The sequence below is a fragment of the Eutrigla gurnardus genome, assembly GCF_963514095.1.
Source record: "Eutrigla gurnardus genome assembly, chromosome: 16".
Classification (NCBI taxonomy): Eukaryota; Metazoa; Chordata; class Actinopteri; order Perciformes; family Triglidae; genus Eutrigla; species Eutrigla gurnardus.
The window spans coordinates 16,407,158-16,470,388 of record NC_139927.1 but is presented as its reverse complement, the minus strand read 5'-3'; the positions used below and the strand labels follow the sequence as shown (position 1 = coordinate 16,470,388).

Sequence of the window (63,231 nt, the reverse complement as noted above, 5' to 3'; positions counted from 1 at the left end):
TTGTCCAACTGTTTGTTTTATTTTATTTTTTGATTGTTTTGAAACCAGTTTGCTATGGGATGACCTTTTTCAAACACTGACTAAAATCATATTTTTATTTTATTTATTTTTTTATTTTCACTTTCTCTTCCTCCTGTGACTCTCCTCCCAGAGGAAGGGAGAGTGGAAATAACCTCCCCCGGGTCAGAGAGGGCGCTATCGCAGGATGTACTGAAGGAGAAACTTTGCTGTTCTAGTTCTTTCTTTTGCTGTTCTTTGGATGGTCAAGATGTGCTAAATATATCTGTGCTACGAGCTTGATGCTTCAATAAAAGATACCTATCTGTGCAACTGCAGTGTTCTTTATTGGCTGGAGCATTTGGGGGGGGGGATGGTGAATAATATGGCCGCACCATCTCGTCACTGCAGACACCGACACACACCATCAATACATGCATAAAACAAATATATCGTTATAATGCTGTAAATGATAGAGAAAGCTTTTATGTTAATAAACATCCTGCACAATGATTCCTCCTAAAGGGGCTGTGCAGAGATGAATGTATTTATGATTTACTGCTGAAGGAGATGTGAGATGCATCAATGTTCAAAAATCTAAGCAGCAGATTCTGAAAAATACTTAAGGCTACTAAGAAATATTTTAACAATGATATATGCAGTAACATAAAAGAGACAACAGGCATTGTTAAACTGTACAAAAGACAAAATACAAATGATTACAAATCAACTTTCCAATTGTTGAAGTCTTGATGGCTTTTTCATTGTTCTTTTAGAAACCACATCAAAGAAAAAGTGAAGCTCGCCCCAAAACGTACAGAAATTAGATCTGAAGCACTTGTGTGTGCTGAGGTGTGAAGTAACAAAGTACATACTTAGTTACTGTACTAAAGTAGAATTTTCAGGTATCTGTACATTTTTTAGTATTTATTTTTATGACGTTATACTTTTACTCTCTACACTCTAAAATATCTATGCTTTCTACTGGATTCTGTAGAAATATCCTTCATAGAGATACTTTTTACTTAATACTTAAAGTACATTTCAGAGCCTATACTTTTCACTTTTACTCGAGTAAAGAAGTTGAAGTAGTACTTCTACTTTTCCTGTACTTTTACTTGAGTACAGGATGTATGTACTTCTGACACCTTTGATCACAATCAACGTATTGAGTGTTTTTATCCCGACACCCAATAAAACCCTGTGGAATGAGGGAAGATAAAGTTAGACTTGAACGTTAACGGAAGCAAAATCACAAAGTTAGAAAAAGGGGAAACATTTTCTAAAAATTACAATAACTCGACATCGTTTGGAAACTGTTTTATTTCCCTTAATGTGAGCGCTGCCAATGAAATTCTATTTTTACAACTTATGAAAGAAAAAACAGTCCATTGCTGGACTGTTTTTTGCCACATGATGCTCGTGTGGTTTTACCAGAGAACTGAGCCAACACGCTTGTGATCAAGACAAAAGGAAAGGTCACATGGAAAAAGGCGGGAACACCAGCAGGGCGGAAATATCAGATCTGTATCTGAGCACATGGACATATATTAACTTATATTAACTTTTTTTACTTATACTACCTACATTAAAAAAAAAATATCTGTACATTCTACTCCACTTTTTCAAGACAGGCTTGTTACTTTAGTTTCAATGCATTTGAGGGGAATGTAGAGCAGAACTCGGCCAAAGAGCAAATTTGATCAACACCTAAAAGTTAGTGACGCCTGGACCTACCATCACCCTGAGCTGCCAAGAGCTGAAGCCAGAGAAAAGTCCCCTCAACAAGCTGGTCCAAAGGCTCCACCCACATCACATGACCAGGCCAGAACCGTGATAGACTGGTTACCTGTCTGTCTCTATATGTCTCCCTGTGATAGACTGGTTACCTGTCTGTCTCTACATGTCAGCCCTGTGATGGACTGGTTACCTGTCTGTCTCTACATGTCAGCCCTGTGATAGACTGGTTACCTGTCTGTCTCTACATGTCTCCCTGTGATAGACTGGTTACCTGTCTGTCTCTACATGTCAGCCCTGTGATAGACTGGTTACCTGTCTGTCTCTACATGTCAGCCCTGTGATAGACTGGTTACCTGTCTGTCTCTACATGTCAGCCCTGTGATAGACTGGTTACCTGTCTGTCTCTACATGTCAGCCCTGTGATAGACTGGTTACCTGTCTGTCTCTACATGTCTACCTGTGATAGAATGGTTACCTGTCTGTCTCTACATGTCAGCCCTGTGATAGACTGGTTACCTGTCTGTCTCTACATGTCGGCCCTGTGATAGACTGGTTACCTGTCTGTCTCTACATGTCAGCCCTGTGATAGACTGGTTCTGATGATCACCACCACCACCCCCCTGCAAATGTTATTTGTATATATTTTTATTTAATGATCTATATTATTCTGTTACACTGTATAGTTATTCATCTTATTGCATTGTATGTAATTGTGCTTTGGCAACACAATTTAAATGTCATGTCAATAAAGGCTTGTGAATTTTATTGAATTGAATGTGTTTACTTTTGACACCTCGTGTGTGTGAAAGAGATAATCTCAGACATAAAAATAACATCAGAGCGCCGTTCATAGCTTCCTGATTGGGCTCTGTGGTTATTTCGGTCTGTAGCTCCCCCTAGAGGACAGTGTGCGCTGCGCAGTAGCTCGACATAGCGGCCGGAAGTCGACCACTTTTCAACCAGCGAAGAAGAAAGACGCCAATGTTGTCTTCCGCCGTCGTAGTTCACGTGGAGGAGCTCCGTTTTAGCCGACAGTGGGACGAAGAAAGATACACACACACAAAATGACGCAGTTAGATGGCGTAATGTAAGTTTGACTGTGTTTTATTTGGGACTCGGCGTGTTTAAGCGGATGTTTGAAACTTCTCGCTCGGTACTCGTTAAGCTAACTGGCTAGTGTTGGCCTAGCATGGTGGACTGTTAGCTAACACGAGCCGTTGATCACGTGTACCTGCTGTAACAAGCGTGTGACTGTTTAACTAAAACATTAACGCTACATAGGTTAACTTGTTCGTGTAGCACTTAGCCTTCTTAACAACATTGCACGTTATATGTAATTTATTAAGTTCAACTTTCCTCTCTGAGTGAGTAGGCTGTCAAACTGGTGAGATTGTCAATGTGTGTGGTACATCCTTTAAACAGCAACCAGCAATGCTGCCTTCACGTGCTAGTTGGAAGATCCTACTTCCCACTTGTGATGTCGGAATTACATTCAAGTGCTTTCATGTTTCCCACTTGATGTCAAGTGCTAAATTCCTTAACTGTTTCCCGACTTCCACTGACTAAAAAGCTGAATTTCCAAACTTGTTACAAACAAAATGCCCTCATCCCAAAAAATGATCAAATGGCCTGACAGTCCAGAAATGTCCTGATATTCCGAAATTCCCTGACCCATGGGAACCCTGTGCTTTGTTTGTTAGGATGATTTGGGGAAAATGACGCATGTAAGGTTACCTGAGTATTGGGTTAAACTCCTTGTTTAGATTCCATTATGCACATGCCAGCAGACTACAGTCCATTTGTTATGGATAGAATGATAAATGGCATTGACCTATACCTCAAGTTAAGTGTACATAATTATTTTACAGAATAAAACTATGTACACATGCAACAGCTAATACTTGTTGCACTGTACTTGCCATCCATTCCTGAATCTGTCCTCTTCGTCATGTTGAAAGGTTCTGGTCACCCCAACTTGTGAACTCTGTCATCTCAAATTATCTGAATTTCCCCTTGTTATTACGACTTGGGGTGGTGTTCATGTGCAATTTTAGAGTCGGCAACTCATATTTACCATAATTCTGATACTACGCGAAGGCAGCATTAATACTTGTATGTTCCCAAGAAAAACTGCCTCTTTAATTTTAAAGGTTGTGTGTCGTTGAATTCTGTTTGTGTTTGTGTCCGTCCTCAGAAAACCCAAGACAAAGCGCTCTAAGCGTTTCTTGGACAGCCGAGGGCCCAAACTGACCGAGGATGTGAAGACCGCCATGATTATGAGAGGGGGGAACACCAATCAAACCGTCACCCAGGCGCTCAAGGACATAGTGAGTAACCTGATAATGCACAGATGCATCACACTGTCGTCTTCTTCTGTCACAGCTTTTATCAACCGATCTTTGTTCCAATAGGGTACGATTTTAAAAAGAGAGTTCTCTCAATCAGTCAAATAATTTGACTGTCTAAAGGAGAACCCGCTCTAGGCAATCCGTTCCGTGCCAAAGCACATTTGACCCCCAAAGTCCGGTTTGTTTGACTAGTGTGAGTGCTCCGTACCGTGCTCAAGCGTAATATGAGGACTGACATTGTAATTTCTAGCATTTTAAACGAGGACTCTTCTTACATTATCAGTAGTCAATTGTTTAAGTGGTGGATTTATTGTTCATGTGTGTCCATCAGTATGTCCTGCCAAGAATTCATCATCAAATCTGTTGATTTGTAATAATTATTCATGTCAAGTCCTAATATAACCCACAATAAATGGGTAATAATGAATGATTTGAATAAATAAATTGAATCCTTTTTGCTCAAGCACGGTACAGTTGCTCATGCACTGGAGCAATGTTAGTGCAGGATTATGGGGGACTGAGGAGGGGGGACAAGCGTGCTAATGAAAATTCACTGCTATCAGCTTATTGTGAGTGTTTGTTGTCCCTGGTGCTGGCCCACCAGTGGAACTGAATTCAAACAGAAACCCTTTTTTCCACTGCAGTATTCCCTGAAGAAGCCAAATGCTATTCTATACAAGAAGTAAGTGGAATGACTGATGTGTCGCATGAAATTAGTTATGTAAAAATATTTGACTTGACGTAGAACTTGACAAAACTTGATTTATTTTCCTTTTCAAATAAACTTTCAGTTGCATTTTTAAGTGGAAATAAAAACTGAGCATTTTTAAATAACTATTTCATCTTATGTGAATGCTGCTTTTGTACTCATTTCATAGTTTTCCCCCATTTATAATTTAATATGGCTTAAACATTTCAGGTGCTGGTTTCCACTGAGAATGAAACATTCACAGTGGATGTTGACAGCAATATATTATCTATCTTAGCATTTAAATATGGGTCTGAACATAACTGAATCATTACTGAATTTGTCTGGGCAAGTTGGATTTTCTAATGAAAGAAAAAATTAACCTGTTTAGCAAATTGCTGTGTTGTTTATCAGGAAGAACATAGCGCGGCCGTTTGAAGATGCAACATCGCTGGTGAGTGTGCCTGAAAAAGGGAACACCCTGACTGCTTTAATGCAGTTACATCTGTCAACACAAGTTTTACAAGTCTTATCGTTAATTGTTCTTCTCTTAATCAGGAATTCTTCTCCAAGAAGTCCGACTGCTCTTTGTTTCTGTTTGGTTCCCACAACAAGAAACGGCCCAACAACCTCATATTTGGTAAAAAAAAATCTCTTTTCTCTCCAGATCACTCGGTTGTAGATATACATCGAAAGACCAGATGGCCTTTTTAAATACAAATTCTAACTCGATGTACAATAGAACAATTCTAATAATGCCCCATTTTTGATCGTCTTTCACACCACTTGAATAGTTTCCTAATTGTAGCGAGGACAAGAATTCTGGCAGACGCCTTTTTTAAAATGTATTTTAGCAGTGGATGTGACATGCAACAAAGGACCTCCGGCCGGGATTCAAACCGGGGTCAGCTGCCTACATGCGTACATGCCATGCGCTCTAACCACCTGCCGCCGAGGACATTCCTTTTAACCCACAATTCTCCATGTGCTTTATTTTTTTATGTTTGCCTCGAGCCTTTATTTATTTTATGTAACAAAGAATCGGCATCAGCTGCTGCAGGTTGTCCCATATCAGGCTCCTACTGTCATCCAGAGGTCACCAAATATTTTTCTGTTTGTTTTATATTGATATTTATTGTTTTTTTAATTTATTTATATATATATATATATATATAAAAAATGCATAAAAAGTTATGTAATCTTGTAGGTTGAAGGAACCTTGTTAACTTAATCATGCTTTCTTTCCAAAGCCACCGGGCCAAACAATGTGTCACTGTTTCCTTTGCTTTCATTTGCAGGTCGTCTGTTTGACTTCCATTTACTGGATATGATTGAACTTGGGATTGATAAGTTTGTCTCACTGAGTGACATCAAGGTAATAGTTCTGTGACTTAGGTTCAGGGGAAAATTGGCTTTTCTGTCTTGTAGTCCACCGAACAAACAAACAAACCCAGGCATCTGTGTTTTTGCCATGGTTACGAGCAGTTAGATATACCTGAGTCGTTGATTTAGATCGTTGGTTCAACTTGCGTTTGAAGTGTCTGAGAGATTTGTCTTTAGAAAGGTAATGCAAAAGCAGCTACAATGTTAGCATAGTCTACCTCTGATCGATCCGAACTCCATTCAGAAAACAAGCATCTTAAAGTTCTTAGCGTGTCGTCTTACAGACAGACCTAACAAAGCATGACTTCAGACTTTTTACAAATCGTTATCATTATGGAGTTATTTCGGCATCCTTTTAATACATTTGTTACAATTTAATCTCACGCGTGATCACGTCTCTCGTCAACAAGGCTTTTTCAGGTCTCGTGTTCAATGAACAAAGCACACACTGTTGCCTACGATAAAGGATATAACACAAGATCAGAAAACAAAACCTCAAGTTTGCATACACGAAACCAAGATGACAATCTGAACTAGGGTGTAACCATGACAACCAAACCTGTCTGACCAGGAAAGGCCACACTTGTTTGTGTCTTGTGTACCTTTTCTTTCTGCTGTCTTGTTGCATACCACACATGGACAATACTCTTTAGACACCACAAAAATCTAAATCTGGGGGGTGGTGTTTCTGTTGCAGACCAGCAAATGTCCCGAGGGGACCAAACCAATGCTCGTGTTCGCAGGGGAGGCTTTTGATTCAGACAATGAACACAAACGACTGAAGAGTCTGCTCATAGGTAAACACCAATTACACTCCATGAATCTGCATTATTGTTTGTTTTTGTCCCGCTGCTGATAATCCATCCATTTCTTTGACCCCCCGTTCAGACTTCTTCAGAGGTCCCACTGTGTCCGCGGTGCGTCTGGCAGGTTTAGAGCACGTTCTGCACTTCACGGCCCTGGAAGGGAAAATCTACATGCGCAGCTACAGGTCAGTTACATTTGGTAAAAACTGTGCAGTTTAATAAGGTTTTGGGTACCATTCACATTTGAACAGATACCAGTACATGGAGTTCAGTACCAGTACCCAATGCTACCTATTGTTGGGACTTGAATCTCTGTATTGATGTAATACCCCTCGCTGTTGGCCATCAGGGGGCGACTCCTCTCTGATTGCATGGAAGTCTGAGAAAATGACCCTGCTTTTATGGTCTCAATCTCTAGTTTCAAGTCTTCTTCACCACAACATGATGTTCATTTAGTAAATGATAGTCTATTTAGAGTCAAAAAAGCAGGGGATGCTTTAGGGCGGGGCTACCTTGTGACTGATTGCTACCACACTACCAATGCAGTTAGCTACTAAGATGACTTTAACACACAGCGGTTAGATTGACCTTGAATTATGAAGGTAACTTTGTTAGCAGCTTCACACCAGATTCCAGATGGATCCAGATCCAGCGATTCATAATATTATCCCCATAATATGTTTACAACTCTTAAAATTGCACTAAAACATACTGGAATCACTTAACATTTTGTTGAGAAACAAATCTATTGCATCACAGAGAGAGCTCTTGTTTTTAGTGAAAAACTATGTTAAATTAGGTAATGATACATTATAAATAAATGATGAATACATTTTTAATAGAGCAACATGTGAGTGTGGTTTTTAAATTACATGATACTTCCTCCTCTAACATGGCAGCGAACTACACAGCTAGCACAATATTCAATATTATCTCATTAATGAAAATTCACCATTATTAACTTATTTTTTTCCCTGATTTGCAAAGAAATCTTCCATTGTCCCCAGACTGTACCCTGTAGTACTGACATAATTCGGTCGCTACCCTTAAAGTAACGACTAGATATATAAAGTCAGAAATAATGGACGATTTGTCTGTCAGCTAAGCCAGCAACCAACTCATGTTTTCCTACTCACACCATCCACACTCACGTTTTCTCTACTCTCTCAACAGACGATGATGAACGGTGGTTGTTGTTTAAATGCGCTATACAAATAAAGTTTGATGCGACGCGTCGTTACAGGTGCCTGTTGAAGAAGTCTGGGTGCCGCACGCCGCGTATAGAGCTCGAGGAGATCGGGCCGTCGTTTGACCTGGTCCTAAGGAGAACACACCTGGCTTCAGATGACTTGTTCAAGTTTGCTCACCGACGGCCCAAAGCTCTGAAGGTAAAAATCACCTGGATAGAATTCCTTTTTTCATTTGAATGAATTAAAATGAGGTGTTGATACCACAAACATTTAAGATAACTGAACTCAACAGGAGACTTCTTCACACTATTTTCAATCATCTATGCATATGGCCATGTTATTGATTCCAAAACCCCATAAATTAAGTGATAATGTTCATTACACACACACACACACACAGCGTGGCTTGGTAAAAAATGTACAGGCCACATAGCTGTTCTTAGACCGTGGCCATCAGTGCATTGAAAATGTAAAGTTGGTCCTGAAGATGGTGCCAGAGGAAAGACCACATTCTTGCCTAAATGTTCAGGTGTAACTTCTGCACGGTTCCCACTTTAGGTGAGGTTAAACGTTGAGGTGTGTTCACACCAAACGTGAAGCAAATTTTGGCCTTGCGTTACTAGACGTAGAGGTAGGAGGTGGGGCTTACCTCCATGTAGACGCCACAAAAAAACAACATATAAGAGTTATCTGACATTTTTGTTGACGCGTTGTTGAGTAATTCATTAAAATCTCCCCCAAAAATGACCAGTTTGTCAAAACATCTGGCATGCAAGTTAAATTCTCAAACCGTTACAGGCAAGGAAGAAGAAGAACGTTTCCCATGACGTCTTTGGTACCAAGTTCGGCCGGGTGCACATGCAGAAGCAGGACCTGACCAAGCTGCAGACGCGTAAGATGAAGGGTCTGAGGAAGAGGAAGGTGGTCGCAGAAGTGGTCGCAGAAGACCAGGACATACAGGAACCCAAAGTGATCAAAGTGGAGAGCTGAGGTGGTTATTATCGCTCTGCGTTCAGACGGATGTCCCGGGGGAGTCGGCTCGTTTATAAGACTGTCCATGTGCTCAGATACAGATCTGATATTTCCGCCCTGCTGGTGTTCCCGCCTTTTTCCATGTGACCTTTCCTTTTGTCTTGATCACAAGCGTGTTGGCTCAGTTCTCTGGTAAAACCACACGAGCATCATGTGCCAATACCCAGTCCAGCAATGGACTGGTTTTTCTTTCATAAGTTGTAAAAATAGAATTTCATTGGCAGCGCTCACATTAAGGGAAATAAAACAGTTTCCAAATTATGTCGAGTTATTGTAATTTTTAAAAAATGTTTCCCCTTTTTATAACTTTGTGATTTTGCTTCCGTTAACGTTCAAGTTGAACTTTATCTTCCCTCATTCCACAGGGTTTTATTGGAGGTTGGGATAAAAACACTCAATACGTTGATTGCGGTCAAAGTTGTCAAAAGTACATACATCCTGTACTCAAGTAAAAGTACAGATACTCTGGTATAAGTCGAAGTACTAATTCAACTTTTTTACTCGAGTAAAAGTGAAAAAATGTATAGGCTCTGAAATGTACTTTAAGTTTTAAGTAAAAAGTATCTATGAAGGATATTTCTACTAGGTGTTTTTTTTTGCAAAGCTAACAGAATCTAGTAGAAATCAAGTGTAGGGAGTAAAAGTATAACGTCATAGAAATAAATACTCAAGTTAAAGTACAGATACCTAAAATTCCACTTAAGTACAGTAACAAAGTATTTGTACATTACTAGTATGTGACGTCACTTCCCACCTCTGATTATTGCACAGTAAAAATGTACTTTCTTTCCGTCTGAGATGTAGTGGAATACAATTATTAACTAGAAGAAAGTAGCTTATCAAGTACAAGTACCTCAATGTTGTACTTAAATACAGTAATAAATCTCCTTTACACACTTTAATTTTTCCTGTCTTAGATATTTACCAAACAATTTAAACGAGTGTCCTCTTTTAATTCACCAATAGCAAAGCCTTAAAAAGTCCAATATCCAATCATTTGACTTTTAGGCCTAAAAATGTCTGAAATGTGAAAACCATGTGATCATGTATTTGTTCTGGTGCACCGTCTCCTCACCTGTTCACTCTGTGATTGATGCTCCTTGGTTGAACCTCTTGTTGTGACTTTATGAAGGATTTGTGTCTCTGTGTCATTTTAATATCACATGTTTTGCTCAGATAAGATTCAAGTTAAATGTATTAAGGTGCTGGTGATTTCAGTCATCAGTTAAGATGCCTGGTTGGACTGTAAAACATCAGTAACCATGCTGAGTAGAGACAACATACAGTATATTTACATAATCTTAAAGAGCAGGCATCACAGTGACCAATCAATCCATTGATTTCCTCCAGGAGAATGGGTTGTTATCACTGACTGAGGTTTTTCAATCCCCCACTGGGTCCTGCATACAACACATCTTCAAAGCATCACCTTCTGTTCCAGCTTCCTGGCTCTCCTCATTCACACTGAGGTCGTTTCTCCTGGGTTAGGGTGTCAGAGGAAGAACCCCTCTGACACTATTCTGTCTCTGGAAAACGTGGTGGAATAAAGAAGTGATGATTTTGCAATGAAAAGGCAGTGTAAGAGAGGACAAAGAAACATGACGCTGCCGTTAAAAGCTGACAACAGAACGCCTGTGTCGCCCAGTATTCAGTAAATCAGTGTGAAAATACATTCACAAAGGTCTTAAAAAGGTTTCAAATTTAACTTGTTGAAACCTGCAGGAAAAAAATCTCATGTAATTCTCCACCCCCCCCCCCCCCCCCCCCTTTTTTTTTTAAACACATGGCTTTATTTGCTTTGTAATTGTAAAGTGATTTATATGGGATATAGTGGGTTTTGTTTCAAATTAGGCATTTTTCATATGAAATATCAGTTGTGTTGGTTTCTGGCTTCATATAACGTTTCTTTTTTCCTGTAATTTTCTGCTCACATCCTGCTGCTTGCTTTGCAGTTATGTCTATTTTTAGCAGCTAGAAAGCGGAAGTGAGACCTTTTTTTTCATAACTGCAGTTGTCGAAGGAGGAAACATTCATTTGTGTTCATGAAGCCTATCGGTTTTTGTTTTTTGTTTTTTTTTGTGTATTATATTTTGTGCAGGACGGTGGAGCGATTGTTTCCACTATGTTTTAAATCCTTGGTCGTCACGGTTGTATGACGGCGTCCAATCAGCAGCAGAGTTCCCCGGAGCCCCGCCCCCTCCGCGCCGTCTATTTATAATAAGGCAACAGCAGCTTTTTGACAGCTACAGTAGGAGCAGATGCTGCACAGCCGGCGGCAGCTCCATGGATGCACCTTCACCCTGAACCCGAAACCCTGAAGCTCGGAGACGACCTGTCTGACGTCACGCACCTCCAGCCGTTTAAATAGCGCTTCCTTTTGCTTATCTGCACGCGCGCTTGCACACAGTAAGAAGCGATGACGGAAGGAGGGAACCACACGGCCGAAGGTGACATGGATGAGGTGGGCGCCGGCGTGCCCGCGGAGGAGAAGGAGCAGGAGAAGAAGGAGAACGGGGACAGCAGAGTCACCGTCCCGTCGCAAACCGCGGCTCCGGGAGCCGAGGAGGTCGAGTTTGTGCACCCGGAGGGAGGCTGGGGTTGGGTGGTCATGCTGGCTGCCATGTGGTGTAACGGCTCCGTGTTCGGGATCCAGAACGCCTTCGGGATCCTCTTCCTGTCCCTCCTTAGGGAGTTCGGCTCCGAGGACGACGACGACCTCCGCTTCAAGACCGGTGAGTGATTAAGGGGAGGGGAGGGGGGGTTACTCACACACCTCAAACCCCCGAAAAATCTGCACGTGACGTAAGTGGTTGATCATTCAGTGATGGGACGTCAGAAGAAACTAATGTTAAAAGTTAACGTCATAGATATGAAATGTGAGGTAATACAACGTGGTTTCCTGGTGAGAGAGAAATGCCACCCAGAATAAACTGCCTGTGCCTGTTCAGTATGCACGGCTATGTGTTATATATGTGTTATATACGTGTTATATATGTGGTGTAAAGTTTCTTGGTAGTGTCACCAATGTGGTATGTTTATGTTTCTGTCCTACAGGTGTGAAAGTTGTTAGCACGAGTTGTGGTTGTTGCATGCTTTCAGAGAGGCGTCCCTTAAACTGACCCCAGAGACTAGACCGGTCCAAAATCTGTGTGTTTTGTGTTCATGCCAATTTGCAGGGGGGGGGGGGGGAGCATTCCCAGACTTGCACAAGATTTCGTGGGACACTTTGGTTGGATGCATGTGTGTCACTACTAGAACACGGTATACAGGAAACGTTCGAATCCCAGTGTAATGGAAGTGAAAGTGCACAGAAAGTTTATTACAGGTGACTGCTGTTACAGTGACGTCACCCATTGGCTTGTGGACAGCCGCTTTGACGCCTCAAGTTTGATGTTTTTGCCTTCCCCGTCTTGGGGTTTTCTTTTTGCACCCAGATGTCACACAAATGGGTGGAGTTAGTTGACGATTCAATTCATGAACTGAAAAACACACGGTGAAGACTTTAGACTTTTTCAGACTTTAGACTTTATTGTCCCCCAAGGAGGACTCACCTGAGACCATAAACTCATGTTAACAATGTTAATGTGATAAATCAAGTGAGAAGTAGGGTCATTTTCTCATCGACTTTTAAACAATCAGTGAGGAGTCGCCCCCTGATGGCCAGCAGAGGGAATGCAGTTTTAAGGCACTCCAGCACTGGCTTCACTTTTAAGAACCGGAAGTCTTGCCTGTTAAGGTCGTTCACAGCAAACATGAAGTGAATTTTCTCGAATTTTCATTCCAGCCCCAGTAGTCCTGCAATTATATTTTTCATATAAAATCCCCTTTCCTTTATCTCTCTGTATTTTCCCGTCACCCGTCTGCTACGCGAATACCCCGTTGCATGTATTTCTGTTCTTCATGCTCTTACTCTGTAATCCGATGCGAGCGCTGCGTCATCTCCAGCTGTCATCCAGCTGTCATCCAAACCTCACAGTGCTTCATCCAATCACAACTGCTGTTCATCACGGCTGAATGGCTGGCAAGGATTTCTAGTCGTTGGTGTTGTAGAGTTGCAGTTTCCCCGGTTGTCGTGCTGCTGTGTCATGGTTGAGTTTCATACCTTTTCATAGGCCTGTCAGGTCAAGTTCTTCATCACCTCGGTGCAAATCTTGGTTGGGACACCAGGTTGTTTCTCATTGTAACCTCGACAACGGGCAATAATATAATAGAGAACTAAACCGAGCGAACACTGCTGACGCTGCAGATGTGGCGTTTAGGGATGTGATCATATCGGATTCATGACATGCTGACATGCTGTCTAGCTGGCTGTCATGGTAGCGAAGTAAAAATAAAGCCAAAGTCTTTCTTACAATTAAAAAAAATACATAGGAAAATGTATTTAGGGGTCGACAGATTATCGGTGCCGATATTCAGCATTTTTATGGTCATCGATATCCATTTTTAAAGCCAATTTTGAATAAAATAATTTCATTTTAAAATGCGCAACTTTGGCTCTGATGAAGTTGCAGTCACTGCACACAGTTTTATCTACTTTTTAGAAAACTTTGTATTTATTTGTTTGTTTGTGGATTGGTCCAACTTTATAATAATGCAGCTGATCGCTCCCTGCACTTTTTGTGTTCAGCTCATGTTGAAAGCTTCTGTGAATTAAATGTATGGTTTCAGGAATTTCAACAAAGTTTTGGGTTAAGAATTTGTGTTATTCTAAATTTGGAAACCTTTTATTTATTGCAGTCAAATATCTGTTTCAAATATCAGTTATCGGTCTCCTCGATTAGTAATAATCGGTAGCGGCCCTGAAAAAGCCAAGTCACCCCCTAGTATGTATCCTTTGTTTATGCAGAGAGACCTTATCATTTATGAAGATTATTTGATTATTGTTCTCTTAAAAAAATATGTCTTATCTGTTCCTGCCCTGTTCTTCCTGCACTCCACCTGCTGACGTGAGCTCACATTCATTTGCATGATTTTTTAAAATGAAATATCTTTTACTCCAAGCCTGTTTTTCTGCTCCCAGAGAGGGACCACAAAGTGTTGCTTCCACCTTCCTGTTGTGAAAGGAGGGGTGACGGGCATTAATCAGCTCGTTGAGAGGTTTGAAGTTGGACACCGGTGTCGGGGAAGTGCAGGGGATGCTGGGAAAGGGGTCCCACGCCTTGACAGGCAGGACGAGACGCCAGGAAGACCTGATAAATATCATGAATCCTTGAACCAGGTTTCCTTTCCTCCCATCGCTGCTATTTTTACCTCTGTGTGTTCAGGATGCGGATTGCTATGAGTTAATGGTGGTGAATTTTCATTATTGGGAAAATCATAAATATGATAGAGCCAGGAAGTAGCATGTAATCAAATAAAATCATCCCACACAGTGTTGCTTTTTTTTTTTTAATTGTTTATTTATCCTGGGAGATGTTATGATTTATATTACCTTATTTTAAGTTTGTTTGATTACTTTTGTTTTACTAAAAAGAATGCTCAATAAAATAAAATGCGCTTACCTGAGACGCAATAAATATATTTGTTTCTTAACAAAAATGTCAATTCCATAATGTTTTAGTGTCTTTTTTAGGGTTTTAAGCATATTTTGATCACACTTATATTGGCCAGGGCAACAGTGACATGATATTTTCATATCATTCCATGCCAAAAAAAAATACCAGACAGACTGCTTAGCTGCTGCTCTAAAGAGGTTAACTGAATATCAAATCAACTTTAAAAGGATCCTTGTAGCGCTACACTACTCTCATCCAGTACTTCCCCTCCAGATGTGTGTGTCTTCCAGACAGAGGCAGCTCGCACTGAGGACATGACCACACTTTATCTTCAGGCAGCAGTTACAGCAGTAAATATAGATGACCAGTGGAAGATTCGTGCATGTGGCTTTTACTCCAGCAGTTTAGCATGATTTCCTTACATCCATGACATAACAATACATTCAATATTAGGCGGTTTGTTTTTGATACAAGTGTGAGTTTATCTCAGACATGCAAGCGACTGTCTGAGCTAAAGATATGATGCCACTTTGACCTTAACTGGTAGTACCATATTTAAAATGCTACGCTAGCTTGTGCTAATTGGTTATTTTCATTATATATATACATTATTATATATTTACATATAAAAATATAGTATATATATATATATATATATATATATATATGTATATATACACATATGTATATATATAATATGTATGTATACATATACATATATATTATATATATACATATGTGTATATTGGCCTACCAATATGGGACGGACCATTAGAGTTGTGATTCAGTGAGATGTAGCATTGCAGTGGCCCACATATTCATGTTACCTCTTGTCTTGTTATGATGAGTGGGTTTATTTTGGGGACGATTCCATCCTGTTTAATTTGACTTGATTTGTTGTTTATGGAGACAGCAGAAACCAGAACAACCACTACTGGATGTCTGACTAATACAGGCAGTTACACCATGAAAACCCATCGGAGCTCTCTGAGTTGTGAGACCCGACAGAGGATTCGTTGCAACATGTGTGTTCTTATATTCTGACCCGCTAACACGTGAAACCACGTTGCTGTGTTTGAAATGCAACAGGCTATTTAATGCTGAACCAAACATGATTAAACCATAAATGGATAGTTTAGGTTTTGGGGGTACAGTTGGTCTTGCTTTTTCAGGGTCAGACCAATTTGTTTGTAGTTGGGTTTTTTACATTAAATTTCTGGTGTATACTTATATTTCAGGTTCCTACTAGAACATGCTTTAATGCTCTATTAACACTTCATTTTCCCATCAGGCTCTGAACTCTGAAACACACTGTTTAGCCTGCTGCCCCTCCTTCCCAAAAAGCCCAATTTGCTCTGATTTGTCATTGGTCAATCTCATAGTGTGTTTGTCAGAAATGTCCCGCCCCCTTACCATAACCAGATAACAGGAGTTGCTCTGTTGAGGAATAGTGATGAAAATTAATTGCAGCCACTTGTTCTTCAGCTCCTCTTCCTCTAGAAGTCCATACGAAGGGCATTTACGTTTCTCAACATGGAGACTCCACGCTCAGCTCCACTCTTACTAGCTTTGTTTGAGGGTGTGACAAACTAGCGGCTGGGCAGATAATATGCTAATTTGTTACTTGGTGACATCACCACTTCATGGAAGAAAAGATTCACATTTGCATTTGAATCAGTTCCGGAGCAGGAGAGTCACTTCTGTTGGTCATGGACTTTAGGCTTCGAGGCTGGCGATGTTTTATATGAACAAAAATGATTAACACACTAGAGAAGAAGTAGAAAAGCATATAGGTCCTCTTTAATCTGCAAACCGTATTCACGTATTGTATTCACACCTAGCTTGTTCTAAAACCTGCAGCGTTACCAGGTCTTTACAGCCTATATTTCATACAATCACTGACAGTGTCGCTGGCTAGCTAAGCAACATTCGTTAGCGAATGAAAAAACACGAATGACCAATCTGTGTACGAGAACATGGCTCAATTTGACTGTAAATGTATTTATAAAGATATTGTGGATGTGTCTTCTTTTTTTTTTTAGCCAAACAGCTGCAGCAGCTATGTCTTCCACTAACGATCTGGCCATGCTCAGCCTGGATTGGGTGGGGTGGTTCTATGGGCGGGACCTCTATGGGATATTTTGGCTTCATTTTTTTTTCGTGGAGGTGCTTAACTTTTGTATGTTGGAGGAAGTGGTCGCTTCCTTCATTTATGTATACAGTCTTTTTTTCTTTTCTTTTGTTCACCTTCTGAGCCAGTTAGATGACATTATCTAAACTGAAAAAAAGAATTGTTCAGCTTCTCTACAATAAAATCTTGTTCACAGTTTGCTGAGACAACCCTTCTTGTGGCAGGAAGGTCCAAGTGGGACATTGTCTATTTTAGATAAGATCATCATGACGAGCTGATTGAGGTCCTCGGCTCCCACATGGCCGCTGTTGTCTTTTTTAGTGTACAAACCTGGGAAATTGGAAATAGAATTAAACCAATCGGAGTGCGTTAGTGGCGGGGCGGGGAGGTCCAGCCCATCGATTTCCCTGAACTATCAGTTAGTGGCCTTCACGGCTGTGTTTCTGGCTTTGGTTCGCTCACTGTGGGAACGCCACATGGAGTTATTCCTGGGCACCGTGCCAGAAAAAGCCACTTGCCCGTCATCTAATGTTCAAGCTGCCAAAGTCCTCTGGACCAAACGGAAGGTTTAGAGTCCTTGATTGTGCCGTTTTCATGAATCTTAAACCTAAACCAAAATGTGCTTAAAATGCTTAATCAAATAACCAAATAATGCATGTAAAAAACGAAACTAAATAGCTGTAGTATGCATGCCAGGCCAGTAGGTGTAATAGATCCCATTTCCAGAGCATGTTAATAATCTGTCTCTGCAAACTGCCAGAACAGCCCTTAAACTTGCATTCTGTCTACTGGCCATTAGGGGGCGACTCCTCTCTCATTATATTGAAGTCAATGAGAAAATGACCCTTCATTTCACTTGATTTATTATCTCAATTAACATTGTGAACATGAGTCTATGTTCTCAATCTCTAGTTTCAAGTCTTCTTCAATACAACATGATGTTAATTTAGTAAATGATGGTCCATTTAGAGTCATTGACTTGAATGAAACAGCTGCGTTTGGTGTGAACACACCTTTAGCCTCAGACACGGGGGTGAAGTTACACTAAGCAGTAACCTGACCTCGTGTGGTCGACTGACGACCACGGTCAATAACAAGAGGTCATCCGACCGTGTTTTGGCTGAACGGTATTTTCACGACACATGAAGCTGATGTTTTGTCCCAGGATGTGAAGTTGACCCACTGACTTCGCAGTTTAAAAAATATTGTTTTAGTATCGCTGGGCCCGTCAGACTGAGTGTGAGGGAGCCAGGATGTGTTTCACCATAACTTGCTCATGCTTCAACAAGGCAGCTGACGGGCAGGTGAGATAGCTGTAAATCCAACAACAACAAATGACCCTGACCCAGGTATCTTTGTGCAGCTCTACATTTTCTATATATTTAACAAGAGAGTCGTCCTCTTGTTGCTGCTGGTTAATTCTTTACTTGTCAAGTAGGATCATAAATCATTCTTTGCAATAATGCAACAACCTCATATCGTCTTCATCCCTTTGAGGCAGCAAAACCCGTTGAAGATGATTCATGATATTAGAGGCGATTTTTGTATTGTGCTCGTTCATATTGTTATCTCAATAACAATATTCATGAATTGGTCAGCCCTGAGGTCAATACCAGTCTCAATTTTCATAACAAAGCTACAGGCAGGTTATCTTAGCACAAAGTGATTACAAGCTAGCCTGGCTTGTTTGTTTAATCTGTACAGAAACTGAAGTGAATAAAATGACAATTCACCATTTGCTGGGAGACTCCGGAAGTTGCCAAGAATTAGAGCATGTGAGTTCATGTAAATGCAGTCCCACATATGTCCATCAATTAAAAACATAAATAATTAAGTCTTGCATCACAGCAGCGGCAAAAGTGTCAACTACAGAATAAATCCTTACAGGACAACAGGGTAGTCACAACGTTTGGCAGCTAAATCACTGAGTGAAATTGAGTAAGAAAGTGTCTTATGGTCAATGAATTAAGATTTTCATCTGTAGAAGGAGGAATGTGCTTGCAGGACCTTCTCTGTGGAGAAACATGTTTTCCCCGTGTCTGCAGGGATCGCATATAGTTGTGAATTTGAGCATGAATAGTTGTCTGTCTCTACGTATCAGCCAGGCGCCAACCTCCGGTTCTGAAAAGTGAAGCCATTCTCTCTGCTGGCCATCAGGGGGCGACTCTATTGTAAACATGAGTTTATGGTCTCAATCTCTAGTTTCAAGTCTTCTTCAATCCAGCATGATGTTCATTTAGTACATTATGGTCCATTTAGAGTCAAATAGACCATAAAGCAGGGGATGGTTTAGGGCGGGGCTACATTGTGATTGACAGGTCGCTACCAATGCAGTTAGCTACTAAGATGACTTTAACACTTAACTGTAAAGTTGACCTTGAATTATGAAGCCGACTTTGTGAACAGCTTCACACCAGAATCCAGATGGATCCAGATCCAGTAAGGTTGCTGCTCGCGGTGCCAAAATATATGCTTAGTTCTGTTCGATGGTTGCAAAATTCAAGAAGGCGTGGCCTAAACGTTGAACTCAAGGCTTCAAAACCGTCGTCCACCAACCAATGGGTGACGTCACCATGACTATGTCCACTCCCTATGTACAGTCTATGTGTCAGTCCTGTAAGGCGACCCGTCCAGGCAGAACCTTCCTTTGCCCAATGTCAGCTGGGATCGGCTCCTGCCACTCCTGAATAGGATAAGCGGTTACAGATACTGAATGGATGTAATGTGAATTTTCTTGTTTCAAAAGTTCCATAGTCTTGCTTTAAGTTTTCTTTTGGAGGATTATTATGAAGCTTGAAGATCGAACTGTCTTCAACCTTTAAAGTAGCTTCACTTTCCCAGCAGCATCTCACCCAGAAATCGCACACCCTGTTATGAAAGTAGATGTTCACGTCTCTTATTGAATATCTGTATGGTCATTGGATTAAAATGTAATACGCCTGTTTCTGTATATCCAAAAAGACTGAATTCAGGAGCTCTAACAGCTGGCCTGCATGGGCAGCTTAAAGGTTGTATCAGCGATTCTGGACCGAAACATAAATGATCACATTCATCTGTTTTTACCTCACGATCCGCTAGCTGCCCGCCCCATAAGCAGGCCGTCAAAAAAACGCGTCTCTCTAGGCAGCCTAGGCTCCGAGATCGCACACAAAAACAAATGGTACTACCAACACCTCAAAAGCAAAATAAACAGTGTTCCAACCAATCACAGACAAGGGGTGGGTGGCACGTTCATGAAAATGCGCGTCCATGATCATTTTCAAAACACGGGAGGGAGGGGTTAGCTGGCTCTGTTTGTTTTGGATCTCGCAACGGAAGTGAGGGCAACCAGAATCGTTGATACAACCTTTAAGTTTAACATAATAATAATTATTAAAATTATGGATCGAATGGCTCCAATAAACCTTGACAAGTTTTGAGCGTACACAGGTTAATGTTTGACAGGCCGTTTGATCTTGGGTCTGTGTGTGTGCTCGGGCCTGAGTTTAGGTGAAGGTTGTCAAGAGATAAAGCCGAGAGCAGGTAAACATGCTGGAAGGAGAGCAGCACTTCAATGGCAGCAGGACGACCAATTGTTTGGCCCGTTGCACATGACATGCATCTGAGGGGAAGGCCTCCCTGCCGGACCCCTTATAGTCTGTGATGCCGATGTTGTTTAGAGGTTTAATCTCTGCCGCATCCATTGAACACACTCTCCTGGAGGTAATTAGGTTTGCAAAGAGAAACTCCGAGCTCATCATACATCACATGCACCATATGGAGCCGCATAACGGGAAGATCAGTCTGGCGTTTTTATGGGACCAATGCGTTATCTGGTTATGAAACAGTCTGGATGTAATACTGATCCTGTTATATGACCCACATAAGGAAACAGAGCCAAAGAAAACCACATTATTATTATTGCTCTGTATTAGGATCTAGTTTATATCCAACTTTTTGTTTTTTATAGACAAATACTTCCATATGTTTAAATGATTTGTATTAGTGAATGGGGGTGTGCTAGTTTACATTACTTTCAGTATTTTGTGTGTGGACGCCTCCAGCTCAGTATTTTGGCCGTTGCGCTCTTGGATTTTTTTACAACCAGTGAAGGAAGTGACCATATTTGGACTGTGGAAAAGTGACGGGTGAATCTGATGAACACAAGTGGCAGAGGAGCAACCTTACTGGATCTGGATCCATCTGGATTCTGGTGTGAAGTTAGTTTCATAATTCAAGGTCAACTTTACAGTTAAGTGTTAAAGTCATCTTTAGGGGTGAGTATTGGCAAGAACCTCGCGATACGATACGTATCACGATACTTCGGTCACGATACGATGTGTATCACGATGTGTATCACGATGTGTATCACGATGTGTATCACGATATTACGATATTGCGATATAAATAAAGATGAAAACACAAGTACCTGTATATGTACATCAGATGATATTGATCAGAGGACAAATTGAGTCAAAACTATTTCATTTAAAACAGCCTCTCCATTTTGAAAGTATATAAAGTACTGCATTCACAACGCTTCTAAACATGAATCTTTTTTTTTCTTTCAAATTGACCTTTGGAGTTGAAAAATCAATATTGTATTGGGCGGCAAAGTATCGCGATATATTGCCGTATCGATATTTTTACCTACCGCTAGTCATCTTAGTAGCTAACTGCATTGGCCACCTTTTGTCTGCAGTTCAGTACATTAGTACAGCGTTGATGCAGACAGCCAAGTAATTCTGGAGACACTGCGTAAAGACCCAATGAGAGCCGCATCCAAACTGTGGCCTAGAGCCATCTCTATACTGTGCACTTCAAAAGGGGGTGGCTGGAACGCTCCCCCAATCACCAACCAGCCCTGACACACCACCCCATTCCCTTTCCACAATTCCCATTTCACAGTTTTCATGTGGACTGGTTGTATCCATTGCAGAGAGAAGTCGCTCCATACATGCACATGTTTTCTCTCTCCATAAATGCCGTCCAGCTTTAGTGCTGTGTCATGTTTCACTTCCTGTGCTGCAAGGCCAGAAAACACATAAAGGGCATAACTTGGGACGCAAGCACAAAAAAAAGAAGGTGTTTCTCACCGCTTCTTCCCCCTTCAGAGCCTCCATTGGAGCAGCCCCAGCATAAATGGCTTCCAGCTGCTGTGAGCAGGACATGGAGTAGTGGTTGTGGTTCTATATGGTCCACGCATGCCTAGAAGTCTATCTGCGAACACCGCGAGGCCCTGATTAAGGTTATGACTAGTGTCTTTGTGATTGAACGGCAACAGCTGTAAAGTCATACTTTAACGGTACTGGCTGATGCAATGTGAGGCCACTTTAAGTCTACAGTTTGTCAAGTTGAGAATAGTAACAAGAATTTCCTCGGGTGCTTCCATGCTGAGAAAAAGTCAGGCTTCACCTGCAGGAATCTGTTTTATAACATCAGGGTTTCCTTTATTTACTTAGTCCAGGAGAAATGATTGCAGTCAAAGATGCTTAAAGCTTATCAGACCTGACAGATGTGGATGGGACAGAAGCCGTGGACCAGTGCCAGTAACGATTTTACCACCCTACACTGTAAAAGTCTTAAAGGGGAACGCTGTCAGTATTATATGAGGACATTTGTTCAATAAATACTGCTGTATATTGTGTGGCTCTTGGGATCTTTGTTTCTTTGTGCCTCTGGAATATTTTGTTTGTCTGTTTTTTGGAAGAGCCCTTCCTTTAAATAATGCGTGATTTAAAGGGCCAGTGTGGCGAGGCGGTTGCAGACTATACCTAACCATTCAATGCTACTTCATTGTTAACCTACTGTTTGTTGATGCCTGTGAGCTCGTTATTGGATATCCGGTCCATCCTTAATGCAGTTAATGCTTTGCCTTTGTTGTGACAATGACAATCGGGATCCGGAAGCAGAGACAGCTCACCTTAAAAGTTATGGGTTTCGAAATGTGTTTGCTACTTCGGCCAATGTAAGGAGCACTAATCCTATAGCAACTTTGGCTAAACTCAATAAATTGATCAACAGCTGAAATAATGGACATAATTCATAACTTCTTTTACACCTGCTGGAGATGAAACTATGTGAAAAAGAGGCACAGCAGCTACTGTGGTCTGCCTTTGTCTCTTCTTTACACGTTCACAAACATAATACTAAAATAATAAGCTCCACTGCACTGCGACTTGAACTTTCACGTTTGAACTGCTTCCAAGCACGTATGGATGAGGCACGTCAGAGTCCAGGTAACATTTTGTGTTAAAGCGTATTTTAGCAAATACACAGGAATTTATCAACTGTGGCCTTGAGAAAAGCACGTCGTCGATAATGTTTTTGTGAATGTGTGACGATTTGGCAGCTGTTGTGACAAATCACACCCGTACCCGTACTGCTGTCAGACTTATTATTTTAATTCTGCATAATGTTTGTTGTATTTCAATCTGAATGGCTGGTCTACTGTTTGAATGGCTGTTCTGTAACCTGGCTATACTTGTGTTGGACAAATGATTGCTCTCAATGATCTTGTGGCCTCTATCCACTGTAGTGCAACATTACTGCCAGTATTTCTCCTGCGTAAACATAGTTTTTCCGTTTTACATATCATCACCAAGTCTCCCTAACACAAGACCTTCGGCATTTCCACTTCTCCTAAATTCTTTTTCAATTCCCTGGACAATGCTTATGGGCTGAGACCAGATGGGAAACCTCCGGTTCTGAAAAGTGCCTTAAACTTGCATTCTCAGTGATGGCCATCAGAGGGCCTCTCCTCTCTGATTGCATGGAAGTCTATGAGAAAATGACTGTCTTGATTTATCATCTCAGTAAATATTGTAAACATGATGGTTTCAATATAGTTTCAAGTCTTGATGGTCCATTTAGAATCAAATAGACCATAAAGCCAAACACTGTATATAAGAAATGGACGTAGTCATCGTGATGTCACCCATTGGTTTGTTCAGCATTTTGACTGTGGCCAACTCTGACTTTTACATACTTTTTATAAGTTTATTGTGGTCAAATCAGAGCAAATTTGTTTATTTAGGGTTCATTCAGCTGTAGTAAACCAGCCGATGTGTGTCTTGCTCTTCACAGTGAATACAACTCAATGAAATTCACAGAGCATCTCTGATGATGTCATGGATTTGTTTGGTTTCCCGGCATATCTGGGACTTCACAACAAAGCAGCAATAGTGGTTATTTCAGCCATTATTGGTGAAATGTTGTCGGTATCGAGGCACGTCTGTGTCTACCCTGCATTGACCTGCATGTCAAAATGGCCAATACAAGAGTTTTTGTTGTTGCTTCTTTGGCTTTAAAAATGCTTGCTCTTCAGCCCCATTTCCAGACAACACAAAGAACAAATCCATTTTTGGCAAGTGATGCAAAAAAAAAGAAGTCAGTCATGGAGACGTTCCTTCTTATTACTGCAGCTCCCCTCAGGAGGGACATTAATAATGAGTCTCAGTAATGTGTCAAACATGTTCAGTGTAAAATAGACCCGCAGCTTGTAAACCCGTTAACCCCGCTGCTCGCTCGGTTCTGATTTTTCTTCTAGAAGGAGAGTGGGGGGTTTTATGAAACAAACACCTTTACTTTCCGCCATCTCTCTCTGGAGGAAAATATGCTCTGCCTTGTGGGAGTTCAGTACAGCACAGTCCACTTCCTGACTCCAGGTCAGTGGGTCTGAAACTCTGATTGTAATGTGAGCTGGCTGGTGAGGCTGCTACGTGGAGGTTCAGCCCAGTGCGCTGCTCCGTCATTACTTCTGCACGGATACGAATGTGTTTCCAGTACAGGATGGGCCAGATGTGTCCGTTGTCCTGCAGGTAACACCGTAGATGGTCACTGATCCCGTACATCACTATAAAAGCTGCAGTTTGACAGAGGTAATCCCTTTGCTGTTTGGAGATTTCAGACATTTGTCATGTTATGTAATTTATTGTTTTTGGGGGGGGGGGCTACTTGGAAAGTCAAGCTGTCCAATGCAGTATGTGATGTGTTCAACTTGGAGTGGCCGTCAAGTTGGAAACAAGTTAAAATGGACGACAGATCTCTTGTTGTGTTGTATGATGTCAGAATAGGAACGCAACAAAAAAGGTGGTAATTTTTTATAGAATACCGTGTTAGCAAAAGTAGCATTTAACTAGCTAATATTAGAACACCACTGATCAACCTTAGCAACATTAGCGTGTTAGCAGAAGTAGCATGTTAACAGTTTAACAGCATTCATACGCTAATATCCTCTCTGTGACGTAGGGCTGGGCGATATGGACCAAAAATCATATCTCAATATTTTTTCAGGGGAAACTCAAATTAACATGTGCCAAATGTAACACAGGCACTTTTATTAAACAGGCTATACAACATGTACTTGCTTTTTAAATAACAATACATAATAATATTAAATTAAAATGTTCCTTAAACTTTGACCTTCTCCTTTCTTGGCCATTTGATGAGCTGACTGCTGGCTATGTTCAACTCAAACATTGAAAACCCAATTTTTAGAGGAAAAATCCAAGCACCTGAATATTTGACAGATGGTTTAAGGGTGCACACAAGGGTAAATGGCCTCATTTATATAGCGCTTTTCTCCAATGCGCTTTACAGTAATGACTGACATTCACCCATTCACTCACCGACGGCAGAGTCAACAGCCAGCTCGTCAGGAGCAATTAGGGTGAGGTGTCTTGCTCAGGGAGCACTCAGCCGGGGATCGAACCGGCAATCTTGCGGTTGCCAGCCAAATGCTCTACCTCCTGAGCTAAACCCCCCTCTTGTGTGCACACAAGGGTGCGCACAATTTCCAGATTGCAGATTCCAGATCCAGTCCAGATTGTTTGATGACTGAACACGAACAGCCTCAGAGGGGTATTCCACCAAACTCGCTAATTAAGGCGGCGCTTACCTAGATAAGCCTGGTTAGAACTAACGCCAACTTCCACTTGCGGCTAAACCCGTTCCATTAACGCATTTCAGCCGCGCCTTGTTGAGGCTAATTCAAGCCAGGTTAAAGTTGTCTTGTGTTACGCCGTTCACGGGATATGAAGCCAGACCAGAACCGTGAACCGTCGAATCATCGAGAAAATGGCAGGAAAGACCAGAGCAAAAATTATTGATGGAACTGTACGAGGAGTACAAACCCATCATAACCAAAAAAGGGAATACTGTAGTGATAAATAAAAATCGCGAGGCTGCTTGGGCAAGAATTGCCGAGCGATTTAATACGGAAGTACCGTTAAGAGTAACATGTTCTAATATAACACTGACAACAATTTCTCTAACGTGAGGATAGTATAGAGGTAACGTGCCGGCTTTGCACGCGGTCGGCCAGGGTTCAACTCCCGACTGTGGGAGTTAGAGAAACTTATTTCTTTGGCCTGAACTCTCTCTCTTTTTTTTAGATAGGCCTAGTAAATGCATCTATATTGACCAACTCATTTATCTCAACAATTCAATGAACACATTCAATGAACCTATTAATGAACTCACCTGAAATGAATTTATGTGGCTGACAATTGCATGCAGCAATGCCTTTGTCATTGGGATCTATAACATGCTATTAATAATAACATATTTATGCCTATCATGTTTTTGCAAGTTATATTTGGGTTCTGGGGAAATTGTATGACATATTTATCATAGTTAAGGTAAAATGTTGGTCTAATTCTCTGATCTAAAGACAATTATACAGGCAAAAAAAAAAACACACATGAGATGTCCTCGCTGGGATGTGAACCTGAGATGCCCACGTTCGGGGACAGGTGCATCACCACTCACCCAACAGGGGGCTTTAGGTAATGATATGGCCAGTCGGTCTTAAACAAAATAAACGATTTATTCATATTTTTTTAATTGCAAGCATGTATTTTTAGATGCTTGATGAAAATATAGTCTGTTTGTACTTCATATATGTAATTTTGGTAATTTTTGGTCTTTCACGTGACGAAATCACGAGGACTAGGCTTGGCGGAACCTTCTGCTGGTACAGTTGTTTCCGACAGACGGACTTCTCTGAAACCCCCGCTAAAGTAAGCCTGATGGTTAGCCTGCCCCGGGGCAGGCTAGTTTAGTCGGATAAATTCCCATGGTTACTTAGCGGAGAGTGCCTCAAGTCACGTTGTTGGAACGCTTGCTAAAGGTAGCGAGGCTTATCGAAATTAGCCCGGCTTTGCGCTTAGCGAGTTTGATGGAATACCCCTCTGGACACGTAATTTAATTGCTGTTACAATGTGATGACTGAGGACGTCCTCAGGTCCTGAGTGTAGTGGAAATTAAAATACCATTAAAATAATAATAACATTAAAATACAACATTTTAAGTGTCAAGAGATTTAGTCTTGAGTTTTTCTTTTGTATAGATTCTGGGTGTTTCCACCAGATATAGAAGATGTTCGTCGACTGCATCCGAGACCATTTAGTTTGATCCGCACAGTGAGTATGGATCAGGGAACTCACCTCAATGCTTCTTGGATTCATTAGATAAAAATGTGCCAGTGGGTCAAGAAGAAAGAAGATGAATCACTACAGATAGCATGCCTCTGCTTCTACATAATATTTAATCTCTATATTGAGTTAAACACTTATCTCTTACGTAACCTGGCCTGTTAAATCAATCAATCTCTCTGGCAAACGGGCAGTTAATCTGACTTTGTTGTTACACTAAATAGATTTTAACTTAATTAAAGGTTGTATCTAGGGGTGGGTAAAAATATCGATTCAGCAATGCATTGCGATTCTTTTCCCCGCAATTCAATATCGATTCAGCAATCTTCTGAATCGATTCAAGCCCCTGGCCAGTGGGGGCGCTGTGACCGACACCCTCGTGTGATTCGCGCTGTACGGACGGGGGCCGCACTAGACCAAACCATTACAATATGGCGACCGGAGTGAGTACACACCGGCCGTGGAAGCGCCGCGAATAGGCGCGTAGCGGAGCCCGCTTCCTTTCGGCGCCCCTGTTAAGCTATGGTGTCGTTCACACCAGACACGGAGCGCCGCGAATAGGCGCGGCCGTCCCGCGCCGTGAAGCGATCGTTCCGGCGTCTGCTCTATTTTTTGCGCGTCCCGCGAGCGAACGCGTCAGTTCTGGCAGTAAATCACACAGTAGCTGTGACCCAATTCAGGGTCTGCAGCCACAGCTAAAGAAACACGAGACAATCTGGCCAATTTTCAAAATAAAAGCAATTTTCAAAATAAAATACCGCGATTGACAAATGCGATCATAGTTGTGTATCTCAACTCGCACTGGGAAACAGGAAGAGAAAATACATTTAATAAATGAGTGAAGAGTAGATAAACAAATATGTGCATTTCAACGGTATATCTGCACTACTACTGTCTACTACCATAGCTTCCGCGGCGGTTACATGCACTGTAGTTCAGTGTTTAAGTAGTGTCCTGTTTTATCATGCTATGAGTTATACCACGGCTGTTCATAAGGCATGAAACTAAATAAATTATTTGAAAAAATGATCTGGTACTCTTACTTGTGTATTTCTACTTGAAACTGAATCGATATCAAAGCATTTCAATCAATATTGAATCGAATCGATATTGAATCGAATCGTGACCCAACGAATCGAAATCGAATCGAATCGTGAGATTCTAAACAATACCCAGCCCTAGTTGTATCAGCGATTCTGGTTGCCCTCACTTCCGTTGCGAGATCCAAAACAAACAGAGCCAGCTAGCCCCTCCCTCCCGTGTTTTGAAAATGATCATGGACGCGCATTTTCATGAACGTGCCACCCACCCCTGAGGGGTATTCCACCAAACTCGCTAATTAAGGCGGCGCTTACCTGGTTAAGCCTGGTTAGAACTAACGCCAACTTCCACTTGCGGCTAAACCCGTTCCATTAACGCATTTCAGCCGCGCCTTGTTGAGGCTAATTCAAGCCAGGTTAACGTTGTCGTGTGTTACGCCGTTCACGGGATATGAAGCCAGACTAGAACCGTGAATGTCGAATCATCGAGAAAATGGCAGAAAAGACCAGAGCAAAAATTATTGATGGAACTGTATGAGGAGTACAAACCCATCATAACCAAAAAAGGGAACACTGTAGTGATAAATAAAAATCGCGAGGCTGCTTGGGCAAGAATTGCCGAGCGATTAAATACGGAAGTACCGTTAAGAGTAACATGTTCTAATATAATACTGACAATAACTTCACCAACGTGAGGATAGTGTAGAGGTAAAGTGCCGGCTTCGTACGCGGTCGGCCACGGTTCAATTCCCGACTGTGGAAGTTTGTGAAACTTCTTTCTTTGGCCGGAACTCTCTCTTTCTCTCTTTTTTTATAAATAGGCCTAGTAAATGCATCTACATTGACCAACACATTTATCTCAACAATTCAATGAACACATTCAATGAACCTATTAATGAACTCACCTGAAAGGAATTTATGTGGCTGAAAATTGCATGCAGCAATGCCTTTGTCATTGGGATCTATAACATGCTATTAATAATAACATCTTTATGCCTATCATGTTTTTGCAAGTTATATTTGGGTTCTGGGGAAATTGTATGACATATTTATCATAGTTAAGGTAAAATGTTGGTCTAATTCTCTGATCTAAAGACAATTATACAGGCAAAAAAACAAAAAAAACACATATATGAGATGTCCTCGCCAGGATGTGAACCTGGGATGCCTACATTCGGGGGCAGGTGCATCACCGCTCACCCAACCTGGGGCTTTAGATAATGATATGGCCAGTCGGTCTTAAACAAAATAAACGATTTATTCATATTTTTTTAATTGCAAGCATGTATTTTTAGATGCTTGATGAAAATATAGTCTGTTTGTACTTCATATATGTAATTTTGGTAATTTTTGGTCTTTCACGTGACGAAATCACGAGGACTAGGCTTGGCGGAACCTTCTGCTGGTACAGTTGTTTCCGACAGACGGACTTCTCTGAAACCCCCGCTAAAGTAAGCCTGATGGTTAGCCTGCCCCGGGGCAGGCTAGTTTAGTCGGATAAATTCCCATGGTTACTTAGCGGAGAGTGCCTCAAGTCACGTTGTTGGAACGCTTGCTAAAGGTAGCGAGGCTTATCGAAATTAGCCCGGCTTTGCGCTTAGCGAGTTTGATGGAATACCCCTCTGGACACGTAATTTAATTGCTGTTACAATGTGATGACTGAGGACGTCCTCAGGTCCTGAGTGTAGTGGAAATTAAAATACCATTAAAATAATAATAACATTAAAATACAACATTTTAAGTGTCAAGAGATTTAGTCTTGAGTTTTTCTTTTGTATAGATTCTGGGTGTTTCCACCAGATATAGAAGATGTTCGTCGACTGCATCCGAGACCATTTAGTTTGATCCGCACAGTGAGTATGGATCAGGGAACTCACCTCAATGCTTCTTGGATTCATTAGATAAAAATGTGCCAGTGGGTCAAGAAGAAAGAAGATGAATCACTACAGATAGCATGCCTCTGCTTCTACATAATATTTAATCTCTATATTGAGTTAAACACTTATCTCTTACGTAACCTGGCCTGTTAAATCAATCAATCTCTCTGGCAAACGGGCAGTTAATCTGACTTTGTTGTTACACTAAATAGATTTTAACTTAATTAAAGGTTGTATCTAGGGGTGGGTAAAAATATCGATTCAGCAATGCATTGCGATTCTTTTCCCCGCAATTCAATATCGATTCAGCAATCTTCTGAATCGATTCAAGCCCCTGGCCAGTGGGGGCGCTGTGACCGACACCCTCGTGTGATTCGCGCTGTACGGACGGGGGCCGCACTAGACCAAACCATTACAATATGGCGACCGGAGTGAGTACACACCGGCCGCGGTCGGCCAGGGTTCAACTCCCGACTGTGGGAGTTAGAGAAACTTATTTCTTTGGCCTGAACTCTCTCTCTTTTTTTTAGATAGGCCTAGTAAATGCATCTATATTGACCAACTCATTTATCTCAACAATTCAATGAACACATTCAATGAACCTATTAATGAACTCACCTGAAAGGAATTTATGTGGCTGAAAATTGCATGCAGCAATGCCTTTGTCATTGGGATCTATAACATGCTATTAATAATAACATCTTTATGCCTATCATGTTTTTGCAAGTTATATTTGGGTTCTGGGGAAATTGTATGACATATTTATCATAGTTAAGGTAAAATGTTGGTCTAATTCTCTGATCTAAAGACAATTATACAGGCAAAAAAACAAAAAAAACACATATATGAGATGTCCTCGCCAGGATGTGAACCTGGGATGCCTACATTCGGGGGCAGGTGCATCACCGCTCACCCAACCTGGGGCTTTAGATAATGATATGGCCAGTCGGTCTTAAACAAAATAAACGATTTATTCATATTTTTTTAATTGCAAGCATGTATTTTTAGATGCTTGATGAAAATATAGTCTGTTTGTACTTCATATATGTAATTTTGGTAATTTTTGGTCTTTCACGTGACGAAATCACGAGGACTAGGCTTGGCGGAACCTTCTGCTGGTACAGTTGTTTCCGACAGACGGACTTCTCTGAAACCCCCGCTAAAGTAAGCCTGATGGTTAGCCTGCCCCGGGGCAGGCTAGTTTAGTCGGATAAATTCCCATGGTTACTTAGCGGAGAGTGCCTTGCGTTGATGGAACACAACTCTCGCTAAAGGTAGCGAGGCTTATCGAAATTAGCCCGGCTTTGCGCTTAGCGAGTTCGATGGAATACCCCTCTTGTCTGTGATTGGTTGGAACACTGTTTATTTTGCTTTTGAGGTGTTGGTAGTACCATTTGTTTTTGTGTGCGATCCCGGAGCCTAGGCTGCCTACAGAGACGCGTGTTTTTGACGGCCTGCTTATGGGGCGGGCAGCTAGCGGATCGTGAGGTAAAAACAGATGAATGTGATCGTTTATGTTTCGGCCCAGAATTGCTGATACAACCTTTAAGATAAAAAAAAAACATTTGTTTTAAATTATTTTAAAACAAAAAGAAAGAGGGAAGCCGAGGGCTAGTGAGCGTCAAGGCCACGGTCCAGGATGAAACATGGAAAATTCAAGATTACATCGAAAAAATGGCCCAGAAGGATGAACTGCTAAGTGAATGTCTGAGGCAGCAGAACCCTGATGAGAGTGCGGAAGAGGAGGAGCAGACAACCTGGAGGGACAAGCCCCTACATGGCATGTACCACCGTCAGATAGAGGAAGTGGCTGATATCAAGAAATCCTACCAGTGGCTGGAAAATGCAGGACTGACAGACAGCACAGAGGCACTAATCATGGCAGCATAAGAACAGGCCATACGCACAAGAGCCATAGAGGCCAGGATCTACCAGAGCAGATCAGACCCAAGGTGCAGGCTGTGCAAAGAAGCCCCCTGAGACACTCCAGCACATAGTAGCAGGGTGCAAGATGCTAGCTGGATCAGCGTACATGGAGAGGCATAACCAAGTGGCTGGGATAGTACACAGGAACATCTGCAACCAGTATGGAATAGAAGTACCCAAATCCCAATGGGCCATACCACAGAAGGTGACTGAGAACAACAGGGCCAAGGTTCTGTGGGACTTCAGCTTCCAGACTGACAAGCAGCTCCTGGCTAACCAACCGGACATAGTGGTGGTGGACAAAGAGCAGAAGACAGTGGTGGTGATAGATGTGGCGATCCCAGCTGACGCCAACATCAGGAAGAAGGAACACGAGAAAATTGACAAGTACCAAGGGTTGAAAGAGCAGCTGGAACAGATGTGGAAGGTCAAGGCTAGCGTGGTCCCCGTGGTAGTGGGGGCACTCGGGGCAGTAACCCCCAAACTGGGAGAGTGGCTCCAACAGATCCCAGGAATAACATCTGAAGCCTCAGTCCAGAAGAGTGCTGTCCTAGGAACAGCAATTGGCAAAAAAAAACAAAACATAGAATGTCTGTAATTTAAATGTAACTACCCCACTTCAGCTAACACGCAGTTTTGTGGTCCATTTAGCCTGATTAAACCGGCTAACTGAGCTTAACCAACAAACATGCTACAACTAACAACAACTGGTCACTACCAAAACTTTGTGGGTAAAACTACAGAATTTCAGTCCCGGGTGTGTGAGTAGTAAAAAACAAACAGCTGTTTGGGTGACACGTACCAAAAGGATGTTGCATACTCCCTACAGCATACCCTGCTTTATGGTCTATTTGACTCTTCCATTAATAATATGGCTACATCCTGTTAAAACACCCAGACAGAAATGATGAAGCCCAGCTGTTCAATGTTAATGTGCTGGTGATACACAGTGACATCTGGTCCGGTTTCTGCTTTGTTTGTTGTTGCTGTTTTTTTGGCAATGAGAGCGGTTGATTTATTGACACCTTTTCCTCCTCAATTTGTGTTAATCTTCTATTGCGACAGCAACATTTTAAAGTGGTCTCTGTTGTGGAACCAGATTTTCGGTCTGAGCATGTTCAGTCAACTGATTCCTAGAATGTGCTACAGGGACAAGTTGTTTATTTGACCAAGCCAGGAAAATGGTCTGTCACATCACTGCAATAGCGGCCAAGTATGCATGTCCATTAGCTGTTTCCATTAGCTTTGGTTAATAGATAACTCCTCAACCAGCGGCTTAAGTGCAGGCTTTCTTTTATTCACAAATTGAAGTCATCAGGGATCCATGAAGGCCCTTCTGTGGTTTACACACGTGGTCTAATATGAAGTTCCCTACCAGTGGTTTCCAACTTTTGTGAGTCAAAAAATAATGAATTAACAGTTTAAATAGTTTGCTAAATGTAATGGATTAACAGATGATGAACCGTTGAGACAAGTCAGGCTTTGCCCTTGAATCCGCTTTGTTTGGTTTCAAGAGGCAGAGATTTGGCATTTTTCACGGCTGTCTGTTCAGTCATTGAGGGGTGACCGGGTTCAGAGCAGAAGGGTTTCCAGCAAGGAGTCTGAAACAATGCAGACAGATGATTTAGGACTACTCTCCCTGGTCTGTCAGTGTCCAAGCGCGGCCTGCGGCTAACGGTGGATGTCACTGGGACAGAGGGAATCCTGATATTACATTTTTTAATCTAGAATTCCTCTTTGTCTGAAGCATAAATGCTTTTAAATCGAGAGAGCCAGCAGATGAAACCTCAACAACAATTTCCTGTTGTCCTTGAGGGATTCTTTGCCTTTCTTCTTCACTGACATTTATTACATTATGTTGCTTTAAGCGGGCTGATATCCCCACAAATATGAGACCAGGCAGAGTGGACCCCATTGAATTTGGGGCATCAAATCTGACTGCAGCATCTGGAATCGGCCCTAAGAAGCTTTGACTGTCCGTTGGCTCACACAGGGAAACCAGAGCAGGGCACTGAGTCAGAGAACGGTAACTAAATATAGGTTACATGTCAGTATTTATAAATGTGGAAATATAAATATGGACAGATTTTGATGGAGAGATACTGCTGCTCTGTATCCAGTAAACATCCATTGATCTTGTTAGTTTTGGTTTAACTCACTCAAGGATAGAGAGTAAGCAAGTTTGGCAAACTTTTTTCAGCATCTGTACATTGTATAAAACCCATATCAATGAATAAGTAAAGAAGACCCCAAAATGCCCAAAATAATGTAAAAAAAATCAGACTCTTCCTTGTGTTGGCCTGATTTGCATCTACAAACAGATTCTGTATAAAATGGTACCTAAGACAAATTGTGTTACCTTTTGAATTTCTTTGGCCCGATGCTCATGTCGGTCAATTGGTTTGTCTGCCAATTTTGGGTTGGACTGAAATATTAAATGGATTGCTATGAAATTTTTGTACAGACATTCAAGGTCCCCAGATGATGTACCCCAATGTGATAAGCTGACTTTTCCTCTAGCGCCACCAGCAGCCTGACACTGAGACACGGAGGTTTACTTTACTACACTTTTCAGAGCCGGAGGTTGCTGCTTGATAACAGTTGAAACTAAAATGGGGAACACTGACAAACATGCTCCTGTACCGTTTCATGTCCTCTATCTAATGGGCTAACCTGAGAGTTTAAGAAACTCTGACCACATGGTGTGAGATGAGGATTCAGGGAGAATAAAGACCCAGCAGTGAAAGCAGTAATTACCCTGAAACTTGACCCGGTGGTGTCCCATTACTCAGGTTAAAAACAGGTAACAAAAACACTCAAACTCCAGCTGCCTCTATATTTTCCCACAAGTTTCCTCTGGCTTCGTTTCAGAATTGAGAAAAACAACTTTGTGTCACATGTGCTCGTTTTTAACCCTCCCGTTGCTGTTACAGTATCTAGTTTAGATGTGTGATTTCATTGGAGACCTAATAGTGCTCCAGGCAGTCGCTCCTGCCAAAACATGTCTCTCACTCCCGGCTTCCCCATCCTCCTTTCAGTCTAAGGACATTGCACATGGTCTTGCACAATTGGTGTGCTTCGTCAGGGTTGTTGCTTGTTTTTCCACTCCCCATCTTGCTGTTAATTTCAAGTATATGAGCTGGAAAAAATATATCTAAAAGCTTGATATTAACAAAGTGTTTCTAAACATTTCAAGACATTTATTGTTCCCAACATGTCGGCAGAATGGTGAAAAATAAATATAACAAAGTATATAAAATGTCTACTTTCCTCAAGAAGCATCAGTATACTTGAAGTATGTTACTGATTAGTTAACTTGTTATTTTGGATCTACACATTTTTTACTCCGTGTATTTTAGTTGAATTTAAATCATAGAATCGCACAATTTGAAGTGTATTTAATGTGCTTTTATGTGCTAAAATGGAAGAACTTCAAATATACTCAGTACACTTAAGTACATGTATGTGTATATACTAATATGCATGCTTGATTTACATAAAAATGTACTAAGTTACTTGGTTATATAAAAGCAATATAACATTAAAATATTCCACTTAAGCTAAATTTTACAACATTAAAGACAAAGCTGACATAAGTACACTTTAGTTAATTACTCAGAACTTAAAGTATATTTCCCATAATTCATATATAAAATATCTAATATAAAATATCCATCTACCGCTTATCACGTATTCAGGGTCGCGGGGGGGCTGGAGCCGATCCCAGCTGTCATTGGGCGAAGGCAGGGTACACCCTGGACAGGACACCAGTCTATCACAGGGCCGACATGTGGAGACAGACAACCATTCACTCTCACATTCACACCTACGGGACATTTAGAGTCACCAATGAACCTATCCCCATCCTGCATGTCTTTGGACTGTGGGAGGAAGCCGTAGAACCCGGAGAGAACCCACGCTTACATGGGGAGAACATGCAAACTCCACACAGAAGGAACCCGCGCCCGACCCGGGAATCGAACCCGGGACCCTCTTGCTGTGAGGCGAGAGTGCTATCCACTACACCACCGTGCAGCCCATAATATAAAATAACGGTGTCTGTACTATATTTAGAATTTTCATAAAGTGTCTTATTATGGAAAAATAGTTAAAAGTGAGTTGGTACATTTTCAATATATTTCCAGATAGTACTTTCTTGTATTTTGTTGATATTATACTGGAAATGTAAATATATAAGGCATGTCTGCTCATTTGCCCTAGAGTAAATAAAAACAACCCTTTGATAAGATCTTGACCTTGATAAGAACCCTATTTTACTCAGTGATGAATCTGTCAAAGCCCTGCTGTACTGTTGCTATCGCTATCCTAGGATTTCCTATCTGCTGTAAGTGTGTCCTACGTTTCTGAACATATATTAGTTAGAAGTCTGCTGCAGCATGTGACTGTGGTATTTAACCTTACACTCACAGAAGACTGCTGACCAAGCATTGAGCAACAGTTTCCTCTGGTTGCCCTGATGGTCAGAGTTTGCACATTTTTAAGGGCTTAAAATGGCCTCTGCCTGAGGAAATCCAATCTAGTCTCACAGTGATTAAAAGAAGTTCTGAGCGATTTTATGCAAACCTGAATCTAAGGGTTGGCATTATGACAACATGAATGGGTTCCATAGTCATTTAGATTCAATCTATTCATAGAAAGGAGGAACTTAAAAAACAATGTAAAAACCAGCAGATATCCTGATTTTAAGTCCCAAGTATATCGGTCGAGCTCCAAAAACACTTATTTCCCATGAAATATGGTTGAAAAGGTAAACATCCATGTATTTCAAAGTCCACACCTTAATTTGTAACTGAGTGTAATGTCCAAGCACAGGCTGAGATAACCCCCATGACATCATCAGGGTTTTCACAATTATTTCCAGATGGCCATTTACCTCAAGTTTGGCATTTGGCCATAGTCATCTTGGATTTTGACTTTGGCCATCTTGGAATTTTTGCAACCAGTGAAAGAAAGTGAGCATATTCAGACTATGGAGGACACCAAAGCAGCAACCTTACTGGATCTGGATCCATCTGGATTCTGGTGTGAAGCTGTTCACAAAGTTAGCTTCATAATTCAAGGTCAACTTTACAGCCAAGTGCTAAAGCCTTCTTAGTATTGAACTGCATTGGTAGCAACCTGTCAATCACAAAATAGCCCCGCCCCAAAGCATCCTCTGCTTTATGGTCTATTTGACTCTAAATGGACCATAATTTACTAAATGAACATCATGCTGGATTGAAGAAGACTTGAAACTAGAGATTGAGACCATAAACTCATGTTTACAATGTTTACTGAGATAATAAATCAAGTCATTTTCTCATTGACTAACATACAATCGTACTTCTTTTTTGAAAGTCACCCCCTGATGGCCAGTAGGGAGAATGCAAGTATAAGGCACTTAAGGGTTGGCTTCACTTCTCAGTACTGAAGGTTTCCTCCTGGTTGCGGGATAACCAGCCTGAATGTGCTGAGGAAGTTAAGTGAGATGTTACAGTATGCTCTACCCAGGAGATAGATCATTTCTCCATGGTATCTATGGTTATATACATATACTGTATATACTGTATATTTATACACAGAGTTGAGACCACGCCTAAGTCTTTTTCTGATCACTACTTCCTGTCCACTCTGTCACTCCCGTGTCCTGTCAACATGTGTTCCTGCTGTTGCCGGTCTTGGTCGTTGCACTCCCTCTTACCGAACATGTTTCTTCAAGGTCACGAAAGAAATGGATGCAAATGCAAACAATGTGCAGAATGAGTAATGAACAAGCTCTTAAAAAGGGGGAAACTGTGTGTGTGAGAGAGTTTTCTATTATTGCATTACAAGGTTTTGTTTTGTGGTCGGGATCTGTTGGTTTGATATTAAATGACAGCGTCTTCCTGGTGACGCTTTCTGTTTTTGCTGCGTAACGATGATCACTTCTCATTCTCTCCTGCTTTCTCTTCTCGTATTTCCTGCAGCATGGGTGGGCTCCCTCTCCATGGGGATGATCTTCTTCTGCTCTCCCATCGTCAGCGTCTTCACCGACATCCTGGGCTGCAGAGTTACGGCGGTGGGCGGCGCCGCCGTCGGCCTGGTCGGCCTGCTGGCGAGCTCCTTCGTCACGTAAGGAAGAGAATAAGCCGTCCAGTTCAACGTGACGGCATGTCGTCACTGCATGCACAACGTGATACCTTCTCCAACAAGGGTTACGTAACATGTTAGGATTATAAACATAATCGTGACTCAGGATATTATCATCAAAATATGCTTAAAACTCTTAAATCTTTCTTAAACATATTGGAGTCACTTAATAAAATATGTTTAGTGTGTCATACATGACACACTTCTTTTTTAATGTTTTTTAATGACGATGCAGAGTTACCATGTGACACCAACGTCATTATACTACTGGCTCACTAGTCTCGTTAAAAGCGGAAACAAAACGTGACAAATCAAAAAAAAAAATGTTTTGAGGCGCAACATTAAGATTAAAAATTCACGCTAGTAATTAGTTCTGAATGAATACAGCTTTTAAAAAAACGTTCCGATGAGATCAGTCTGAACCCGAATACGACCATCAGGTACAATGTTTTGGAAAGTGTTAGACTTTTGTCCGTTAAGCGGTTCAACCACAGCGAACTACATCAAACTGCAAATTCAACTCGGTGGTGAAGGTCCAGATGAGAACAGGACGGTGCTTCCAAGTGGTTTCAAAGTCCTGTGTGGTAAATAAATCTTAACAGTGAAATCACATGACTTAGAAATGTTGCACCTTGCTCCGTCCACTGCATGCCATGTGAAGTGTGTGTGTGTGTGTCTGTGTGTGTGTGAAATCCTCTTGATAAGCGGTGATTCAATCATTTTATTGGTTATTTATTGCACTTGTGATGAAGCGACGGTTGTAAGCTCGCCACTGTGTCTGGATCAAACATTTCTGTGAGCTTGCGTGCGTTTGTGTGAGCGTTTTCCACATGGGGACGTATCGAATTCCAGGAAATGATTAACAACGCAGTGCTAAGTGCAGAGCCTCTTACACCACAGAGTCTTGATGAAAGCTAAAAGGAGCTAGCTAGCTGTCTGTCGCTCAGCAGCAAACAAAGCAGACAGAGTTCGAGACTAGCCGGTGAACAAAGTGGAGCATTCAGCAGCTTGAAGGGCCAGATAGTCAACACGAGTCTCAATGAATCATCATGTTGCTCCGTGTGTCTGTGGATTTGCAAATTAGCCACTGTTGTCACTACGAGTTTGCCACGTCAACGTGAAAAAGGCGATTATGTGTCAACATAACAACTCCAAGGAAGTTATTGCAGGTTTAAGAAACACATGTCCAAATGTAAGGAGAGGCTAAAGGTGAATTCACACCAGATGCAAAGTGATTTTTTAAAAATTGCATACACAGTCGATGCAAAAACACAATTCTGTGAAGCGAAAGTAAATTTGTTTTTATTTCTGTGAGCCTTATGAGCACATTTCTTGTGATTCTTTGTGGAGAAACGTATCTGAGCCAACAAGTCGACGTAGAGCTTCTGTGATCGAGGGCAGTACGTCAAGACTCCATGAGAACACGTGACCAGATGATAAGCAGTCGTTGGTTCAAGTTTGTGACTATTAACCGGTTTATAACTACTCTTATCTGGAAAAATGTCATGATCGACAGAATATAAAACACTTTGACACGTTTGCTACACGCTGCCAAACCATGATCCCCTGAACGTCTTCAGTTGGCAGCATAGTTAAAGTTTTATTTCCTGTTAAATAATAATGTGTGCAGCCTTTGAAAGGGGCAAAAAAACAAGGAAAACTGTAAATAAAACATTTACTTGCTTAATCCCGTTGATGGAGCCAAAACACTGCATAATGAGTGGTATACAAACAGCTCACACCTTGACCTTTCAACTTACAACTTGAGAAGACTGCTTCTTCATTCCTGCAGATTCCTGGAAACACATTAATGAGTCTTGCTGTCCGCCCTCACAGGTCCCTGACCCCCCTGTATTTCACCTATGGCATTGTGTTTGCCTGCGGCTGCTCCTTCGCCTACCAGCCCAGCCTGGTGATCCTGGGCCACTACTTCAAGAAGCGCCTGGGTCTGGTGAACGGCATTGTGACGGCTGGCAGCAGCATCTTCACCATCACCTTGCCCTTCGTGTTGTCAGGCCTGCTGGATAAAGTGGGCCTCCAGAACACCATGCGCGTCCTCTGCATCCTCATGTTTGTGCTGATGCTGGCCGGCTTCACCTACAGGCCCCTGCTGCCAGTCAAAGCTGGCAACACCCGCACCGGCGGCCGGTGCCCACCCTTGAGCCAGATCTTCAACATCAATATCTGGAAGTCGTTGGGATATCGCATTTGGGCCTTCGGCATCCCCGCAGCCCTCTATGGCTACTTTGTGCCTTATGTCCACCTGGTGAGTTTGTGTTTTCTACATGCTTTTTTATTCATCTGGTCTCTCAGTCAAAAATTGATTTATTTGACCTTCACGCGCACCGTGTGTGGGCGTTGTTTGTGTTGCTGGGTATCAAGGGTCAGTCTGATGATGAACAACAGCACATGAATGGCAACAGAGAAATTCCTTGCTGTGATTTCCCAGTATCCCAATCCCATGTTTTGGATGTGTTCGTTGGCAAGATGGAGGAAAGAGGGTGAGGTCAACGAGGGAGCTTCAACAACACACATATCAAAACACATGCTAGCAATGTGAGATTTATTAATGTGGGAGGTGAGAGGAGCCCCGGCCTGAAAGGGTGGCGGCCCAGTCTTATGGGAATGACGAGCAGGAGCTTCAGAGAGGCCAAGCTGAAACAAATTCCCATCTTTTATAAAAGGAATACTGTTTGTGCTGTTTGCAAAGGTGCATGCATTGTGTAATGGTGACGCCTACGGTTTCTCATTATTTTCTAAAGCCTGGCGCCAATACAAATGAGGCGTACAGGTTTATTGTTGCTGAAAGTTGGCAAGATGAATATTTGACCGCTTGATGGCTTTAGGCCGTTTGACTTTACCTGTAAAACAATACCTCACCAGGCATTTCTTCCTGCACACATTTTTAAAATGTTTGTTTTCTGAATGGAGTCTGGTTGATGGGTGCTATGCTATGCTAACAGTGTAGCTGCTCCATCAACACTCCAAATAAGGTCATCTAGACATAAATACAGCAGTGACCTTGTTGTTTGGACCATAGACTCTGCTTCTACACATAGTCTGGTCTGGTCTCTGGACTAATGTGAGGTTCTATATTGTAGAGCTCTGGAAGACCGGTTATTTCCAATTCACCAATGAACACCAACTCTGAATAAGTGCCTCATACAACCCCACTTGAAAGCACCTGAACTGTCAGCAGGATGTATTCATCACAGCTGTCGAACACAGATGTACTTAATAACATTAACGATGGGGCAGATATTCATAACGTTAAAGGAGTCATCACCTGGAAATCGCAATTTCTCTTGTTAAAACATGCATATCTGTGTTTGACCTCAGTTGAAACTTGCCTGAAAGGCTGGAGTTTGAAAGTGGCGCCGTTTTTTCGCTTCTGCTCTTTTTCCGAACAGGAATAGCACACAAGGGTGTGCATTCCTAAAGCACGAGATTTTGATTCTGCGCCTTCGGTGACGTCACCGTGGCGGCTACTTGCATAAGCCCACCCCTCTTTCACCACCCAACCCCGCCCCGTCCGCTACCTGAAATCGCCGAAGCGCCGCCATTATGTTTTGGAGTCTGCATGCAGGCAAGCCCCCCCGGCTCTGTCCTTCCTGCGGCGAATCAACGCGCGCCTCATTACATATTATACAATGCACATCCGGACCAGTCAAAACCTCGCGCGTAATCTCGCGTGATAAAATCGCGGTACGAAAAAGGGTCAGAACAAGCTCAATGTTTGATTAAATTTATTTTTTTTTTTTCTAATAAGTTTTACGAATTGATCCAAAGCGATCCAAGGGGGGCTGGATACGTATAAAACCAGGTGATGACTCCTTTAATAGAATCACCTGTTCTTCATCTGAGAGATAAATTGTGTGCCGGAGTTAACATTCTGCAAGTTCTGTTAAACATACCAATTAAATCACGTAAATCACTACTTTGCTCTAAAGCAGCTTTAATGGTGTTTTGAGGTGAGTTGCCCCACTGTGCACCAACCCACATGCTCCCCGCTCTGTCTTCTTGGCTGTTTAGTGGTCATTAAACCTCCAGCCCACACACCGCAGCCCTGTAGGTGCTCCTCATTAAACGCACTGGGAAAAACCTCTTTCCTTTCTTCTTTAAAGTAGAGGCAGCTTTCTAAAGACAAAATATGTTTCTACCTTATGCTAATGTTCAGCAGATGTCGGGAGGACAGGCAGTTATCTGTGTGACGGATACGTTCAAACTTTCTTATGTGCTGTTCTTAAATATTTGCAAAGTCAGCGGAAAGACACGACCACACCTTTTAAACAGCCGGCGGACAGAGCAAACACAGCCGTACCTGAAGGCCAACACCTTATCTCAAAATAGCAGTACTTGGAAAATGCCTGTGTCAAACTACGTCCACTGGACTTTATACTTTTACAGTCTTCAGATATGTGCAGATAGATTTGGAAAGAGGATAAAACACACACAGAGAAGGCGGCGTGTACAAACACGCCAGAGGAAGAACAGCGTAGAGAGGTTAGGAGGGTCTGATAAGGCTCCCTTCCTGAAAAGCTGAACAATATGCTGCTTGACCCCTGTCCTTTCCTCCGACTTCTTCCCATGCGGAGTCACAAGGCCGGGGGCTTTAAGGGCAGGGAGGGGCGCTCTGTGTGTCCGGGGCTATCAGGCCGGCGGTGGCGCCGAGGCTGCAGTCAGTGCCCCCCGTGGCGTCCCAGTCTGAGTAGCAGACACGGGAGAAGTGTTGGGAAAAAACATCCTCGGGACGGGCTGATCTCCCTCCAATAACAGAGTCACCGTGTCCAAATAAACAGTCACCTCCTGAGTCCATCCGGCTGATCCAGGCTCGGCTCCCCAGCCCTCCCATCAAGACGTTTTCTCCAATATCATATTTTCCCTTCTAGCCGGGATAAAGGAACACCTGTTTACAGAACTGTGTCCCGACTGAAACGAGAGCTGAAGATGGAGGCTTTCTGTCATATTTGGTTACTTTCATCAGGACCTCACAGCCGAAGTATCTCATTTGGCAACGCGCTGCAGTAAGGGAGCCGTGACGTGCACTCGCGTTAAAACGGCCGCTGGCTTTAGTCAATAAACAGCGAGACTCTGCATGAGAGTCTATGCTTCTGGCAGAGGGTCTGCCTGCAGACCAGCAGGCTGTTGTGTCAATGGTTCACCCAAATATTAGTGTGAGTGACAACTGAGCCAACGGTCAAACTGGGGCGAGTAACTCGAAAAAAAAGAATATGAATGTCTTTTGAAGGTGAGCATTTCCTACAGTGCATAAAAGATGTGTCATATTTTAAGTAAAAGCTGAAGCTCCCCTGCGTCGCTGGCGGCGATCTGTGTGAAGTCGGTGAAAATGCACCAATTCGTGTCAACTGTCACCAATGGTCCATTGCATATTTCTGAAGGTAGTAAAAGTATGATTTCTACAAGTAATAGCAAACCTGTTGTAATTGAGCTGAAGGATGTGATGTTTGAATGACGTTACGGTGTGGAATGGGGAAGGAGTTGGATGATGAAATGTAAGAAGAATAAACAGAAATGGAATGTTCTTCAAGCATTCACACCAATTAGACCAGCTCCCATTATAATTACTGTTTTATTTCTGTGGTGTGAGCTTAGATAATGACTGTAAAGTTGTCTCACTGCAAGGTAAGCCGACAAAGACATTCTAAATATAGTGTTTCACTTGCACCCACCTAGCTTTTACGTTCAGGCATGTTCTGTTGGTCTCGGGCCCTGACGATGTAGGAAGTGGTTGAGATCTAAGGGAACGAGGTGGAGCTCAGAAGAGTTGAACCGCCGTGCCGGCATGTGCCGGCATGTGCCGGCATGTGCCGGCATGTGTGTGCATGTGAACGTGTGTTCCTGCCCTTTTGAATGTGTGTGTTTATCTTGTAGGGTTACGCTCTCTGCCAGGAGGCCGGCTGCCAGGCTGCGAGTTGCATTACACAAAAGTGAACTTGTGGTTGTGTAAAATATGATCAAACACACACAAAGCAAATAAAAATCAAACTACATCCCGCTGCAATTATTTGGCACACTCAAGTGCTCAATCAATCAATTTGAATGGAATAACCTTTTTTCCATAAATGGATGTGTCAAATTGTTTGCTGGTCGCTCAAGAGTAATTGTTGGAAAATTTCCCCCGTTTGATCTTTTTTTTTTTTTGTGTGTACAGTAATGTGTGGCTGGCCGGAGACTGATTGTTAGCACGAATGAATCTGTTTGTGTTTAAATGCTACGTGGTAAATCCTAACAGGATACGAGCTGTAAGATAACCACTGCTGATCTATAGGAGCATCTAATCTGTCCGACGATAGCAAACACATGACACAGCACCGTCCTGCCACCTCGCAGGAAGCCTCCAATCCATTACAGACATTATTGATGCAGAGTGTGAATGAGTCAGAGTCGTCTCTGCCCCGAACATTTACGCAGAGATGACAGAGGCGCCCAGTTAGGTGCTATGGATTTCCTTCTCATGCCTGTACAGTAGTGGGACAGTGTGAGAGTCCGTCTCCAGGAACTGACCAGGAACATCTTGTGAGGGGTTTTGTTGCATTCTTTATCTTGTGCCTTGGCTTCATGATTCACTTGATCTGATCATTGTCCACTGTGGGTGGCCGACAGAGTTATATTATCACACATCGCACCACAGTGGATGCCTATGTCTCCTCTTCTTGTCAGTCCACAAATATTCAGTCTGATATGATAAAATTGGAGAAATGTCTACCTGAGCAAAGAATGAGGTCACCCTTCGGTGCCCCCTCAGGGAAGCACTGTTAGCGCTGTTAGCTGCTAGCCATGCTGAGGGCTGTGTGCAGCCAATCCCTCAATGGGATCTGAATTTGGATTATAGCCCCCGCAGCGATTTATCATTGCAGCTCCAATAAATATAAGTCGGAGTAACAGTTTGCAGTGTGAGCAGCAGTTCATGACAGTAAAACGTCTATTATTATAAAGGGTTCTGCTCTTAAATTGCTAAAAACGAACACAGCAGTCCATTTCCATTACCAGAGGGAGATCAGGAGCCTCAAGTGACCTTCTTTATGAATTTGCCACCCACTGCTCAGCGTGCAAATGATAAACTTAGAGGGAGTAGTCATTTTAGCGTTTGCCGAGCCTCCAGTTGTTTGCCTGCAGAATCGTGGTTGGCGGGAATCCCCTCCAACCAACGCTCCTGAGCACAGAGCATGCCCTTGTGGCGTATTGACAATGATGATTAATCATCGGGTGATATTTGTAGATGGATGTGGGACCTGGGGGTTCATGGGAGTCAAAAAGGCAGCAGACAGACTGAACCATTGAGCAGGACTGCTGCGCCTGCCTGGAGGTAGACGTCGCTGGCAGGAGTCCACACAGCAGGCCTCTCTTTTCTCACTGGCTCTCGAACTCTGGGCCTCACAGATTGGTGCTTTTGGGGGGTAAGAGGAGGAGGGACACATGTCAGCAAATAATGTGGAAAAAGAACATCTGGGCTAACAGCCTGGAGTGGAATCTAACGTTCCCTCACAGCTACAACAGAAGATAAAAGAGATGTTGAAATATGGGGGGGTTGGATAAGGGTGCTGATGAGTACTAGGCTGTGGCATGGTAGCAATAACAACCTGATACCGTACAGAGCAGTGGAATAACTACACATATGGTCACTTCCTTCACTGGACGCAAACATTCCAAGATGACGGCGGCCAAAATCCAGAACCGTAGTCCACAAATCAATGGGTGACGTTACCATGACTACGTCCACTTCTCATATACGGTCCAAGTTCCCAGTCTTCGCTGAAAATGTACTATTTAGAACTTTCATTTCTTTTTTCTTCAGAATTCATGGTGACGCCGGTTGAGTGAGGAAAAGTAATCCTTTAAAGCCCCTGTGATTTATAATATTGGGCTATATAGATCAAATTGACTTGACTTTTAGTCATTTAAAGCATTTGACAAAAACACAAAGCTTTGACGTCGCTACTCTCAATGAAGAACATTATAAATACTGAGGAATTTGGTTGGATGGCTGGATTACTAAACAGGAACAGCTTTTTCTCCTTTCAAAACACTTTACTTCCTACACTGTGGATTCATACTACATACTCACCTCAACCACTGGGTTGCCATGTTCCAAAGACCAGCTGTCACACTTCATTTCAAGAGACTTCTTGAATATATGAAGCCGAACTAATCTCCAGCCCCTCTCCTGCATTTTCACATTCCTTTTTTCCGTTTTTCCAGTTTGTTACGCTGGTTTAGAGGAGTGAGACAGCTGCGTTCATCTGTTTCCTTAACTCTCCCCCAGATGAAACACGTGGAGGAGCGTTTTGGAAAAGACGCCAACAAAGAAGTTCTGCTGATGTGCATCGGCATCACGTCCGGTGTGGGCCGCCTCATCTTCGGCAGGGTGGCGGACTACGTTCAGGGAGTCAACAAGGTCTACCTGCAGGTCAGTGCCAGGCCTTCCACTGAGCTGAACCTCGGTGCTTTAACCACTATGGTTATCCCGATAATCATCATGCTGTTATCCCTTTACGTTTTAAGAAAACAAATACTTATATTGCATCACAGATAAGACACATTGTTTTTTAGTGAACATCTGAAATGAAACAAATAATCAAACAATCTTAAATAAATTATTTGTGCATAAATTGGCACATATTGAAAATGGAAAGATTGTGTGAGCCTTTTAAAAAATATTTTGTCTGGAGAACCCACATATTTTGATGTGGTTTTTCACTTCTCTAAAAGGACAGTGTGCTAGACAGCTTTTTTAAGTCACTCGTGACGATATTTATGATTATCCTGATAATAAAAATGCATCACAATCCATTTATTGTGAGTGTTTTTTCATCAGGATTCTCCCATCCCTCAGTACGACCATACCTTTTAAGCCTTTGAAAGCTAATTTGGTCATATTAAAGCTGCTTGTCGTCACCAATTAATGCCAATATTCAAAATATTTCAACTGAAATTGCATTTTTGTTGTCCTCCACGGATAAAATCATTGATATTATTTTACACTACAAAGAGGGAGTACTGAATGTGATTTCAGTTGTTCCTCTGAAACAGCATGGAGATGATCATGTAATACTAAAACGCTGGACTAGGCGTGTTTTTTATGACTACAAACCTCCATATTGTCCTTCTAGGTGACGTCCTTCCTCGTCATCGGCCTCATGTCCATGATGATCCCTCTGTGCAACATCTTCGGCGGGCTGATCGCCGTGTGCCTGCTGATGGGGCTGTTCGACGGCTGCTTCATCTGCATCATGGCCCCCATCGCCTTCGAGCTGGTCGGCGACAAGGACGTTTCCCAGGCCATCGGCTTCCTGCTGGGCCTGATGTCCGTGCCCATGACTGTGGGGCCGCCCATCGCAGGTAATGCAGTCTGTGTGAATGTCCAGCATCATCACATCGGAGTCTGGCTCAGTACATTTGAAGGCTTTTCATAGGCCATTGAGAGATCTCTGACCTCTGACCTCTCTGTGGAGGAAAAGCCAGAAAAGGATGAGATCAATTGAATATTACACTGTGTTGTTTATTCCACCACGTCTACGCAACAACAGGAAATGCTTATGTACACAGCACCAGCATGAATATTACTCCTCTTGAGAAAGGGAGGTAGTGAGGTGGAGCAGCTCTCAATATTCATTATATATTTTGTCCATCTTTAAATAAATAAATCATGTATCTGTCTCTGTTGTAAAGGCTTTCCAGAATGATCAATTATCATATCATTCTCATTCATAATTTACCAGAAGGCCAAATATCAGTGTCAGGTTGCAGAAAAACATATTTTATTTTATAAGATCTTCTATTAAAAAAAATATAGATTTTGTTAAAGAAAAAAGGGAATAATGCTAAAAATATATTTTAAGATACATAAGTCATAAAACAAGTATTGGGAAATATTGACAGTAAAAGTGTCACTAAACAACAAAAACATATAAAGAGATGTTGCTTGTGTGATATGTGCTGTCATTATAGTTCAGTATAGTGAAAATGCACATTTAATAAAGCTCTTAGTGAGAGTAAAGCGTCTTTGAGTACTAAGAAATATAAAATCAATTTTATTATGATTATTAGTTAAAGATTATCACACTTACAGGTCTTTAGCTCCACCTAGTGTTTATTTGGTCCTCTTTGTTGCTGTATTTGTATCAGTTATGAATTCTTTTTTTCACCACAAGAGAAAAAGAAGGATGTATTGTGGCAAAACGTCTGCTAGCTGTGGCAATCTTTTTCTTTTTTTCCAGCGGTTAATAGACCAGGTTCTTTAGCCATCATTTGACTTAATAATCAGTCTTTCTTATAAACATTCTGTCACCTCTATCTTAACAATATCAATATTAATATTAATAGTAATATTAACAGTAAACCTATTTTAGTTTGTTGACAACTAATTACAACACCCTCTATATTGATTAATGAAACAAGCATCTCCCATTGTCTCTGGAACTGGATTCAATTAAAAATGATTGGAATTTCCGAAATAGATATTCATGTATTTTCTTTTTGTCAAGTGAATGCAAATTGTTATGTAGTCTGTATTCTGTCTATGTGCCCCCTGGCGACCCCTGGTGACCCCTGGGGGGTCGGGACCAGTGGAATAGATGCTCTAAATGAGGGTTCAAGTCAAACTCGACCGCTGGGAGTCGTAACAGCAACCTGTTTCCCGTTCGCAGGCTTCCTGAGGGACCGACTGGGCAGCTACGACGTGGCCTTCTACCTGGCGGGTATCCCCCCGATCTTCGGCGGGGCCTTGCTGTGTCTGATTCCCTGGGTGGAGGCCCGGCGCAAGAGGAGGGAGAAGGAGGAGGGCCTGGACAAGGAGCAGGACGTCACCCAGAAGATGATGGAGCACGAGAAGGCCCAGGAAGACGCACAAAGCAAGACGGGAGAGTCGGTCCTCTGAGCGAAGGCAGACTGGGCGAGGACTCGGCTCTGAGTACTGACACGCAGGATGAGTAAGATTGTAACGGCCTTCAGTCGGAGAACATGCCAAAGTGACGAAACATATCAGATAGAGTCGAAGTACAGTTTAACATGAATGTGATCCTGAAGAACTGTGATTGTTTGACTGGACTAATCCAACAACACGCAAACTTGAAGTTTTAAATGGAAATTGAGGAAGACGGCACCTTTTCTTTTCCGTTTTGATACAAGGGAAAGAAGACCTGCCGTGCTCACTATGAATGCACGTCTTTAGCCAGTGTCTCTGTCATTTTTAAGGGAAAGGTGGACTCGAGGCCATTCTTCGTCTTCAGTTTTCAACACCGCCGTATGTATTTAGATGTAGGAACTGGGCATAAAAAGAACGCGCACACATTGGATGATACAAAACAGGAACCCGGTCACGTGTGGGAACATAACTTGACTTAGCCTCCGTCCCCATTTTTGTTTTGCTTCAGTGCAAAGTCGTCCGCTAATTCGTCCCAAAGCCAAAATTGCAAACATCGTCTGAGGGTTAATCTGTTCATAATATTTTAAAAGGGACAACAACAGTGTGAAGCTTCGGGATCGTCTGAGCTGTAAAAGCAGCTTTTATGATTTTACATCCTGCCTGAAACACTTGTGTTCTTCCCAAGACGAGCAGCTTCCTCCGGCTGGATCCAGGGAGTCTCATCTGTTATACAGCGGGATGGATTAGCAACCTGGACCCCCCTACTAAAGGCTCCTCGCTCACTAACTTTTGGTAATTAACAGGGTTCCCACCGGTCAGGGAATTTCTGGAATATCAGGGAATTTTAAAAAGTATTTTCCAGATAAGAAAGTCTGAAAATTGTATCGTTTTTTTGGGCCAAGTCAGGGAATATCAGGGAATTTTAGTAGCCATTTACCAAAATTTAATTTTTCTTTACCAGGTTATTTCACGAGTTTCCACAATTTCGTAGAGTGGTTGTCATGGGAACTTGTTTTTTTTCAGCGCCCATTTACCACTCATCAATGACAAATAACACAATAGATGTGCTCCAAGCAGTGAAAACTTTTAAGTTTTGTTCTTAAAGCTCACAAATGAATGGGTTTAACACTGTGGCTGCTGTTTGTCTGCTCAACACTAGGCAGCCTGTTTTCATCATCATTACATCGTGGAGATTCAGCTTTTTAGTCAGTGAAAGTCAGGAAACAGTCAGGGAATCTGACACTTGACTTTGAGTGGGAACCCTGGATTAATTACATATTAGTTGGTCGGAACTAAAGCAGAGTATATCTATGAAATCCACATTTATGGCCTTAATTGTTTATATTAAGTTTACGCTGCATGTATTCCTTCATTAAATAGTGGCTCAAAAACAAATTCTGATTATCAACTAATACAAACACAATAGAGTCAGAGGAATGGAGGAGTCAACAGGCCCCCTGGGCCCCCGTAGAGGGTTAATCAGGCCCTGATTGTACTGTGATGGATTCATGCAAAGGGAGGCTTGCAATCGAACTGTGTGCCTCAGAAACCTCATCAGTGTTAATATCTTTAAAGCTGTTTGATAATTTTTGTGGGGGGGCAATTGTGCTTATTGTCTTTGTTGCCGACAGCGAGACGAGAAAAATCAGCGGTGCTCGTTTCCTGTAGACGTATAAAACCAGCAGGTTGGCCGGAAACAAAAATCCACCGACTCGAAAGCTCAATTCATGTTTGAGCTCATCGGTGAAAAAAACAAAACAAAACAAGAATGTAAAAAAATATTAGTTGTGGTGCGGCACGGAATAGAGGCTGCAAAATCAAGAGCATGAATATAAAAATTATAATAATTATTTTTTTTAAATATAATATTACAAAAAATTGAATATAATCAGGGGATGTATGCGTATTTCTTTAAATGTCAAGTTATTCCTCCAACAATAAGAAATCTTAGCACCAGCTTCCAGTTAGGAACCTAAACATTGATTCATAATTAACAAATCCACATTGTGTTTTCTGTGTGTGTATTAATTGACTGAAGTGTTGGCATCAAGCAGTATTTCTTTTAAAATGATCAGCGGTGAGACCTGTTTTTACTGTTTTTATGTCTTTTTTTTCTTTCTTTCTCTGTAAATCTGGTCCAATATTTTCAAGCACAAACTTTTCATTGTGTGAAATGCATTTATGAAGTCGTGCCTCGTACGCCTTCTGGTGTATAAAAGTACCGGTGCACAAGTAGTCCCTCGCCACTTTATAAAAACGGCTATAATATGAGAGACTAAGTAGAAGTGAGTTTGACTAATCATTGACTAGGTGACCGTCAGTAGGGAAGTTCTAACTCTGTTCCCGGGTCATTACCCTTTAATAGGAAGGTGTTTGTTCTGTGTTTTCATGATGTATTTATTATTTTGTGGAGAATGTCATGCTGCGATGGGCATTTAACTAATGCCTTGTTTTCATTTGCTGGAGACCAAAATGTACAGAAATGGCTTAAAGGACCATACCAGTCTGATGCTGACTTCTCTCCATCAGCAGAGATCTAGTCTTCAACACATGGGCATCAGTGTCTACAGTGTCTACTTTATAGCTCAGCTTATCTGTTTTAACTGTCTTATTAACGAGCACTCTCGTTTTACTTTCTTCTACAAGGAACACATGTTCCCACGGCTGCATCCTATTGGTCAAAAGTTCTCTGGCTGGCTCTGATTGAACTTTGTGACCAGGAAGCGTTGATATAAACAAGCCTTTATGAGATACTGCTTTATGATCCACGATTCATGTAGAGAAGAAGATGCTTCCCAACATGTCCCAGTATGAATATGAGGAAGACGTACTGGGAGAAGTGGAAAAGCATTCTTATATGGAGAGTCTGAAATTCACAAGCCTGAGGTGTAACTTTCAGCCAATCGTTGACCTCCTTTATACTTTGGTTCCGCCCTCTGAGCTGTCGATCACAACAGAGCCAAGAGAGCAGCCGAATGTTATTACGCCTGGAAAAATAGTTCCTTACAAGAACTTGAAGGAGGAATTTAAGGAACCTTGACAAACATTTTCAGCTACATTCTGGAACGTTTATTGAATCTGGACAATCAGTGTCCAGATTCAACAGTGACCTGTTGTCATAGTAACACTGGTATGGCCCGTTAAGAGTGTTTTATTGCCGTCTCCCTAAAGCTGTCAGGCGTCAGTGTTCAGTGAAACTGTGCAGACTTGCTAGGAAGTCTCATCAGTCCGTCGCCCTTGACGACACACTTTTTGGATAAACAGTGCGCCGACACTAGAATTCTCTGTTTGTTTGTTTGTTTGTTTTCCCTCTGCAGGCCTCTCTACCTCCACCCGTCCCTCCGTCAGAGTCCAGTAGAGCAGCGTTCATGTTTGAGCAGCGCAAATAAACTACACAGTCTTAGAAAATGATCTAGCCGTCCAAAAACGTTGCTCTTTCATGAGGCGCTTGATGCTCAGAACCAGAAATGCCTTTTTTTGTGTTTTTCTTTTGTTTGAGAAACTTCAACAGCATTTACATCTTTACTCCCCACTAAATCTCTCTCTCTATATATATATATATATTATTATTATTTTGTAAGGATTAAATCACATCTGTTGCCTTTCATTTGAAACTCTCTTCTCTTTTCCGTCATAGTGCTTCCCCGATGTTTGTAGCATTTTATTGTGAATTTGCTGTAATTGTTTCGCCTCTCGCATCTAATCAAACCACTGGCTTGATGCATTTTGGTTTTTATGCTGCAAGTACAGCCGAAGATTTATTCCTGCAGCGCCAAAGAAATGGATACCCGCTTCTCTCATCCCAATTTAGCATCATTTTTGTCTTAATTTCTCTTCATGTATTGGTTTTGTTTTAATGCCTGTTATACCCAAATGTTTTCTACTAAAATATTTTTGTTCTATCTTTCCTATCTGCTGCAGGATGTGTAGTGAACTACAGTATATGCAATGTAATATTATGTAAACACAATCAGATTTCAGCGTTTTCAAGACAGTAAAAAAAACTGTGACTTTCTCCTGATTTTTTTCTTTTAGGTGGCTACAGTGTGTCACCACTGAGCTCACACAGTGTCACATAGGTGACAGGTGCTCCCTAGGGCGCAAAATGCCAGCAACAGAGGGGTTTTTTTCAGTGAAAGTGCGCCCTCTCGTGGCGACAATGGAATAGCCTCGCTTTCTTTTCTGTTGTTACACCAACATTATCAACAAAACAGACTTGTATTTACAAAAGTAGACACACTGCAGCCGAGAACTGTTAGTCATGAGTAGACGTGATGAACAGTCTCACCAGCGTTGCCAGGGCCGACGCTGCAAAACACATCTATAAACAGACAAAATCTCGCTGTAGACTGTGGAGTCGGCTGAGGCCAAGTGAACATAGTTCAAGGTTAATTTATTGCCATTTTACAACATGCAAGAAAAAACACAAACGGTCGACTTAGAGTTCAAAGCAAAAACATAAACGTATTTTACAACATCAAAACATTAAACATTCAACTCTCCCGCCGATGAATGAGCTGGTTTTTATGATGTCTTGACCCACTCAGACATTTGTTCATAGAGTTGTGGCTCCCCTAGAAATCCCAGGTACCCAGCTCTCTCCCATTCACATGCTTTATTGGTTTTGACCCCAGTCGTGGTTGCCCATCTTTCTTAAGGAAGCAGGATTTGTGAGAAGTCTGAGAGGAAGTGCTGCCTGAGGGGGGCTGAACTCAGGGGACAAATATTCCCAATGTATGTGGCGGCCTGGGAGGTAATGAACATGTGGACATTCAGGGGGGCCACCAAAATAACGTGTGAATTTATGGTCCGTTATGGAACAGGAAACATTACATTATTATATGAACAAGAGCTAGAGTTACAGTGTGTGTGTGTGTGTGTGTGTGTGTGTGTGTGTGCGCGTGTGTGAGACAGCATACAGTGGCTGTTTGTTTCATCCAGCGCTCACATTAGTAGTTATCAAGGCACCTGCTGTTAAATCAAGTCTGAACAGCATGAATCAAAACTGCTGGGACACAAAAAAGTGCCAGTTTTCATTGTGAATAAAATTTTAAAATATATTTTTATGTTTTCATGGGAACAAAGTTAAACTTGACAGAAATATTATAATAACACTTTAGGATTAAAGTATTTAATGAATCACTATAAACCAGTATTACAGAGGGCAACGTGGTATTACTATTATTTCTACTAATTCATCACTAAAAAGTATTCAAAGGATATAGAGAAAAAATATATGAATAAAAATATTATTATTAAAATGAATGTAATGCAGGCCTACTCATATAAAATATATTTTACCTTATACCTTTGCTAGTAAGTAATTGATATTAAAATGTATAGGCTATATCAAAGGTACTTGTTACACGACATCATGTGCAATAGTAACAAGTGTACATCATGTTCCACTAAATGTACTAATATTTATCAAAATGTGGTATTTCTTTGTTAAACGAGGACATGGTTCCCATTTTATTTTTTATGACGTATGAACAAATATACCATTGAGTGCACTACAGTGTTCTTGAACACTAGAGGCCGCCATGCCACCCTTTTTTTTAACGCGTCAGCTGAATCAGAGAGGGAAAATAAGTGAAGAGGTCTCACTCTACTTTGAGTTCAGGACGCTAATGACGTCAACGACCGTCTGAATTAGCTGATATATGCAGTATTTCGCCGTGTCGTTAATGGAAAGGCTTTGTGTCGCAGGTATTGTTCCGTTAAAACTGTGGCGAATTAATTAGTAAGTGAATCCAAACTAAAGAACACGTGTGTTTGGGTGAGTTTTCATTTTGTTTGGCCAGGGACAGACAGGTGGAATCACGCATGGAAGTTATGTGTTGCTGTCATCTCACAGTGCCACTTGTGCTCGCTGGTTGATGATTAAACCTGATTTGCAGCCTATGACATTCTTATGATTTCAAGTGTTATATGTTCCATATTTAATCATTAATGTTAATGTTTCTGTGTAAATGTAATATTCCACACTTGATGTGCTCCTCCAGCTTCCCCCAGTAATCCTGTGTTTGACGTTGCAACGCTAAAAGACAGTGAGTCCTTATGGACCTGACAATATGACGGTGGGACAGCCCTCAGGGACTTAACAGACGCTCATCCAAGTCCGTGGGTCCTTGAGGGGGACACTGGGATTGGGCCACAGACTCTATTTAAGAAGTGGGCATAGTCACAATCTTGGATTTTTTGCAATCAGTGAAAGGAAGTGACCATATTTGGATCTGACCAACCCTACTGTATCAGGTTCAATCTAACAAAGTTAGCTTCATAATTCAAGATCAACTTTACAGCTAAGTGTTGCAGTCATCTTAGAAGCTACCTGCATTGGTAGCAACCTGTCAATCACAGGGTAGCCCCGCCCTAAAGCATCCCCTGCTTTATGGTCTGTTTGACTCGAAATGGACCATAATTTACTAAATGAACATCATGTTGTATTGAAGAAGACTTGACACTAGACATTGAGACAATTAACTAATAAAAATATGAGTTGAGAAGTAGGGTAATTTCTAATTGACTTCAATGAGTCACCCCCTGGTGGCCAGCAGCTAGAATGCAAGTTTAAAGCACTTTAGCATTTGCTTCAGAACCGGGAATAGAAAAATAGCAGTCAACACACTAAGCGACTAATAATACCCCCATGTATTACTAAATCATAACTAAAAATATATATATAGAAATGTGGTTCTGCGCATGCGTTCGCCGCGTCATTTGGTGGGCGCGTCGCCCGCATGACCCTCCGTGTCAATAGACGATCTTTGCAAAAACCCAGTAACTACGCGTCCGCTGTCGGCGTATGGTGGTCGGATCCCGTTCGGTGGTGGCGGACCGCGGGCATCCTCTGAACCGTCCAGCGGGCTTTAAAGATGACCGGCTCCGTCTGAGAAACGGGACGCGTACCGACAGCCAATCAAACGTTGTCTCCGTTGACTCGTCCGTTAACGGCGGTCTGACAGCTAACATCACCGTCAGCAAGTCGCGTTGATTAAACCGACAGGTTATGTCGTTGTCCGCCGTGCGAGACACCGTCGTCATCAAGAAGCAGGTCCGTTTCGCCAGCATGGACGACGAAGAGGACGACAACGACGAGCAGGAGGAGGACACCCTGTTTGACAAGAGAAAGGACACGGGGAGAGGGCCGAGGAGCGCGCTGAAGGCGGCCAAGAGGGGCACGAAACCGGGACGCGGCGACCGGGTGGAAGTGGTCGGTGGCGGAAGAAGGGGCGGATGTGGAGCGTGCGGCCGCTGGATGGTCACCCTCGCGCTCTGCGCATCTTTCCTGGGCTTGGTACGTTTTGGGAGTGGACGCTAAAAAGTCCGTGTGGTGGTTTATATAAACATTAATGTACCCGAGAGTTCCTCAACAAGCAGTTTCAATATTAGTCGCGATAAAGCAAACGCTCCGTTAGCTAGCTGAGGACGTTACTCTTATCAGTTAGCATCAAACACCTGTTCACGGAACAAGGTGGCAACGCGCATATATGAGAGAGAAACACGCAGTAGATTATTACTCTTAGTGGAACGACTTGTTTCTGCAAAGCCTCAGTTATTTGAGTTGCCTGTTTTACAGAGTACAGTACAGATACTTCAAAAAGACTCTGGTAAAAGTACTGTACTTTACTTGAGTAAAAGTGGGTAAAGTACAGGCTCTGAAATGTACTAAAAGTATAAATTATGAAATAAAAAGTATCACTTTGATTGACAAAAATATACTTAAAATAAAAAGTATCACTTTGAAGGACAATGTACTCAAAGTTTAAGGTAAAAAGTATCACCTTGAAGGACAAAAATGTTCTCAAAATGTATCAAATTGAAGGACTAAAATGTACTCAAATCTAAAGTAAAAAGTATCCCTATGAAGGGCATTACTACAAACTTTTCTAACTTAATCTCGCCTCATATTAATAAGAATAAAATATTAGTAGAAAGTCCAGATATTTGTTTTAGAATGTAGGGTGGAAAAGAAAAATAAACACTAAAGTAATGTACACATATCATAAAATTCTATTTAAGTACTTAGAACAAAGTATTTGTACTTCGTTACTTCCCACCTCTGGTCAGTAATGTCTCTGTACATTTGCTGCTCCAGGAAGGAGGAACTCGCATATCCAGCTGGTTAAGATGTGTGATTAGGGATCCTGCACACGGGATTTACATAGTTGTAAAACTTGCTCTTCCACCACGTCCTCTGCATCAGATTACCGACAGACATCGGCAGGTAGTTACTCCAAGAATGCTCCTTTCTCCATTTACACGGGGATCAGTAAAGAGAAAAGTACACATGCAGGCCTGGTTCACACCCATTCATGTCCATTTGTCTGTTTGTTTCTGACAAACATCGTTGGTGGTTGTTAAAGAAACAGTTTAGTAGTAGTCAAAGTTAAAAGTCAGTTTTCACAATGTCACCTTCAAGTGCTTTGTTGTCGGGACTAATTGAACAAAGCTATGTAATAATTAACTATTAGTCCATGTGTTAGGGATGGAACTATAAATAGCATTGGTCTATATCGTGTTAAGTGTACTTACAAAACAGATTAAAAGGGCTTAATACTTGTTGCCCTGTTAAAAATAGAGAATTACCCGAAGAGCTTACTACTCATGATGTAGACTTGTTCATGTTTTTCAGAGTCGGCAACACGTATTTACTATAATTCCGATACCACATGAAGGCAGCATAAAACGTGAATATTTGCAGTGAGAATAGTCTTGTGGCAACTCTTCGGCTATTTACACACGGCCGCATTGAACATGCTCCTCAAGTTAGCGATATAGTTAACTAGCTGAAAGTCTACTGAGGCTGCAGATTTAGTAGTAGTAGCAGTAGTAATACTGGTAGTAGTATAAGGAGCGATGAATATGGTGAGTCAATGGGTTGTTCTCAGGACTTTCATTCAGGAGACCAATGTTAAGTCCTTTGAGAAGCTTTCTTTTACACTTGGTTGACTTATTTATTTCTGTTTTTAATTATTATATTTATAAAAAGTCGAGCACAGTGAATTCACTCTCTCATTGTGACTCCTGCTGATTTTTCCAGGGGATGAGTATCTCGGTTCTCGGCCCCACATTCGAGGACCTGGCCGTGAACGTGAAGAAGAACATCAGCAATATTTCTTACATCTTCGTTGGCCGCTCTGCGGGCTACATCTGTGGTTCCCTCTTAGGAGGCGTTCTTTTCGACTGCATGGACCCCAACCTCCTGCTAGGTAAACCTTCATCCATGTGTGTTGTACGTGGTGTGGTGTAAGCATGGGCATCATTTCCACATGCTATTCTAGGACTTGATTCTGACTTTTTGCTGGACATGTTGGCTGGCTATATTCCTCTCAGGAGAGCTTGCTGGGTGAGTGAATGTGTGAGAGAGTGTTGAACACGCATGTATTGCAGTGGCTTTTACCGGTGATGTTCATGCTGGCTTAAATACACAAGTTGATAGTTACTGATCACTGTATCCTGAAAGCCTGCGCTGCGATTTTGTTCTAGTCTTAAATATGAAACGGTTGATAACAGCTGGACTATGTAGCTCCATCCACTTCATGGAGTCACATAGGAAAGACCTGAATAAATCCCATTATAAACACTGGGCAGTTTAGACATGTAAAGTAACCAGAGGTGTGAAATCATAAAGTGCATGTGAACAAAACTGTTGTTAGACATACGATACACAGATAGTTGTGTACATTAATCAGAATTTGACTTTTTTCAACATGCTATACATTTTTTTACTTTTTTCGACGTACTATACTATGACTTTTTTTGACATACTATGATTTTTCCCCACATACTATACTATGACTTTTTCCCCACATACTATACTATGACTTTTTTTGACATGCTATACTTTTTTTTTAACTTTTTTCGACATACTATACTATGACTTTTTTCCACATGCTATACTTTTTTTTAACTTTTTTCGACATACTATACTAAAACTTTTTTCGACATACTATACTAAAACTTTTTTCGACATGCTATACTATGACTTTTTTCCACATGCTATACTTTTTTCGACATACTGTACTGACTTTTTTCGACATACTATCCTATGACTTTTTCAACATGCTATAGTTTTTTTTTTACTTTTTTCGACATAATGTACTGACTTTTTTTCGACATACTATACTATGACTTTTTTCCACATGCTATAGTTTTTTTTTACTTTTTTCGACATAATGTACTGACTTTTTTTCGACATACTATTCTGACTTTTTTCCACATACTATACTATGACTTTTTTCCACATGCTATAGTTTTTTTTTAACTTTTTTCGACATACTGTACTGACTTTTTCTCGACATACTATACTATGACTTTTTTCAACATGCTATAGTTTTTTTTTACTTTTTTCGACATACTGTACTATGACTTTTTTTCGACATACTATACTATGACTTTTTTCCACATGCTATAGTTTTTTTTTTTTTTTACTTTTTTCAACATACTATACTATGACTTTTTTCAACATACTATACTATGACTTTTTTCGTCATGACTTTTTTTTGACATACTATAGTCTATGACTAATATATATATATATTTTTTTTCTGACATCACTGACTATTTTTTCACTTTTTTCGTCATGCTATACTATGACTTTTTTTCTATACTTGGGTGGCTGTGCCTCAGAGGTAGAGTGAGTCGTCCTCCAATTGGAAGAATTTGAAGAAGGAAGTTTGAATCCTGGCTCCTCCAGTTTGACTTTTTTTATGACGTTTTTCAACATGCTATACTATAATTTTTTTTTACTTTTCGACATACTATACTATTACTTTTTTTTTACTTTTTGACATACTACACTATTACTTTAAAACATTTTTTGACATACTATAACTTTTTTATATGCTAACTATGACTTTTTTCTGACGTTTTTAAATATACTATACTATGACTTTTTGTCATGAATACTTTACCATGACGTTTTATGACATGCTATACTATGAATTTATGACGTTTTTAGCTATACTATGATTTTTCTATGACTTTTAATGGACTATACTATGACGATACAATACTGTTTTTCAACATGCTATATTATGACTTTTTATAATATATTATACTATGACATATTAGACACTATGACTTGACTTTTCAACAAACTATACTATGATTTCTTTCATGACTTTATTGGACTTTCTAGACTATGACTTTAGAAAGATTAATTAATTTAGTTAGCTTAAATAACAGGTTCTTCAGACTGACACCACATATCCTACTAAAAATGAACTGTGTTCCTCTGGTTGTTCTTGCCTTCCAGGTTTTTCTATGCTGGTCACATCCGTTGGAATGTGTGCCATCCCGTTCTGTAAACAGGCTCTGCTCCTCACTGGGCTTATGTCCTGTATTGGGATTTCTATGGGCATTCTGGATACAGGTAGGACAACTCGACAATACATGAGCAAATATTTTAGGTTACCTGGAGTGAAACATCATAGCTAGTGGAATGAATAACAGTATTCAATGAGTTAATGAAGATTGATGTCTGGAGTCTTACAGGTATCATTCGTTGATTTTATTTATTTACTTCAGATCTTACACATAACAGGTGCACTTGTGACTCGTTTAGTTTAGTTTAGTTGAATTTGTTTGGGCGGTACATTTCTCAGCTGCTTCATGATTTTTAGTAGTTATACCAGATAATTAAAAGGTACTCTGCGTATGTTGAACTTGCTTCGTAGTTCAGGCCTCTGCTGAGCTCGACATTTCTGTACTTTAGTGAAAGTGCCTTTATTATAATGTCTATAACCAGTCTGTGTCCATCAAAGAGCAAAAAAGAAGGAAAACACTGCAGGATTAGGACGGCCATCATTCAGCCGTGATGAATGTTAATGATGTTCTCCTCCTCTGTCCATCAGGTGGGAACGTCCTCATCCTGAACACGTGGGGCGAGCAGGCGGGCCCTCACATGCAGGCTCTGCACTTCAGCTTCGCAGCCGGGGCCTTCGCGTCTCCCATCATAGCCAAGCTGCTGTTTGGGCCTGATGGCAACAGCAGCACGGACGTCATGCTGACCAACTCCACAACTGCAGAAGAAAGCGCCAAAGATCTCGGCCCTCATGCGGTCATCCGCTACGTCCACAGCAGGAGCAGCACCCTCAAATCCATGTGGGCCTACGTCGTGATCGGCTCCTTCGTGTTTCTCATCGCCTTCCTCTTCTTCATCCTCTATTCGATCAGAAGCACGTCACATGACAAAGCCCGCGCGTCATCGGGAAAGCCCCTGGTGGCCAAACATCATATAGCTCTTATCGTCCTCCTCTCCTTCTTCTTCTTCGCCTACGTAGGTGCCGAGGTGGCGTACGGCTCCTTCATCTTCACCTTCGCCAAGGACTTTGTCCACATGCCTCAGTCCCAGGCGGCCGGGCTGAACTCATTGTTCTGGGCGACGTTCGCCGCCTGCAGGGGGTTGGCCATCTTCTTTGCCGCCTGCATGTACCCGGGCACCATGATCCTGCTCAGCCTGGTGGGCTCCACCGTGTCCTCTCTGCTCCTCTGCCTTTTCAGCAGGGACAACGTGGCCCTGTGGGTCTGCACTGGTGTGTACGGAGCCTCCATGGCCACCACCTTCCCCAGCGGCATCTCCTGGGTGGAGCAGTACACCACGGTGACGAGCCACACGGCAGCGGCCTTTGTGGTGGGGGCGGCACTGGGGGAGATGGTGCTTCCTGCTCTCGTCGGCTTCCTGCTGGGGAAGTTCCACGACCAGCCCCTGCTCATGTACCTGTCGCTCATCACGGCCACCTTCACCTCCATCCTCTTCCCGGTCATGTACAAGCTCGCCTCAGCCCCCGTTGGCCAGAGCAGGAAGCCCCGTGTCAGGGGGCGGCCTGACGCGGATGACAGCGAATACCGTCAGGCGTTGCTGGACTCAGGAGCCAATGACGAGGAAGAGGAGGAGGAGCTGGACAACGAGGCTGACCAGTGGAACGACGCAGACTTCGAGGTCATTGAAATGGATGATGCGGCGAGTCTCATCAGTTCACCCAACAAGGCTTCCTCTCTTCCCGACATCACTGGTCTAACTGGGAGCTCCTCTGCCTCTCACGCCCAGGCGCCACTAGGTGGCGCCTCATTCCTGGACACCACGCCACTGGTGGGAGACTCTCCCAGACGCAAACTACAGCTCTCTCTGGACCGCGAGAAGAGAGACTGAAACCTCCTCCCCCTTAGTGCTGCTCCTCTCTCACTAAACACTCGAAGAGCCTCGAGGTTGTCCAGAAGCTGAAAACTCCAATATTTATTAACAGCCGATGGTTTTGCTGTGCAGTGAATCACAGACTACTGACCGAAACCTGTGCAGCTTATAAACCGTCCACACGCACACAGCGTGATGACTCAGCAGCATCTTTTAAAGCTCCTCCTGGATGATGAAGGATCTGGGATCTCGTTTAGAACCGTTGCGTCGCACGAATCAGTTCGATTCCCATGCAGAACTCAAAAACAAACTTGATTAGAGAATTTGTGCACCTGTACGGAAACTCAGGTTGTAGAAATTAAGTAATGATTTCTCTCAGACGGTACGTAAAATGCACCGCGTCATAAACCAGCTTCTTCCATAAACACCTTCCGATTGTAAACTAAGTCAAATCAAAGTGCTGGTTCCACATTAATCTGAGATTTAATAAAAGGAAGTTGTAAACTGGCAGGCACTTTAATGAATCAGAATATTGTTTGCCTTACGTACGTTTAAGTGTGGATCCGATATGCTGTCTTAGAAAGGAAACCCCAGATTTCGAACCATCCCGCAACGTTAAGGATCGTTTCGAGTGACGGAATACGTCGGCGGTTGTCGACGAGGATTCTGCGTTGACCTGCACTCATCCACGGTGAGGTCAGAGAGAGCTAGAGAACAGGTGTGCAGACTTCAGTGCCTTGCTTGAGGGCACATGAGCAGAGTGGATGAGAGACAAACTAGTGAATGTTGCACTCTTCTTCGTCACCCTGCTGCTAAAATCAAATGTTTAAAAAGATATTTTTTTTTTGTTCCTGTCGTGTTCTGTAACATGTTTCTCTAAATCACTGGAGGAAGCCATTTTTAATACATTGACTTTTTATTATATCAATCTCAAACCTCCACCCACAGCAATGTCCATTAAAAACAAACAAAAAAAACAAAAACACCTCCTTCATTATCTTTTTTTTT

General features: G+C 41.9%; 3 protein-coding genes across 3 annotated transcripts; all 3 read left to right on the top strand.

The window, feature by feature from the left end:
- Positions 1–2,689: 2,689 nt before the first annotated feature.
- On the top strand, positions 2,690–9,445 carry rpf2 (ribosome production factor 2 homolog). Its single transcript, XM_084030703.1, has 10 exons — positions 2,690–2,824; positions 3,932–4,064; positions 4,730–4,767; positions 5,188–5,227; positions 5,332–5,413; positions 6,072–6,148; positions 6,854–6,953; positions 7,045–7,147; positions 8,206–8,350; positions 8,951–9,445. The coding sequence occupies exons 1-10, from the start codon at positions 2,802–2,804 to the stop codon at positions 9,140–9,142; spliced, it is 933 nt and encodes a 310-aa protein (XP_083886829.1). The 5' UTR covers positions 2,690–2,801; the 3' UTR covers positions 9,143–9,445.
- Positions 9,446–11,416: 1,971 nt separating this feature from the next.
- Positions 11,417–53,096, top strand: slc16a10 (solute carrier family 16 member 10). The gene is made up of 6 exons (XM_084030653.1): positions 11,417–11,916; positions 38,035–38,179; positions 40,034–40,463; positions 46,482–46,625; positions 47,329–47,557; positions 48,865–53,096. The coding sequence occupies exons 1-6, from the start codon at positions 11,601–11,603 to the stop codon at positions 49,092–49,094; spliced, it is 1,494 nt and encodes a 497-aa protein (XP_083886779.1). The 5' UTR covers positions 11,417–11,600; the 3' UTR covers positions 49,095–53,096.
- Positions 53,097–55,873: 2,777 nt separating this feature from the next.
- mfsd4b (major facilitator superfamily domain containing 4B) lies at positions 55,874–62,241 on the top strand (the record flags this gene model as incomplete). The annotated part of the gene is made up of 4 exons (XM_084030651.1): positions 55,874–56,382; positions 58,129–58,297; positions 60,346–60,462; positions 60,944–62,241. The coding sequence occupies exons 1-4, from the start codon at positions 56,095–56,097 to the stop codon at positions 62,239–62,241; spliced, it is 1,872 nt and encodes a 623-aa protein (XP_083886777.1). The 5' UTR covers positions 55,874–56,094.
- Positions 62,242–63,231: the final 990 nt, after the last annotated feature.

What these genes read in the sequence shown, in the direction of transcription:
- rpf2 (XM_084030703.1), top strand. Translation starts at nt 2,802, where the DNA reads ATGACGCAGTTAGATGGCGTAAT. An exon ending in TTGAAGATGCAACATCGCTG is followed by an intron (nt 5,228 to 5,331) that starts GTGAGTGTGCCT and finishes TCTCTTAATCAG; the next exon opens with GAATTCTTCTCCAAGAAGTC. An exon ending in GACGGCCCAAAGCTCTGAAG is followed by an intron (nt 8,351 to 8,950) that starts GTAAAAATCACC and finishes AAACCGTTACAG; the next exon opens with GCAAGGAAGAAGAAGAACGT.
- slc16a10 (XM_084030653.1), top strand. Translation starts at nt 11,601, where the DNA reads ATGACGGAAGGAGGGAACCACACGGCCGAAGGTGACATGGATGAGGTG. An exon ending in CGACCTCCGCTTCAAGACCG is followed by an intron (nt 11,917 to 38,034) that starts GTGAGTGATTAA and finishes TATTTCCTGCAG; the next exon opens with CATGGGTGGGCTCCCTCTCC. An exon ending in CTGGCGAGCTCCTTCGTCAC is followed by an intron (nt 38,180 to 40,033) that starts GTAAGGAAGAGA and finishes CCGCCCTCACAG; the next exon opens with GTCCCTGACCCCCCTGTATT.